Raw genomic sequence first — 60,948 nt, forward strand, 5'->3', positions numbered from 1 at the left:
GAGGCATTTTTTTGACAAACCAAGGCAGCTGATTATAATTATGTTACCACAAGACAGCGTTTTCCATTTTTATACTCAAAGCCATGAATAACTTACCCAACACACTTTGATATTTCTTCAGACTATTAATTGTTAGTTGACTAATCTAGAGTTCTCTGCATGTGGGTTTTTAAAATATTTTCAAAATAACTTATTACAAAACTTAGCCTCAGAATTATTCATGATCTCTACTCTCTGGGCTTGTTCTACTGAAGTTATTTCAGCAGGGAAGAAGCATACATTTGAAATTTCAGTGTTGTTTGTATTGTGAAAAAACAAGGACTTCATCCCATTTCTGACTTGACGATATTGAAGAACATCAATAATTCTTGGAGCAATAGATGAAGGAAATTATCTGTGCTCCATAAAAACTTAGTGAATTGCAAATAATACTGACTAAACTTTCAGTCTTGGTGGTGTTTTCAGCGAACAAAGCAGCAGCTATACAGTTAGTCATAAACTGGAATTATAAGATATCAGAAAAGTCCAAACAAACCCAATATAGTAATTCCTTGGATTTGTGAAAATATTTTTGAATCATTTAAGCTATCTTGAACTGATGACCAGTCATCAAACTTTCTTTTTTCAAGGTAACGCAATTGCAGAGATTTGGGGTTAAAAAGTTTAATTTTAAAATTACTACTGTTTTTAAGAGCCTATAAAATGTTGGATTGAAAGTGATGAAGAATGACACCAATAAAAATACTAGAATTCAATTTACCTTCAAGAGTCATGGCAAGCCATACCCTGTGGGCCATTAAACCAGTCTGTAAGGCTCTGTAATTGAGGTTTAGATGATCCACAAACACAGAAAAAAGATATTGTGTAAGGCTGGGATGTTATAAAGGTAAGCAATTCAGAAGCAACTGTTCCCCACAGAATACTCCAAGGAATGAGAATGTTGGCAAAATGACAAAATTAATTATGAATTTTGATTATTTCTGAAGTATTACACAGGAAATAACCAAACCAGATGATTTTTCTGCATTCCTTAAATTACAACAAAATTATATCCATCAGAAAATTCTCCAGCACTGGTTTCTCTCTCATTATTATGTATTGCTGTGGAATTTAAAATGAAGAGTTTGACAAAGACAATAATAGTATAGTCCATGATATATATGCATATAGACATAGAGATATATATTCTAGATGTATATCGCACACAAACCTGTACAAGAGTATTGAAAAACATCAGTGATCCCTTGGACATAAATATATGGATATTTGCTTTTAACCTGCTCAAGTAAAAAATGCTTTATAAGTTCTTTTGGCAACAGAACTGCGACTAGCCTGAAATCCTCTTCTTGCTAGGAGAAATGCAAAGCAAATCTGAAATCCCAAAATGCAATGGCAAATCTTTGGAGAATCAACTGTTCAAGAGTGACTCACCTCCTCTGAGAAAGAGAAGAAAGATAAGGACTTCTGGGGAAGATGCCACAGGAAGAACAAAGGATGCAACTAGTTCAAATGCCCAGTACAGGGGACTGGAGGCTTAATTTACATGTGCAGACCTATGCCATATTGCTGCTATCTTTATACGGAGAGAAGAGGTGAGGTGAAGAGATCTGTCTCTGGAAATAGCACTGAGGCTGGCTATTCATCCATTCTACCACTGGCTGCTGACTTGGCTGGCTCTGCTTGCCCGTACCAGCCCCAGACTGGAACACCACCACCTTGGCACTCACATCAAAAAACATATGAGTGGTTATAAAGCAGAATATATGCTCTAAAGACTGATACCCAATCCGATCTGATCTAAACACAAGGAAGACCTTGGCAGAGAAAAAAATATCTGTCCTATCAGTGGTAACATCACACAACCAAAGTCTGTTGTGGTTTCTTGCATGTTCACCAAACACAGGTAGAAAGGGATAATATATTTCCTCAAAGGTGGATGTCATCTTTTCAAATACCTTTCTGGCTAACTTTCTAACCACAAAAAGATGGTCAACAAATTAATAGTAGTTTGGGTTTTCAGCCTCAGAAACTATCTTCTCAAACTATGTTGGCTGCTTCCTTCACTGAGTTTTGGACAGATATCCATTAATTCTTCTTTCCTATCCTGAAACCTACCTTTACATGTTTTCTTTGCATGTCTTGCACCAGCCTCTTCTTGTAGGCCAGACTGAGACAAATACAGAATTTTCACATATTCAGCAGTGGACCACCTGGTAGGGCATGCATAAAATTGCTTCTTCCGTATGTGTTTCATAATGATGAGCACTCTTAGTTTCCATGCCCCAATACACCTTAAAAATTATATCCAATTGATTTTATTTTGATGAGCAGATATCATGTTGTCCTGCGAATGACATGCATTTTATCTGTAACTCTGTGCAGGATAGTGGCTGAAGTTCAAACCGCAAAGGCAAGCCATAGGCAAGCCATCCAAAAGCAGTGCCATTGTACAACAGAGTGAGGACCCCGCAGTTTGCCAGGAGGGCAAGCAGAGAGCCTGGAATTTGCATGATTCAGTCTGATATGTTCACAAAGCATCTCTGTCTCTATCAAATTTGTACTACCAAGTAATCCAAAAAAAGTAAAAGTAAAACTTAATGTTACTGACCATAGTACCACAGTCTGGTAGAAACCAAGACTGTTGATAGACCCCATGTTTATAAGATGAAAACAAAGTTTGAGGTACATGGTTCTGTTTGAAACTTGACACAAAGGTGTTTCTTCTAGATGAGAGGTCTCATATTTTTTTTTCTAAATTATGCTAATGACATTCCACCACAGAGATTCTGATATGAGGAAAGCCACAAAAGTTAAATTGCTTTTAGGGAGCTGTTGGAGGCCATTGCTTAAGGAATGCACATCTGGAAGCACAAAGCGTGCAGGAATTGGCTCAGCTGATCTAAATCAGTCTAACTCTGACCTTATAAAAAGAATTAAATTTAGACCTGTTGAGGACACAGCTGTAATGTCAAGAAGAAAAAAAAAATGGAAAAGGAAATGCAAGCTCTAGAAATTAAGAATTTGGCAAATTTTATTCCTACAGGTAACGCCTACAACCATATTTAGTTTTGTGGACTTTGATGGAATTACTCACTGATCTTTGAAAGAGAAGATCAGTGCTAGTACATTTTAGAGTAATAATTTCCATGACGTTTCCTAGGGTCAGTCTCCAATGTCATACAGTATAAATTGCTCAAAGCTGCATAATTGAATGGACCCCCCCCAAAAAAAATCTATTCTCTGGCTAATGTAAATAAGAGAGGTATAAGCACAGATCATATAAGGTGACAGAAATGTAAGGAAATGATTAAAGATTTAAGAAACACTTGAAGTATGCAAAACATTAACTCTTCCAGAGACTGTCTTCCAGGGACAACTTGAGGAAGCAAGGTCTATTTTCTAAATAAATGTTAGTTCCTTGGCCTGAAGCACAGAAAAACAGGAAAGAGACAGTCATTGGATAAACACAAATTTTCTTGATTAATGATTTTTTCTGCCATTGAAATTAAGTATTAGTCATGATGAGAACGTAGTTTTTAAACAACAGTGCCTTAGGATTTCACTTTTTCACCTCCTATTAGCACTACGTTTTATAAACTTACTTCAAGAAAAACAGCTTAAACAAGTGCCTTAGCTTTTAGCAGTTATCTGGATCGCAAACAGCAATGAATTTACATGAGCAAGACACAAGAAATTTCACTTCAGAATGTCATTTGGAAAAAATCCATGTTTTCCCTTTCATGAAGCTGGGGCTTCATTAGTTTCCCAGTCACATTGTTGAATGTACCAAGTTACTCTAAAAAATCCAACTCATGTAAAGGACAAGAGGGAAAAGACAGAGGAGAAATCTTATGTAAGCAACACGCTGTGATGGCACCTAGATGAGTAGGTCACCAAGAGCCTTGGAGTCTGCTTGTAGCTTTTCAGGACACCCAGGTCAGAGGACCAAATACAGTGAACAACTTCTGATGACAGAGGTGAGACGGGATGGTGAGGTCCCTACAGGCAAAGGAAGAGCATAGCCTAAAGCAAGAGATGGCTGCTAACCTAACAGATGTAGGGAGGACTCAGCAACTGGCATCCTTTATCCCACATCCTCACAAAGAGTCCTAAATCTACCACCTGAATACAGACATCCAGGTGTTTGCATGCTGAACAAACCACCTGTATTCACACTTCTTGGTGTTCATGTGGGAATAAAGGTGTGAGTATGAATGGGCCAAATCAGTTTTACTTCAGATTTAATTTTAAATAAAATCATCTTCCCCTTCCCTAACAGCTTGCATAGAGCTCTGTTAAACTGTTGCTAAAACATTTCACCAGTATTATCTGCAGCTGGACCTGGGGCCTCCCTATTTCCAACGTTCAGAAGCTCAAAACTCACTCTTAATAACAGACTTGCCTTGGGGGCACTAAAAGTCTGCACATATCTGTATTTCTGCTCATCAAGTTCCCCAGACATGAGTGCTTTTACTGGACCTGTCCAGTTCTATGTCACATTTGTCTTGTCTGTAGGGTTTGGTCCTGGAAATGTACTCTGAACAGACTCCACCAGAGGAGTCTGGGCTGGGACAACTTTAGCAAATCCTCTCAGCAGAAGGCAGGATATCATAAGTTTACATAGGAGGTCTGGACCATTCCAGAAAGTGTTTGTGAATTTGAGCCTGATTTAGCCCGCACACATGCAGTCTATTTGCCATTTCCATTACAGATCTATGACACCGGTGCAGCACACTGCTGAAACACAAGACTTACCACTACACTTCTGGTGGAAACCTATGCTGCCACTGCCAGTGCTTCTGCTGAGTTCCCCAGTATTTAGACATATAAATAACATGTATCTAAAGCTGGCTTTGATAATAACAGTCTTTTATCCAACAGCTAAAGGGCTAAGTTACTCACCCACACTGCTGCTCTCACAACTCTGCCAGAAAAGCATACCTTCCGAGCAAATACTGTGGCATACTGAATAGCACTCTTTACATGATGTTTTCTCAGTCCCTGCTCTTGAAGCTGTGCCATTTTGTAGAACTACCTAAATGATTTTTGACACAGCGTATGAAATCCACATTTCCACTTTCTCTGAGTTTTGTGACATCAAGCATCATTCTAGTGGTCACTTTCATGAGACGACAAATATTTAATTAAAACTACCTTAATGAGAGATGTATTACTTCCAATCCTCTCTGTCCCATCCCCTGCATTTATTCCCACTGATAAAATTATCATCAAGTTTATTATGTTTGTTTGGAAGATTGTAAAGACTTGTGATTCAGCAAGCAGTAGAAGGAAATGAATTCAGTTATCTCACTTTCACAGCAGTATACAAATTACTGAATTATTGGATTAAAGATGGACAGTGTAGTAACATCATGGCCACTGCACAGGAAATGGGTAAAAATGAAAGGCTATATAACAGCAATCATATTGCAAGACATTCCTCCCCCCTCCCCCCACCCCCCCCATTTGGTATGCATCTTTGTGGGAGTTTCCTCCTGTCTAGAATAGTTAGTTTTCCACTCCAGGTTTAATCCAGGTCCCACAGTTTCACTGCTTCAGGTATCAAATCTACCCTAGCACAGGTTTTTCAGATTTATTTTATATATATATATATTCCTATATAGCTCTTGTAGAACTCAGATCCATGGTTTTGCTAGCTAGCAGATGGCCACAATTTTACACCTTCAGTGGAAGTGAAGATGGATCTACCACTCCCAGACAATCCAGTCTTGAGACTAATTAGTTCAGGCATCACATCATGTTTATTCAGCTACAGTTCTTCTGAACCACAATCTGGTTGCTCTTTATAGATTAAGATACGGTACTATGCCACACAGGCATACAAACTTGTTTGAAGATAGTTTAAGTTTTCTAATATGTCACTGAATTATTTAAATCTAGACATAGCGTTGCTGAGGAAATCAAATCCCAGAGACTGTGGTAGAAATCTCTTTTTATCAAATGCATGATCTCGGCAAGTCCCCAGAGCATAAGTTTTATCGCATCATGGGTAATAACACGCTACCTAGCTGAAAAATAGCATATGGCTCCTTCATTATAAGAAATCAGCTTCAACCAGCATAAGCAACAATCCACCCCAACATAAAATCACTATAAAAATCAAATATGAAATCAATCATCAGGATTTATTTGTTTCAGAGAAAGGCTAATGATCAAATTTCACCACTTAGACAAGGATTTGATTCCTCGCTGTAGAGTTCTGCTTACTCAGAAATCAACCTTAAAGATATATAGAACTGCACAGAATTAACATGGACCAATTTTTAACTTTAAGGAGGCCATGATGATTAACAACTCTGAACTGCAGGTCTTTTGGGGAGAATGTTTTTGTAACGAAGGCACATTTTGAGCAATCTCAAGCAAATTCAACTTTTTGTTTCAAACAGTGGCATTAAAATTCAGGAATAAAGCTAAGAAAATCATAGTTTATACATATAATTTGCATAATTAAGGCTTGTGGTACATAAAAGACCAGAATGATGACTCTAATGTAAGCTTTTTACATTTTTCCTTATTAAATGTGTCTAGCTTTCTCATAACTCTCTGCTGGTGGTCTGGTTATGTGACCACAAACTCATTTTATTCTCTTACTTCATTGCTGTGAATGCCAAAGAAAACTTGTCCGTAGGTCTTCTGGAATGCATATTACATTTACTGCTGGACTGAATAGGTTTTTAGTAATTAAGTAGATCTCACAAAGCTATATATACTCACTATACATGGCTTTGCAGCCAGAGGGAAAGTGAAGTGGATGGTGTGCAGCAGCCAAAGGAAAAATGCATGTAGCTCAAATGGGGATAGAACAAGTGTTGGATATGGACAGAGTGGCAAAATACCAGCTAGGAGAGGGATTGATCCCAGAAAACAGAGTTCCCCTTGCTTTGAAAGATGTGTAAGTAGTAGATCAGACAGACCTAGAACACATCTTAGATCATTCCAGTAAGTGTGTAAAAGATAAAATTTTAAAAACAGGAGAAGAAGCAGAGTAGTCAGGAATTTGTAAAAGGGCCAGAGAAAAGTTGAAGTCTAAAAATGATTAGCTGTGAGAGAAAGGAACAAGTCTGCTTCAGCTTACTGTATGCAAGCATCCAAATGGAATACAATATATAGAAAATTAAAATTAATTATTGCCAATGTGGTGGAAGATAGTTACCATCCCTTTTTGTTTGTTTTTGTTTTTTTTTTTCCTTTTTCCTCCCTCTTTAAAAAAAAAAAGGTTTGAAAACATGCAAAATTGCAAAAAAGAAGGAAAAAGGTAAAAAGTTAGTGATTATTAATATAATAATGATTGTCAGTAGCACACGTTGGATTGTTGAATAAGCATTGTGAGCATACAGTGCTCACAAGAAATGTTTTTTTTTTCTGATATAACAATGGTTTAGATTTTTCAGGTGCATTGTTGTGCTTTGTTTTTTGTTTGATTTTGTTTGGATTGGTTTTGAGTGATCTCTGAGGACTGAAAGCAGCAAGTATAATACATAAAATAACTGCATGAAGATAAATACATTACATTTCCATGACAATGGTTATTTGTAGAGAGAACTGTTCAATTCTTTGGATTATAGGGCAACGTGTTCAAATATGGTAAAAAGTTTTATAGGAGTTATCAGCAAGACATTTCTGGGTTTGGCAGTTGAGATTCTGGTAAGCTTATTTATGACATCCAGTTTCAATACACAGGGGAGCTGTTTTCCAGGGTCCTCTTTGCAGCTGAAAAGTGACTGTATTGAAAATCTTCACATGACTGAAGTTCCTTCTCCTGCACTGCCACCAGTGACAGAGGTTTTGCAATGGCTGTGCAGTGCCATGAAGCTAAAAAAATCCATAACCTCTCTTTTTTTTTTTTTCAGTGGCTTCTATTCAGTGCTATTGCCTTAAGTGATTTTGGAGCTCTCCTTAAAGCACCCTGCTATAGACAAAGAATAGCTCAATTCAGTAAGTTTGATCTAGGAAAATATAGGAAATAACACAGGACAAGAACTGCCTTTAAGTCACTGTGTTTGAGACTGTGGTTAGACGGTTGCATCAGGATTAAAAATAACTGCAGAATGCTGTGATACTGAGAAAAGATTGCAGGAAGGTATGTGATTTTTGAAAAGGCAGTCTTGCTAAATGTCCCCTCACATTTACAGCTCTAAAACTGGCAAGAATATTTCTTAAGGCAGAAGCAAATGAATTCCCAGGTTTGATCATCCCTGTCACCGTTGCACTTTTGCAGATGACACTTCTGACAGCAGGCTCCCAACAAAATGTATTTTAGCACTTCCAGCCCCAGCATCTCTGTGCCTTAAAATTTTTGTGTAACTACCCCTGTTTTACCACAAAAGAAAGAGTGGCACAGAGATTTATTTTATTTTGTTTATAAATAAAAAAGAGAGAGAGAAGGAGAAAAAAAAATCTGACATAGGTATTTTTAGGTTTCTCTTACTGTTTGTGCAAGACACAACACCAAAGCTTATGGGCCTGATCTCCTCAAGGGCTGCTGACAGTTTCCTGCAGCTGGAGGAAATAGCTGCAGACCTATTTTTATGCCTTGAAAACAGAGTCCTCAAAAGCACCTTATCCCAGCTCTCTGTGTCCTGATCTCCTTCACTGCTTTTTCTTTTGTCACCACTCAAGAAATGGCTTCTTGCTTTTGTGCTGAAAACCATTGAAAACGGGGCTTTCATAGGATGGCCTGACTCTGTGCTGACACTCCAGACTCAGTTGCCTCATGGACATGTTAGATCCAAACAAAACCACAAATTTTAAACTCTGTAATTGCTAAACAAAGTCACTCTCAGAGGGATTTTGAAGATGTCTGCGGCCTTTGCAGTGTGGGAAGGCTGGGCCGCCTCTCAGCTTCTCTCAGGCCTGAACCTCTCCACGGCTGGAACACATGTGGGCCAGCTGCTTGTCCCTGAGAGCAGGAGCAAGTTTTGCATCCCCTTTCTATAAGGCTGGGTTAGCTATTTGTCTGAGGGACATCTTGGCATCAGCAAATAAACATCACTTTCAGGAAAGCCTGTGTGTACACAGTCTTAACCGTTTACACAAGAACAGGATGCTTCTGAATAAAATGCTAAATTTAGACTGAAACTTTTCATTCACCAAAAATTTCTGGTCAAATAAAACCTTTTTTCTCATTTCCCATCATTTTGAAATCTGTCCTTGTGAGCTTACAAAATGCTTAATGATTTTCTCCTTGAACATAAGAGTACAAATATTTCAACCAGAAGTTAAAAAAAAACAGTAAGCAGCAAACAGATTTTTTTTTCTTCTTCTTCTTCATCCAAGATGTGTCTTCACAGAATCACAGAACAGTTAAAGTTGGAAAGGACCTCTGGAGGGCACCTGGTCCAACCCCCCCCACCCCCACCCCATTGAGGCAAGGATACCTAGTACAGGATGCCTAGGACCACGTCCAGTCAGCTTTTTGTTGAACTCCAGGGTGTTCAGTAGTCTTTGAGCTAACTCCCATATAACTTTGGGGACAATTAAATGTTTGTTTTCTAAACAAGTCATTCTAATTCCAGACTATAAAACTTAAGTCATTAAATGTACTAGACCCCCAGCAGATATACATTGTATACAAAGCAAAAAGCAGCTTTCTTTGAAGTGAACTTATGGTTTTCATTTCTCTGCTGCACCAAAACTTGTATTTTCTCACAAAAATCTTTCCAGTTGAGGTAGTACTATAACTGGATATTATTATATGTAGAAGCAGATGTTGGAGAGACAGGCAGAGGATAGGAACAGGTAAGTATGAAGAATTTCTGTATTATTTGCTGAGGATTCTATTTGGCTGACTGTTCTGTCAGGAATGTTCACATTGCAAAGACATTGATTTTAAAGTCATTCAAAATGTAAATATGTGACATGCCATTAAAATTTTGAAGTCTTAGCCTCTGCTATAGGGTGTAGCCCCACAGTAGGAAATTATGCATTTCTGTATGTCAGTAATAAGCCCAGGCACATACATGATTTGAAAAGCTAAAGAAGAAAAAGAGCTCTGCGGTGCACAGTATGGAAGACATCATCCCTGAAGTTATAATGGGGAAGAACTGCATGTAACTACTATGAACAAGTTGTGCTAACACTGCTGTACAACCTTCTTCTCTTTGTCTGCTCTCTGGACAAAGCACATCCTTGGTCCCCAGCATGAAGTGCCTTCTTTTGGGTTTCTACACAAGCATGCAAAAAAAAAAATATATATATATATTCATTGGAACTGGAAACAAAAAGTACCAGTGCTGTCCTGAGAAAAGATTTATTTTTTCATCCTGTTGAAGGTATCACTGGAGATTTTATGTGTTTTTTATATTTATAAGATTTCATATGAATGTAGTCTTTCTGGCTGCAGAATCAGGTCCAGTACACAGTATTGTGAAATTAAGCACTTTCTACTTTCACAAGCTAACACAGATATAAACCAGTAAGGGAATGTCTTCATTTCCTTTTTTGTGATTTATGCAAAGAATCAGGAGTGCATTGGTATTTCCATATTTGAAGTCTGAGAGTACTGAAGTTATTGCAGTACTTTCCAAAATAATCATTATAGGGATATGCATTCCTCATTATAAGTAAGCTACATAGAACAAATCTGCTTTTCTAGACAGTATCTTAGAGCAAGATTCTATCAAGTCGGTCTCCAAGAGAAGAAACTATAGCAGAAATTACAAATAATATTCCTCTGTTACTGCATGACAACAAATTATTTTTTCTAAATATATATATATAATGGGATCTCTCAGCAGCTGATGTGTCATTTCTGAACATTCAAACCATCTGTATGTTAATGCCCCAGGCAGCAGCTGTAGTTTCATTAGGCAAAAAATAATTTGGGTTTGCTGTCACTGATAGCTGGGAATAACTCTAAAGAAAGTAAACGGGCGATCTGTCTTTTAATAAATATATTTGTGTGGTGAAGAGGGTAGAATTAAGCTGACAGATGACATGAAAAAACACACTGATTACTTTTGGCAAGAGCAAAACCTCTGCTACCCTGTATATTCATAGTTTAAAAGCTCTGAATGTCGCAAATAGTGACACTGCATCTTCTGTAACAAGATTCCTTGGAGGAAAATTTCATGGGTTTAGTGTCCACTAGGACAGTGGCCAGCTCTGCATATGAGGTGCAGACATTTAGGCATAGGCATTGCATTGTGCCCAAACAGTGAGGAGGAGAGGGCGACAGAGCACCTCTCCCCACCCCAGAAGTTTTAGGGAGGGTACTTAGCACTGGTTTGCTCATTGTAGCTCAAGGCAGGTAGTGCAACAAATTTTTCTTTACAGCTATAATGTATTTTTGGCTGATGTGGCCATAGCTTTGTCAAATGGCCATGCTTTTGGTCTCAGATAATCAAATTGTCACAGAAATCTTATTTCCTCCAGGTTTTGCTCCCTTCCTCATCCTAATCAGCCATCATAATGGAGATTTGCTGACGTGTTCTCAAAAATTATGAAAATAAGTTTCACTTCACTCAAGAAACCATACACTTTTCCCATAACAGCTCCGGCATGCAGCTAACCTCTGATTAAAAATAACTACATTTATTAATACAAAGACATAAAGGTATTAAAAAAATTGAACACATTTTTTGTACAGCTAGATTCACTTAATGGTATTATTAAGTGTAACACAAGATTTCAGAAAGTTTTCTTCCTATAGTATATGGACACGATTTCAGCCCTTGAAGAAATGCTTCACTGTTTGTAGTTTGGGATGCCAGACTTTTAGAAAAGCCATTGCATGCAGGGGAGTTTGTTTTCTGCTTTCATGTCTATAATAGGAATTTAGGACCTGAGAGTTAAAGACTCCCTGTGAGGCAGGCATTGCAAAGCAGGATGACATTTCTGAGGAAAAAAAAAGGATTCCCTCCATCTGGTTTCTTGACCCCTAGGTCCTATCCAGTAAATGCATAAAATAAATGGTGCTGAAATACCCACACTGTATCACTGATTTCTCTTGCAGCAGGAGAATGGACAGTTAGGTCCTTTATAATCTGATGCTACTCAGAAAAGAGGGTCTAATATAAAGTTTAATTGCTGGTAAAGCCTATAGTAAATATTTGCAATGCTTTTCAGCTCTCTTCTCACAGTTCTGTACAACAGACCAAACAGTAGCAACTTCAGATTTCAAACGGATATGCAGAAACACTGTCACTGAGATAAGTTAAATGCTATGTGTGCCTAACATAGTGTCACCAGGGTGAAGCTCCCTGTTCTAGAGAGAGATGACAAACTTGCAGCTTAGTCCTCTGCTACCTGAATCCCAGTATGTTTTCTGAGTGACTTTGAAGGAAGAGACCAGCTGTCATGACTTCATTCTGTATTATCTTTGAGACCTGGCAACACTATTATCCTCAACATTTCACAGAGATGCTTCAGACCTTGAGAAAAGTACTCAGCACCTCCTCAAGTCACACCCACACACGTTTCTTGACAGCTACACTGAGAAGAAAAACATTTGTTAGGAACATATGTCCTTGACAGCTGCATAATTAGCCATTTTCATTTCCCAGAAATGAGATTTCAGGCAGGCTCTGAGCTGGTAGAGCAGTGAGTTTTTCCTCTTTCATTATGACAGAGCAGGAGACATCCATGTTCTCTGCCCTCTGGTGATACTTGCAGTAACAGCGGGAAGTCCCAGACAGTGCAGGAGCCTTATCCTAGTACAAGCTATACAGATAGATGTCACAAAGCGTATTCAAATAATTATCAAGGTCTGCAATCCCACATCTGAAAGCAGTTTGAAAACTTATATATCTGCCTTGCCATACTGAACTTAATAAGACTGTTTACCTAAAATATATGGAAATGCATGTGTGAATGACTCAGCCCTCTGATAGATATGTAGGTGGGAGAAAAAAATCCTGAGTAAATAAGCCAAAAGGCTTAACAGTCAGATGATATAGACAAGCCCATCCTCCAGGCCCTCATTCCATTTGAAAAACTGTCATCGTTTATTATACTGGAGCACACAGAGCTCAGTTTGAGTGTGCATGGTCACCAGCATGGAGGAGGAATGACTGCTACCTGGCAGGGCAAAGCAGTGGTGTCGTAACTCTACCAGTCATCAGGAACAAAGCAGTAAATGGAAAAGAGAAGGGTAGCATGAGGGCTTTCTATGCTGTTTGTTTCAGACACATACACGACTCTTTCAGCACATCAGTTTTCCGTATGCCTAGATTGCATTGTCGCATACATGGCCTGAAAGTCCTTTAGGCTGAAACTACATTGAATGTATTTCTTTCAATAAACTTATCAGTAAATATTCATTTCTCACAGCATTCTCACAAGAGTTCCCAAATACAATGGTTTTTCTTGAAAATGTTCACAAAAAAAAATCTGGGACATATCTAGACAGAGACTTTCTTTGTACTGCCAGAATTAGTTAGCCAATTCATCCACACTGGGTTCCTCATGGTCTTTCCAGGTCATTACTACCAATGAGCTGGCATATGATGATGGTGCACTCCGTAAAAACTTCCACCACATGGGTCATGTACTCTTGACTTCATCTGGATCTGTGGATATTTGTTCATTGTCTAGGTCCCTATAAATCACCTCCCATATAGCTAATTCCCTCAGGTACTGGATTCCCTTCTCCATAGTGGTCCACTTGCCTGGTAGACATACAAGTTCTTCCCTGAAGGGATGCCTTTCCTTCACAGCTGACAGGAGATGCCTCCAGAGGCTGTAGCCTGGTGCTCCATTTCCAATTGCTTTGTCAATGCCTGCATCTCTAGCAAGGGATCCCAGCCACCTGGCTTCCCTGCCCTCTAATTCCAGACTATTGGTTTGAGTGTCCCAACACCAGAGCAGCCAGGTGACAAGGTGCTCACCTAGAAAACAGCCAAAATCTCTTCGCACATCTCATAGCTCACACTGGTATAGGTTTCAGGTAGTTACTCTTGTTTTTTCAAGATCTTCATCCTCCTGCTCCTCTGATGGCCTGGCCTTGTCTTCTCCATACCTAGTCTTAGCAGGAGTTTCTCCACATTCTAAACGATCTGACTCTCTAAACCATTTTTTCATCTTGGTTACAGGTGCAACAGACACTGGTAGAGTTTGTTTCCCTGGCTCAGCCTTGGGCCCTGTTTTAGTGCTTGGAGTGACCGCTGGGCCTGTCTCAGGGGTTGAAGTGGCTGCATGGTCTGTCACTGGGGTTATATTGGCACTAAGTGCAGCTCTGTAAACATAGGCCAAGCCCCAGCACATTGCAGTGATTTGTGTATGTCAGGTACTGCCAGAGCGATGATACACCTTTTTCAAGCACTCCGCCATTTTTTTTTCAGATTTCTCTGTTGTTCAGGGGTGAATTTCCAAAGCGCTGGAGGTACCCACTACTCTAGATGCATACCCATATCCCCCCCACTCTCCCTGCCACTCATAACTATCCTGACTCAGGACAGATCTCTGGTTGACACCCTTAAGAATTGATTTAACCTTAGACAAAACCTAAAGTGCATTCAGGAGACGTAACAATAAGACCATAATGGCTGGAACATCCCAGGATATTTGAAGTTTTGGAAAGCTACCATAACTCACCTAGAGAAGAAGAGAAGAAGAAAGGGAGAGTGAACAAGTGGGAAAAAATATATTCCCCTGACCCCAGATCAGAAACTCTTAATAATTACACCTCTCAGGCTTTCTCTTAAGGGAGACAATACATGTAGGTGTCAGGAAAGATGTCCAACAATAATTTCTTTCTTTAAAGTGATCTCCTTGAAACTCTAATTTCTAGTAATACAAACGCTTTTGACTTGCATATTGTGAAAACAGCATTTCTTTTATGAACAGCGCATTCTCACACTTTCTACTTAGTGAAAGTAATGACAATACCACCAGTATCTATCCAAATCTGTTTCTACTTACCACAAGGCAAAATTTGAATTCACATTACACATTAAGGCACATTTTTCACACAGCCTGTTGTTGAATCTTAACACTTAAGAACATTTTTCAGAGTCTGGCTTACCTGTAGGCTGACATTTTTTATTTTTTGTTTTTAGTTTTTTAAATGTATTTATTTATTTTAGAGCTGGGAAGGCAGCTTAGAATCAATATAAGTAATTTCACTGAAAACAGACAAGGGGAAGGAAGTACTCAAAGTCCTCGACATTAAACAACCGTAGAACCCAGGAACACTTACCTGCCAGCTTCTGACCTTCAGTCACTTCCAAACTACTTCCCAGTGAAGTAATACCACCAGGGTTTTACTGTACTGAGAAGGCACCACCAACATTAACTAGTTCATAGAGTCTCTAAAACCATTTCACAGAGATAATAGAAAACATGAAGAAGAAAAAGCAGCCTACTGGGGAACACCAAGTCTATTTCACCATGAGAGAAAGGTCACCCCATGTAACCTGAACCTCAAACTCCCTCCTAGATAGGCAATCCCATGCTCCCCCCCCCAACTCCTCATGCTTCCTATATAGCAAAGGTCAAATGATCCACACCTGGCAGATTTCACATAACAAGGGTGGAGCTAAGAGACCTTGTGGAATAGGCTCATCTGCCTGGCTTCAATGTTTTAAGGTCAATTGCTCCTTATCACTAATAGAAATAACCTGACAAGGGGCTTAGTGGTTAGAGCTGACCTAATGAATTAACTACAAAAGGTGCACAAGAGTCATATTTCTGTTAGTCATTCTGTGAGGAAAATTTGTACAGAGCCTGTTAAAAACAAAACACAACAAAACAAACAAACAAAACAAAAGCAAAGATCTTACAGGCAACATTGTTATCATAGATTTTCATCTGTCTAGTCACGACAGATAAAGAACATAGCAATCAGAATTACTTTTCTTGACATTAATGTTATTTAAATTTGCTTTTCTGAGATCTCTTCTTTGAGGCTTGGAATATACTTGGCATTCATATCCCACAGAACTACAGACTTTTATTTAAAGGAAAATTAAGCAAACACTGAGACACAATTATGAAACTGTTGGGAAAAGTATTTCACTTTTATTAATTCTGGAATGAGAAAAAAAATCTGAAAGATCAGATACCTATTCTGTGGGAATGGGATACCAATCCACTCATATAAATCACTAAGCTTGATCATGGGATAGATTTATCTGAGGCATAAATTAGGAAAACAGAAGTAAGTGACAAATTACTGCAAAAATGTTTGGTTCTAGGCCAATTGTGCGAAAATAATGACTCTCTCATCAATTTGGCACCCTGTTTAAGTGTTTTGCCGTTCTTCTGATGTGGGGAGTCTATCATCAAACACACTAAAATCCAGTTAGCTGCTGAAGCAGCTGAAAAACCAGACTGGATATCGACTACGTCCTCGCCAGAATTTCATCCGCAAGAGATGGAACTGTGGGGTGATCTGTACCTCCAAAAATGAAAATTCTGTTTTATATTCTGTACCAATTAACCTTAGCTTGAATTTCCTCATGGGAGAGTAACTAGCATTTCCATGAATTTGACAAGCATTGTCTATTTCCATCTCTCATACTGCTTCTGGATTATTTCAATTATAAGAGACCACAGGAAGGCATGGCTAGGACAGACTTCAAGACACGCTGTAGTTCAGTCCTCTCTGAAACCCTTCCACTCTCCCTTCTCACCAGAACCTACAGGGTAACTTGGTTGTTACTCTTATATTATCTAAAGCAGATCCTAAAATGGTATTAGCACAGTGGTTGGTTTTCCTTTGTACTTTGCCTGGCATGTTTGTTCCAGAACAGCGACCCAGAGAAAAAAGGGGGAATAAGACTTTATCCGACCATTTCTCTGCCTTCTGCACTGGCTCCAGACTAAACTTATTATTCAGACCATAGCATCATATTCTCTGGTGGCTTCTGTTCTTGCATGACCTCTAGGCAACTTTTAGTGTTAGAAGAAGAAAGCTGCGTTGTTTGTAACAAGCTGACAGAGTATATACAGGAATGTGCTGTGATACTCTAGTCGCTATTTCTATGTTGAGAAAGAGAGGCCACATCCTCAGTTAATAAGTTGGTCATTGGGTCTTCGTTAACTTTTTTGATGTTTGGATGCTTTTATAAAATTAGGTCTTGCAAAAATGCAGCATCAACATTATCAAAGAAACTAAACCATAAGAGATGGCAGCCTGAGCTACCTCAGTAATTGAAATGAAAGTGTATACTGCTCACTTTTAAAGAAATGAGCATTACAACTTGTAAGTCATTCTGTTTTGAAAGAAAAAAAAATCTTCTTAACTGGATATAAGATTCCCTACTGAAGACATTTGGACCTCACTCTTTTGGGATTTTAGTGGTTTAGTTGGCTATATAGCTCTCCTTCTGTGATAGAACAACGGTATAACAAAATCGAATTTTCTGTATTATTTTTTTTTTCAGAGAAGAATGTCAAGGGAGCTAGAGATGGCATGAGGATCTAGAGCTGATTCTAATTTGTAAAGCTTTTGTATAACACTGAACAAAGGTGTCTGCAGTTTCATTCTCCTTAGTGATATAACAACTACCGAGAGACTGAGCAAAATCCTTATTTAAAGTTTAGTTTCTTGGCTTTTGTCTTTAAATGCAGCTAGCCAAAAAGTGAACAGCTGTGCAAAGAACAAGCAGGTATCTTTGATTTCATCAAAAGAACCCTTTTTCTTTTTCTATTTCTTTTTTGTTGTTGCTGTTTGAGTAAGTCTTACATAAATTACAGACATGCTAGCTGACTTTTTTCTGACTGGCCAGCCTTGAGGCCTCACATTGCCAATGCTGACTGCACCAATGTCTTGTTAAAATTGTGCAAAACACCTGGTTTAATTAAGTTTCTTGTATATATTCATTAGTAAAACAGTTTCATTGAGTAATGATTACAGTTTGTGACAAAACTAGCATTAATCCTGCCTATCAAAGAAACATTTCTCCATGTCTTTCAGTAATCTGAAGTTTAAACGTCTTAAATAGGTGAGAAAATTTATCCTTCCATGGTTTTGATGAGCTTCTCTACCTTGTGTGTATTTGGAAAGAATATATTCAATTCTTTTAGTTTCAATAACTGTTTCAAAAATAAATGTTCTCTGTAAGCCATGCTGATCTTTCTGTAGAGATGTTCTGCTATCTTGTTAGGCTTCCTATGCCAAATAATGAGGAAGTTTGGTATATTGAGGTACAAAATGACTTGTACTGCTTCTTAATGTACTGTGTTCTACAAAGACTCATATTCATCTAGCATCCAATCAAGGTGTGTGGTGAACTCAATAATTTGAGGCCTTCTTTGATAACTCTCCTTGCTGCGTAAGCACTCCGAGTTTGCGTTCTGTAATCATCAACTGTCTCAGATTTTTCTAATTTTATTTTATTATTATTGGCAGGAAAATAAGTGAAATCTGGAGATGGGGAAGGAAGCGTACAGGAGACAAGGACTTCTGAAAGCTAAATTTAGATCAATAGATAGGAATATCAAGTTTTGACCTCCTAGTGCTTTCCTTGGAAAATGAACGTAGCAGTGTTTATTCCGTATCTGCAGTAAGAGAACTTACTGTTCTGGTACACTTAGCTAACCATCTTAGCAAGATGGTTGCAGTCTCCAAGCTCAGATACAACCACACATTAGTCTGGCACAACTGATTTTTGTGTTCCTTGCACTAGCTGTTCCTTCACCTTCTCTTCAGATACAAGGACATGCATCTCTTCCACGCTCCTTCATTAATAAACAAGCCAGGATAGATTAAAGCCCCTTTCTTCAAGTCAGTAAGATACCTGCCTTTGGTTTCAGTGAGAATTCAGGCCCTAACAACTGAAGTTTCTTCTGGATGGTGTTTCTTCTGTAAAGGGTAATTTCATTTCCCTTTTGAAGACTTACAAGGATGTAGTAACAAAAGTAAAGGCGTAAAACAGTACCTGAGGCATAGGCTACTTTTGAGCCTGCAGCAAACTATAGGTATGATATTATCATTTCAGACAAACATGATCTACATAATGTGATGTGTTCCAGCATGCTTACAGTCTGCCAAAGGCCAGAAAATGTGACCTTCATTTTAAGACTGTATGGAAAAGAAAACAACAACAACAACAACTTAAGAGAAGGAACTTTTCCTTCACCTAAATTTTATTTTGCAACTCCTTCAGGTGTCCATAAGGAATTGTGCCACCACCACCAAAAAAAAAAAAAGCACATTGTGGCATAGAAGTATAATGTCAGTTCACACCAGAAGACATTCTTCTCACTGAAGTACAGTTAAACCCCACAAACTGCCAAAAAGATGCCCCAGAGCAATGTATTTACAAGTTAGTTTTACATGTTGGCATTATTTATTTGTCTGGTCTTGTAATCAGGGCTTGATCTATCTCGGGGGGGGGCGGGGGGAGGGGGGAACATGTAATGCTGCGCAAGATGGTTTGGTGGTATGACTGACAAAATAACTTCGAAATTTTGAACTGCTCGTATAGAAGCAAAATACAAAAGAGTACGCTATCCCCAAGGGAAATGTAGAAACTACTTGTTGCTCCTCAGGTTAAAAATTCTCCCTTAAAAGATTAACATCAGCTGTTTGAGTACAATTATTACATATACATGAACATTTTCCTCTCCAGTTTGCAACTTGGAGTGCAACATTTTTCGTGATACACTTAGACCAGGATTCTGATTCAGAGGAGTCACAAGAGAGCTTTTGAAGCAAGAAAATTTATTTAAGGAGGTTCCTTACAATAAATTTTTCCTGGCGACCAGATCTGGGACATGGGATGCACACAGGTTTGCATCCCATGCAACTGCAGGGTTGCAGTAAGAGAACATACTGTTCTGGTACACTTGGCTAACCATCTTAGCAAGATGGTTGCAGTCCCTTAAAAGGTTTACCTCAGTTGTTTGAGTACAATTTTTACATATACATGAACATTTTCCTCTCCAATTTCCAACTTGGAATGCAGCATTTTTCATCATACTCTTAGATCAGGATTCTGATTCTAACAATGGTTCCTAATGCAAATTTCCAGAGAAGAGAGAAGCAAACCAGTCCTGTCTGCTTTGAATGAGACGGAGATAACAAACAAATGTAAATGAAGAAAATAAACCTGTAGGAATGTTTTCAAATAATTGTCATTGTCCAAAAGCTTTAAATTGGTTGAATCCTTGAAAGTTAATTAATGTAAACTCAGGTTGCATCACTTAATTTGAAGTAGTAAGATAGACTTGCATCATTGCAGAGCCTCAGTCACAGTTTAAATCGGCACTGCCTCTAACTTCACAAGAATGAAGGAGGGAAAAGCATATCTTTCTACCTTGTTTCTGGCTTATGTCAATGAATGTCACTGAAAGGAATTTTTCCTTTTGGCTGTTACTCCTAGATGGCACAATGCCAGCACAAGGCAAAAGCCTTGGAAATAGTTTTGTATGCCTTTGGGTGTGGGTGAGTTATGCTAACACAATCTACATGCAGGGCAGCTGTAGTTAGATGTGTCCCTGCTGTGTTCACAGTCGGGAGTCAGAAGAGAGCTTTTGTAGCAAGAAATTTTATTTTAGGAGGTTACTTAAAATTAATTTTTCCTTTTTCTCTTTCAAATAATCAAATCTTTCTTGGCTGCAAGACGTTCGCAGATATACAGAACAAACATCCCCCTCAAATCCAGCCAGCTACAGATCAGTTCTATCCATCTCTAAAAGAGCTTTCAGAAAACTTGACAGACCTAGGAATAAAAGGGATTTTGTATCAATGAGAACATTACCTCTAGTTTTACTTGGTTATTTTTTTGTTGCTTGTTGAAAGCAGTAATGTCTTTTTTTTTAAGGCTAACTTCAATAGCACCTTCTGCATGTGCTTCTCTCTGTGGGTAACGCAGGGTTTGGGAAGACACTAGTCATAATGTTTTGAATCCTCTACTCCAGTTAAAGTAAAATATACATCGGGATAGGGGCTTTCACAGTCCAGTCCTACTGAGGACTGAGGACAGTAACTCCTTCAGTAGCTCTAATTTGATGTGTTCTGTTGCAAACTATACAACAGCTATAACTATTGAGAATGCATCTAGATGTACCTTAACCTCAGCAGATTCCAGTATTGTAGCAAAAGAGGTGGGGTAGTTCCTGGTTCTTCCTGCACCAAAATACAGGGTTGTTAGTACACACTTTAGTCCATACACCTATCTTGTTCTTTAAGAATATCTGCATCCCTGGTCATTTTTCCTTCATGCAAAAGTTCCCTTGCCACTAACAAAAACAACTCTGAAGGCACAGAGGAGCAAAGCCATCGCTTACGCTCTTCCTGTAAATTCCCACTTCAGCTCCTCTTCTTCCTTGCCTGTTTTCTTCTTCATTAGTGAAGAATATGCTCTCTAAAGATGAAATTTGCCTATGTGATCTGAAGCCGATATGACAATTTAGTTCCATATTTGTGCCATTTGATGAAAGAATTACATCTTGTCCTTCTGGAAACTGTGTAGAAAAAGGGCAAATCCTATCACCATCTTCAAGTTCAAGCTCTGGAAGTTCAACCTGAACTTTCGGAAGAGTTTACTTAAAAAGAATTTATCTTCCTACCCACCCGTACAAACCAGTATCTCAGCGTCCTTCTGTGCAAGGAAGACGATATAGTGGGTACACAGCCCGTGCAACCCTGTGGTCCCAGTATTGTTATGAAAATGAGTAGAGGAAAGCCAAACAGAGCAGTTGCAGGAAATTTCTTTTTGTTCTTCAAGTATGCCTAAATTTAAAAAAAAAAAAAGGGAAAAAAAAAAGTGTACGTTTTTTTTTCAGGGGAAGATTTTGAAAGATTGTGAAACTATCCATTTATAGTGCCTGAATTTTCCTTTAAAGAGGCCCCTGCACTGATCTGTGTACTCTGTAAAGTTGAAGATTCCTGTGGTGCTACGTGCAAAGGAGATTCTCATTTTGTGGATGTCTGTGTGGACAGAATGTAGAAAACAAAGCTGTGGTGATTTATTAAATGTTTTCTGGGTAAGTAAGTCTCTCTTCCCTCCCTTTCTCTCCTTCCTCTGGCCAGGCAAAGGTCAGGAGAGAAACGGGAATGATGTGGAAGGAGGAACTGTGGCAGTAGTGTCTGGATCTCCAAATAAATGCAAAGACCCCAAGGTTTTCTTCAAAAGCCCAAAACAAAGGCCAAATCTCTTCAGATATGCTCCCTCAGCACCTTCCACACGAAGGCAGTGAGGGGGAGTGTTGTTCAGTCATGGTTTGCCAGGCAGGAAGGGTACTCAGTGGGCAAGAAATTTGTGTGTTTCCAAGTGGAAATCTACTGATACCAAAAGCACTATTTTGCTATGGAGACACAGAGGCCATGTCCCTCCCACACACAGTTTACCCAGATACTTGTTCATATGCTTACATGCTTACCTCTGTCCTGGAATATTACTGAAAGAAGATGAAAAAGGAAAGGCAGCAAAATAAGCCCCAGCTCAGCAAAGCACTGAGGGTTTAACATTCAGATGATCAGGCTTCCAATTAAAATCGGTGAGATGAACAGCATTCTGCAAGGCACATCCAAAAGATTTTAGTGAAAACTTTTATTTTAAATCAATAAAGCATACAATCCTTGGTATAAAACCAAGCAGCAGACAGTGACCTTAATTTTGAGGTATGAGAAATAATAAATAAATAAATAAATAAATAAAACCTGTAGGTAATCTTCAATTTTGCCTTGTGGCAATTCACCAGGGAGCACAGCATGTTGTTTTCCCACACTAGCAAGCAGTCCCTAGCACATGTCTGGCACTGGAAGGACACAAAGTACTGTGGAGAGGAAGTAAGCTGTGCTGAGGTGGCAAGCTTTCAATGATGGTCATTTTCCATTCAGCCCCTTCAGTGAATGCAGGGAGCCTACATTATTACATTCTCAGTTTGATAGGATATTTGACACCATCCCTGCTTTATTGATATGCTGCATGTACCCCCACACTTAAAAGTTCTCCTTGGCTGTCAGTTTGAAGAAAAGTGGAAAGCTCATCAATGGTCCAAAAATGCTTTTTGTGGGCCATTGTTGTTTACATTGGACTGTCCACTCCAGGGGTTATTTTGGAATGTGCTTGCATTGGGGTTTAAGGTTTTTCAGAAGAGAAAAAGTTTATATTTACATACAAAATATTCTTTTTAGAAGAAAGGTCAGAACCATTTGTTTAGTTTTTTTTTTTTTTAACCAAGATGCACTTCATTTTTATATGTTCATTTCTTCATATTTTTGTTTAAGACTTCAGCCTAAAACATATGGTATGGGCCACTGAGATATTTTATTTTTATTTTTCCTCTTTGTCCCCTCTCCCCCACTTCCCCCCCCCAAAAAAAAAAAATAAAAATGAGGGCGTATTGTCTTGAGGAATGACATCTCAAGGAAATGACAGAACAATATAATATAGGCCCAGCTACCCACAGTTTTTTTAGAACAGAAGATTTTGGAAAACAGTGAAAGCAAGGACCAAACTAGTTTTTCTCAAGAAAAATACATTATTTTAAATACCATGCAAATATTTGTAACATTTAAAATTCTAATGTAATTTGCCCTGAGGTCTTATACGTCCCACTTCTTCACCAGGAAGGGACCTGTTTAACCCATGGACAGGAGTGGTGATTATAGCTCTCTTGGTAAGTAGTAAGGGAGTCAGTGGGCTGCGATTTGATAGACTTCTGGTCTTCTTTAGGAACTATAAATAAATGAAAACATCTTAGCCATTGTACAGTTTTTATTCCCTATGAAACAATTCTATACATGAATAATAGTCACTTGCCAATGGAAACAAAATTTTAAGTCTAATATTCATGAGTTAATATCTATCTATTATAATAGAAGCACAAATATAGATTTCCAGCAATCAAAATGACACAAATAGTCCTAAGACTCATTGCTAAGTAATTACAGAAAACTTATTTATTAAATAACATCTCTACTGGAAACTAAATGTTTCAAAATCATACTCAAGAGACTAAAACTTAGAAAATGTGCAAGTTAAAACCACTATACTGCAGTTTCTCTCACCATTTCTGGCAGTGCACAGGAATGAAATCCCAAACAAATAAAAAGGAACACAATATCTCTGCTATGCACTTTGCAGCCCAAGTGCAAGAGGCATACAATGCTCATGTTTACTGTACATCCACAGTATGAGGGGTATTTCTCACTTCAGCATTTTCTGGAGAAGACATAGCTAGGTGAAATATACTAAAGCCCTGAAAAGCTCTGAGTGAGGTTGTTCTCACCTACACTATGAGCAAAAGAGAAAAAAAAAAAAAAAAGAGAGAGAGAGTAAAAAAGTGGGAAGGGAGTAAAAAGGAGACTGAAATGTCCTTTCTTTCTGCATCTGCCTCCACTTGCAGACAGAAAATGGCTTGTCCAGACAGAGGGTCAGGGTCAGTCTATGCTTTTATTTTGACACAAAACACCATGGTCCATTTAAACTTAGGGGAAGGACATTGCCTTCAAATGGATTTTTAGCACAGACCACAGAGAGGCTATTCTGTAGTTTAAATTAACAAGGATGTGCCTTCTAAATTTTGCTCTGAACGGGATCTGGTTTTGGTGGGGAAAAGAGGTTTGTTGCTCCCTCAACATGACTTATGAAACATTAAAATAAACAATAAAGCTTTGTCTGAAGAGAAAGCTTTGACAGCCAGTATGCAGGACTCCAATATATGCACAATCCATTCAAACTGAACAGCCGTTGTATTCCGAGAAACCATGGCAGACTAGTGGATGAAATCCTTATTTGCACAATTATGCACTTATTGGAGTGGCCTTTCCCATAGTACTTTCACAGGGGATTTAACTCCATGCTAGTCGTGTTTACTCCTGTCTTCTATCCCGATGTGAACATTTTTCACTCTTTGAGTAACAAGGGATCTTGTGTGTGAAAATGTTATCTCATTATACCTTACAAAGAAAGGGTTTCTAATTCAGAAAGATTACATTGTCATTAATTGCTCTAATCGTAGCCTCTGTGTGTATGCTCACTCCAAGGAATGCTCTCAAAATTTTATCTGTCATAGTTTTTCTTTGTTCAAGTTACCAAAAAACTCCTTAGGAAAACATTTACAGTATAAAAACTGTAGCTTTATAAAAAGTTCTGTAAAAACCCTAGCCCTTTTGATACAAGAGAGACAATTTAGATGATCAGGAATAAGTCTTACGAGACCTCTGTCTCTGTCTTTGGCTTTGAATACCCAAATCTCTGACAATTGGTGAGATACATCAGGCTTTAAAAAGCTAGAAAGCAGAATCAGACCTTCTGAGTACAACATGGACTTGATATTGAACCAAGGATATCTCAGTATTCTCCTAGAAAAGAAAGAAGTGTAAAATTTCTGGTTTGTGTGCTTAAAAGGAGGCTGAACAATGTGGAGACTCCCTTGGAGTTTGTTACCAGATTTCATGACTCACTAATGGTGACTTTTTCATTTTGTTTTCCAAACTATCTCATTGTTTACTTCCAAAATTTCCATTGACTTCAGAGGAAGTCGGATGGCGCCAGTGAGGTTCTTATAGTTTAAGAAAGCCATCCAAATTTGTCACTAGCTTGAAGAATTTGGTTTGAGAAGTCCTTTTATATGTGGGTTAATTACTGTGGTAATGAATACAGCCACTTATACGTACCAAGATATTTTAGCTTCTCTTCATATTGTAATTATATGTATTATCTTACATCATTAATTAAGTTCAAATGCTCTCTTCTTAACCCTGTCATTAAAAAGCTGTAAAAAAAAATAATAAAAAAAAATGTCCAGATTGAAACTAAAGGAAAAAATCCACTGTAAAGACCACTTGTAAGAGCATGATCTGTTTTTTTTACTGCTGGCTCTCAGATACTGCCTCAGGGACTTCATTTGGGTGGTCAAGTAATTCTGCCTGATGAGTAATAAACAAATAATTCTACACCCAATTCTGTTTTATTCCCACTGAGTAGTAGTTCCTTATGCAAGTAGTTCCACTTCAGAGTTTAGGCATGCAGTTAATCCTAGCTATTTATATGGCTAGATACCACTCCCTGAAACAAAGGATACAGTAACAGGCCATGTGTAAAAAAGTAGAAAATTGTCCAATAAAATGTAAAAAATCCCATGCAGAAAAGATAGACGTTATATTCATGACTCAGACACCAAAGTAATTAAAATTTTGGTTAAAAATAAAACTTCTCAACATAATATCTTAATGCTCTTTTCTTCCCAGATTTGAAGGGCATTCAAAAAACTCACGTACCTATTTTTTTAGTAACAAGTATTTTTTTTTAATAGGTGGATTATCACTACTGCCTTGATCTCTTTTACACGGTCATGTGTTAATGTTAACAAGAGCTTTTTTGATGTCAAGAATAATGCACTGAATGTTAAGTGTTGCTTTATATTATCTTTGGCAGTAGATACTTAGTAATATTAACCAGCTCTGCTTTATTTTTTTCTGGCAAAAAAATCACTTATCAAAAACCAGTCATTTTACATTTGCTACTAGTGCCAACCATAGGAACCATAGGATACACAGAGCTTTGGGACACAGTGGTGTTGCTGGAACTAAGTATCTCAAAGACCTTTCCATTTTTGCAACCTCAACAACAACAAAAAAAAAAGATTATTTTTTTTTAATATGTTTTTTCTATTTTTTTTTTTAATTTTCAGTTACAGTGCCTTCTGGCCACTCACTCCAAAACACTTCAGTGGAAAATCTAGAAAGAATTCCTTTATTAGTGGTTTAACTGAAAACAGAGTTTGGCAGCTAATCTTCTAAACATCTAAACATGAGCAACTATCCTACTCCTCCTCTGGAGGAAAACATATGCTGCACTCCGGAGAGCAAAACTCAGAATGTGAAATATATACGTGTACATTTTGATATATACATTCTCTGGCAAGGGCTTTATAGAAAATACAGCTCTAACTCAAGTTCAATGAAAATCTGAACTGTTTAGTCCAGGAGATTTATCTGCTAGTTTTTAGAGAACAGATTTTGACCCCTTTATGGAAGTTAATACATCACAATTAGTAGTGAGGTTTGGTCAGCATCAGCCAAAGATGGAGCAGAGGTCTCAGGGCCAAAAATGCCACAGGAAACACACTGCTTCTTCCCTTGAAAGCTGTCTGGATTATAACTGCAGGCAGAAAACATGGTCAGCTTGATTTTACAATATTTAAGAATCCTAAAAAGTGGTATATTTGAAGATTATTTCCAAATATTGACTCATATCATAGGACATGCTCTTGTACATGGATATACACCAGTATATATTGATACACAACAAAGTCTCAAAGAGTCCTGCTGCAAATTTCCTTTTATTGAGCTTTTCAACAGTGTCTTTCAAACAGTGTGTTAATCTCTGAGTTCACAAGTGATGTAAGGAATTTGGGTTCAGGCACCTGCCTATCTTGTTGAACTTCAGTGGCTACAATGTTCTCTGTCTACTCTCAAGCACCTTAAAAACTGAATCTGGAAAAGCTCACACAGCTGTGGCTGGCACTGCTTTGGCTCTGCATTGTGAGACTGAGTGCTACCACCTTGTCATGGTTGCTTTTAATCTATTGCTCCTCTTCATCTAAAAATCTGATATTTGAGTCTTGAGGCATCTTTTTTCATTGCAATCAATACTGTGAGCCATAGTGGGCATGCTAATTGACAAAAAAAAAAAATCCCCAAATAAATCTCTAGGACTGTGAGCAAGTATGATTTAAAAGCAGAATATAGCTGTATAAAAGGAAGAGAAGTATATGTTATTGTGCCTTAAGACAAATTTCAACAGAAATGAATTTCTTATTACTACTTGATGTTCCAAGGCAGCAGAAACTTTGAAAAATATATTATCTATATTCTTAATAACTCATAACTGTAATAATGCAAATATTAAGAATGAAAATTTAATGTCAAACAGGATAAGGATACTTCTCAGGAAGTATATGCATTTAAGGACTACTGTAGGAACTGGCACCTCTGTATTAGTTCTAGACATGTTATACTTGGCCACATTAAAGAGATGATGATCCTGTTTAATATTGCAATAATAAAAGAAGGGAAAATAAACCGATGATTCTCCACTTCTGGCTGGGCATTGTCTTTCCATAGCACTGTTCTCTAGAAAGGTCCCTCTTTGTCATCCGACAAATTGTCTGTATGGAATGGGGATGTTGACAGCTACAAACCTCTGATACATGCAAGATACATTTCTAGGTTTTAGATCTACCCAACTGCCTTCTAAGATATTGTCCTGAAGCTTTGGTAGTTTAGCTAATTTAGTGTGAGTTCTATCCAACATTTTAAAAGATTAAAGCACATACTGTGAATTCATCTATGGGGGTTTTTACGCTCCCAAGTATGAACTGCTGTGGGGTACAGGAAAAATCTTTCTGTGCTCTATTTTCTTGCTGCATTCACTGGGAACAGCAGAAGTTCAGAATCTCTGAAAACAATCCTCTGTTATTTAAGTCACTTAAGCTGTTGCAACTCTGAATCTTGTTGTCAAAGTTCATTAATTCAAATTAGTGTAATAAATTGTGCATTTTGGGGTTGGCCCAAGGGAGTCTTTAAAGTCTTTTTTGCCTATGGATTCCTCAGATGCTAACCATTACAGTTTGTTTTCCTGTAAAGTAGTCTATGAATTGTACAGAAATGAGGAGGATTTGACAAGAAACAGAACTATGTAACACAAAACACCAAAATACTCGCATTCTCCCTCACCTCCACTAAGGGTTTCTTTTTTCTGTTTTTCCCTACCCAAGAAAGTAGAACTGTTGAGCCAGTACCCGCAGTCCTTTAAGAGCTTGTCTATAAGGGTAGCTGTTGCTCCATTTAGGACAGAGAACAGAAAGACCTCTTTTCCCAGATATAGTCATAAATCTCAGTAGAAGGCATCAACTACAACTTAATGTGCCACAAGGCTGACTTTTGCATTCTCTTGGTTTCTTTGAAGTCATCTGAGCAGATCTGGGACATAGCTGTGCCCTGTGACGAAACCTATTTTTTCAGAGCTCTGAAAGTATCCTCACAGAGCATGCAAACCAGTCACATCACTCTTCTGTTCACTTTAGCACTCATTCCTTTGAAAATGTTACTAATGTCTTGAGTGATCTATTCTGAGTATCTTGCTTTTTTTTTCCTAAAGAAAAAGGTGCAAGGCATGAAACAATTTCATGTCCACACCTATAAAGCACTGCTGTCAGCTCCATTGGAAGTAGAGTATTTATGATGATACTGTCCCATGAAAGGAAGGCAACTCTTCTGTAAAGTCTCCATACAGGAACACAAAGGCGTTGTTGTACTAAAGAAATAATGACATGCAAACCAACCAAAAATGCATAGCTAAAGGTCAGGGACTGTAGTAGTTTTATGCTCTGGAGATTCTCTGGTGTGTTATGGAAATTAAACCCGAATCATGTGGTGTGGGTACTCATGGAGCAGAACAATTGAGACTAGGAGAGATGTACAGATCCTGAACAACCAGGAGTTTAGTCCATAAAGAAGCACCCAGAAAGCTGGTTGCTGTCTCCTAACATCCTTCTTTGATGAGCAGCAAGAGGACAAGATGCAGCACATGACCCTACTACATTCCCTGTCCTGGCAAGTAGTTAAATCCATTTAACTACTGACACAGCTTTTTAATGCATAATGCTCATACAGACGTTTAGATAGAAAGATGAAGGAAACATTTATTCAGCCACTCAAATTATCTGTATGCTTAATGAGGAAGAAAGCTCTGCCTTCCTTCACATGAATAAATATACATCATGTGCCTGAATCCTGTCAAAATTATAAATATTTTATATAAAAATGTTTCAAGGCAGGTGATGCTTCATCTAAAAATAATAAATGCTATTTCACTTCAATGAGAAACAAAAACATAACTGAAGGCATTCAAATGAGAAAGAAAGTTATATGGGGAAGCTGCTTCAATTAGAATGACATCAAAGAGCTCATTACTGTATCTCTAGTTAAGTAAGCATGTTGTCAGTCTAGCAGACTGGTTTTAATTTGTTCAAACCACCCTGTTGTGATTATTTATACCCCAATATTTCTGGCAAACATACTTAAGAGAGTTAAATATCTTTCCTGAAGGGCACAGCAGCTTGCATTGATTGACTTGACATGCAGAATATATACATTTATGTTCAGTATAATAAAATGAGCTATTTAAATAAGTTATTCTAATTAAGTACCGCCAACCCAAATCAGAATCTAGCACTTTCAGTTAAAAATAAATAAATAAATAAAAATAACTTTATTTTTTTCCTGAATTTGCATGTGCTCTTAACTCTTTGTTTCTGGAGAAAATTTGTGGGATGGACTAAGAGCCCTGGTGACCACACAGCAACTCTGCTGCAGTTTGCTGTCCCCTCAGACATACCAATGCAACTCTTTATGAGAAAGGCATTTTTGCCTTTTTTTTTTTTTTTTTTTTTTTTCAAATAGATCATTTCAGTAATTCAGCTTACTGAGCAGCCCCACATGTTGTTGTTTTTGTGCAATGAGGATGAGGTTTCTCAACAGATTAAACCAATCTATACTGGTTTTACCACAATCCTCCCTCCCTTTCTCTCACATTCTCCACTCCTCTTACACTGGCACTGATGGCTCCCAGTGACTCGGATCTGGTTCAAAGCGCTTAGCAGAAACCCATCAGGCCTTTCTGCAGAGTTTCAGAGTTAGTACAAGAGAGGCAGTGGGGGAGCCAGAGAGAAGTATTAAGATGAGACCATGGCTGTGCTGACACAGATTGGCTTAATTTGCCACAGAAGTGCAACCTGAGGGTATGGCAAACACTAGCATGGGGGATGTAAGCCACCAGGGCAGAGGTGGAGACTGGAAACTTCTGAAGCCAGCTTTTCCAGCAATGCCAACAACTTGAGTAATTTCAGCCACAGGGCTAAGATCGGCATAGGTGGAGCCTGGAGCCGCTCGCAGTATGTCCTGTCACAGCTGGGCCCCCTGCATGTCCCCACGCCGCTTACTGCAGAAGGCAGGGAGTGGTGGGGTGCAGAAGACCAGCAGATTTGCCACAGCTAGAAGTCTGTCCTCTGGAGGAAATCTCCACGGGTCATGTTCAGACAGTTTTTAGATTCTTTCCCTCTCTTAAGTAACACAGTTATTAAAGACACTGCCTGTTATATCACTTCACGAGCTGAGTCACTGGCTTTCTACTCTTCCACCCATTGCATCTGCAGTGTATTAACAAGTATTAACTGCTAGTCCCATTAGTTGGATTCTTTCTTCGGGTGATTTCTCTCTGGGATCATTTTTGTGCCTTGCAAGCAGAGCTGCAGATCAGAGTGAACATTCTGGACATACATTGACCCAGTGAAGGCTGTTCATGCTCACGCGAAGAAAATACAGTCAAGCCTGCAAGGATAATTTCATGTCTCGTCAATGCAGGAGGACTGTGAAGTCCCTTTGCAGACATAGCAGTGCTAGAACTAATTCACAATGAGCATTTTAAACCCTCTTTTAAGGAGTAAATTTAAAAACAAGGATTGCCCCTTTCTCAGAATTTATGTCTTCAGGGGTTAGTAATTTCAGAACCATTTCAGGGCTGGAAGAGATTCTTAGAAAATTCCTAGACAATTCATCAGGGACAAAATCAACAGTATCATAGAGGAATTAAATTATGTTCCATTCAAATTAATCTAAAAAGCTAGGGAAGAAAAAAGAATCAAAATGATAGTACTTAAATAAGTTGCTTGTTTTGGCAAGCATACTCCTCTATGTGATTCCATAGGAGCTGCCAGAAAGTTTATGGAAGATTTAATATTTTTATTTCAATGCTTTTGGCCCAATTCAGAGGACAATGACCTGTGGGAAGCATTATGCATGCTTACTCAGAAAAATGTCTGAAATACCACTGTTCACTCTGGCTGTTCAAATGAGAATGAAGAATGATTTAACTGCTGGTCATGACCAAACATGGATGACAATAGTTAATGTGGGATTCCCATCTTGGTAGAAATTTACTTCAGCATCTGCGACATTCAACAATAGAAGGAAATAGTGGAAACCAATAGCAGGATTTCCTTTGACAATTCATTTTTATTCTTTCTTCCCTTAAATCCCTTTATTCTTGCCTAGTAAAAATTGTATACATCAGTAGCAGCTGGAGGGAATGCAACTTCAGACTGAAAACACTTCAATCCATCAGCAGAGAGGTGTGGCAGCTGGTCACTCTGCTGTCACGCAGGAAGGAAGCTGTAGCCTTCACTCTGAGTCACGAGAGATGGGCCAAGGAGGGAAACATCCATGCTTAGACTGGGTAGAGTGGGGTCAAGATCTGGAGGAAAGTTGTGGCTAAAAGATATCATCCTGCAAAGCTGCTTAGTCACTGGTTTCCAGCAGACACCAATGTATATCTGTGTTCACAATAAGAAACTGAAATACTGACTGTATTTGCATTATTAAGCAGTGGTTCTATGATTTAATGATTAAATAGGAGCATCTCTTCAGAGAGAAAAACTTGCTCCTGAAGACCCAGCTTCTCTGTTGTATTTTCACATCTGTACGAGCACATTACGAGCCTGGCTAGATCTCATCTTCTGGTTTGAAAGCTAGCCAGTTTGGTCAACATAGTGGTGTGCTCTTGGAGTGAACAAGCTGCAAAAAGTGGGGATAACAGGGGATTCATTTCAGAAGTGAATTCCTGACATAATCTAAAATGATAAAGCACATGCTCCTGTGGCAGTGGATTTTATCCTGATTCACTAGTGAATGAGTAGTGAGATCGGAGTCCTGATAACTAACAGAAAAGAGATATGCTGACCTTGGAAAGGAATTACCAGCAATGGTCCTTGGAAGGACTGATCCTATCACTCACCCTGGGGTCACATCAGAGGGGTGCCTTCTGATCAGGAGGTGTGGGATCACAGATAAGATACTGCTGAGAATACCTCAGCAGCTACAGCATGACACAAGCTCTCCACTATGACCAAAACCACCTGTGCAAGAGGGTATATAGCTTAAGCACATAATTCATCTCCAATGAAAGCCTCTCCTATCCATCAGCTTTACAAGCTTTTTGAAGTTACTTATGAACAAAGGATTAAAAAAAATTCAGCAGAGAGGAATATCATGTTCAGAGCTGGTGAAAACTAATACTTGCTTTCTGTTCCATTTGTTGTTGAGAGCTTATCGTATTGCATCGTAGTAGTACAAGTGCAACCAAGAACACTTGATTGCACAAGGCAGCTGAAAGACACCGAATCAACTCTTAGTCAGCTGCCTGGCTTCCCCTGAATTAGCAGCAGGCTCCTAAGAAAACACTTTGAAGAGTTCAGAAAGACTACTGTGAATAAAAATATCATATGTGATACTGTTTTCTGTCCACTGCCAAACAGTACTAAACCCAAACCTTTGGAAATGCAAGTCATTTTTCTTCAGAAAACTGCAGGAAAAACGGTGTTTTTCGGAGGAAACATGGAAAAAAAAAAGGCAAAACTGATACTATGCTCCATCCTGTCAACACATCATATAAGAAATAGAAAGAGAGACTGATCTTCTTACACTCTGACCTGGTTATATTTGATTATATGTTGTACAAAACATAGTTAAACACCCTATTAACAAAATATAGTTAAACGGGAATGTTATGAAAACAAGGTTAGTGTTCTGGCTTGTATACAGACAGGGAAAGGAAATCTAGAATTATTGCTGAAACTCCAGTCTCCAACCATACAGTGATATTCAATGACTTCTTTTACAACACTTGGGATGTTTGTATACTTAAGAATATGTGGGCCTAGTTTATTATAAGAAATCCATCCACTACCGTAATTCCTGATTTAGCAAGCTCCTTAAGGCTTGGTTTGTTTGTTTGTTTTCATTTCATTTGTATGTTTTTTTGTTTGTTTGTTTGTTTTCATGCAGAAAATAAGCTGACATAAACCTCAGGGGTTAGCTACTGTCATTGTTTCTTCAATGAATGTATGTAAAGTTGTAGATTTAAGTTCTTTATACATCATACTGGGGGGTGGGGAGCATTAGGATCAACTGAATCCAGTATAGAAATACAAAAATACATTGATTTTACTGGAACTGAGATTTTCTTGTGGTCCATTAACAGAACAGAACAGGGACTAAGAGCAGGTCTTTCTTTTATTCTTTTCTTTTTATCTTCCTGTGCCAATATCTTGATATTTGACTTTCCTGGTAGTTTAATACATTCCAACTAGCATGAATTTCACTGTAGTAAAAAGCTTTATTTTAAGATGAATTATTTATTATTTTTGCTACTATTATTTCAGTAAAAACACATTTTGCAAAGTCTATGAAATTGTGTGATCAATCCCTGCCTCTCCACAGCTGCATGTTCCTAAAGCAATCCTCACATGACCATTCTCATTGATGTTAAGAAAACTTTCTCTGTAATGCTGCAGCTCTTTCTTTTGACCATTTACACAACCAATGACTTCTGAAAATTTTCAAAGTCAGATTAAGTAACAAAAACTGTGATTCTGTGGGTTTTATGTCTATTGAAAGAGACTTATTTATGCCTTATCAGCTTCAATCTTTCCATCAGAACTTAGTGTTGGGGGTGGGGACAGAGGGAAAATTTGCACACTGGGGCGGAAGCATGTGTACAAACATAAGCACACACTTAGCCGTTAAGTCATCCTCTGTGTTCTGAATGTGATTAATGAAAGCCGTTTTCTTCCATCAATGATCAAAGCTTCCATTAAAACTAAATGGCTTATGTAAAACTGAACAAAATAGCAATCCAAATCCTCAAAGAAAACTTCCAAAGCAAGAGCACACGCGCAGGCTCCCACACACCACCACTTTTAAAATGTTTCTCACTGACTGTCTCGGAGAAGATCTGTGGATATATTAAATCTGATATGACCATGCTGCAATTGGACTCTTCATAAAGGGTCTTAGAAGGAGCAAATGGACACATGTGGCTCAACTCTCCTCTCATGCTCATATCAGTTCAAATTAAGACTAATATTGAATTAATTTTTTTGACAAATGACAGAATTTGTTTCAAAGAATCCAGTTTCTAGGAAACCAAAAGCTTTTGGAAGATTGTGTTTTATATGACAAAACATTTCAAACAAGAAAACATTTTTTTGGCACTTTGCTCGGAAAGCCTTTACAGTTTGAAACTTTTTTTTTTTTTAATATAAAGAAAGTATAAATAAATCAAAAGTATGCCCAAACTTTATGGACCATTCCTTTTTCATTTTTGCAAATGGGAAAATCTTACTTAAAGTTGTCAGTTCCATTTTTATGGTGAAAAAAAAATATGACAAACATAATTAAATATAATGCCCAAGTCAGTTCAGCATCAACCTCTTTGTACTAAAGTAGTAGCGTGTTCTCGTTCCATGGGTCAATTTTGCTCAATGCCTAAAATCAATATTTTCAGATTGTTTAATCTTACAGATTAAAAATGGCATCCAGCAAATTTGATAAATTCCTTAAAGATTTCTTTCATTTAAACAAAGGAAATTACAAGGAACTTCACAGAAAATTCAGGCACCCATGAGCCCCAATCAAAGACAACAGATTCCCACTTACATTGAGTACATTTTTTCTTGCTTGAACAGCACAAAGTAGGTATACTCTGTTCATTCCTATTTATCTACACTTTAATTATCCATCTCTGTCATAGGAAGGTGTATCAAGTGAAGTGAAGTGAATCAAAACCTAAATTATATTGCCATTTTTGCTTGCAATAACTTTTCAATAATACGATAGTGAATAATATGATAATGAAATATAGCTCAGTGCTCTCGGTTTATTTCATTTGAGATGACAACTTTCAGAGTTTTTAATCTAAATCTAGTTTGATTGGTAACAAAAAAAAAAAAAAAAAAAAAAAGTGAATCATTGGATATGTGATTCTTTTACCACTAAGCTTTTAAAAATCTTTGTAAGACTAGAATTATTTCTGACTTCCAGCCTTATGTTTTTTCCTCTGTAACTCAAACCCCATTTCTGCTAAAATAAAATTTGCATATGATGACAGTTTGTTTACTGGAGACTCAGTATAAGGGCCTGGCCCTCTTAAAAAATTTAAATAAAACAAATTAAAATAAAATAATTAAGAAAAAATAAAGTGTGTACACCCAGCAGTTTACCAAGAAATGATACAACATTCTTAATTGCCGAGGACTTGTTAACATATGAGATTGCTGCTCCATGCACACATACACACCCACTTCACCTGGTTCACTTGAGAAATCTTCAGCCCCGTTATAACTATTTACTAGTATCACTGACAGCCAAGGCTGCATGATGCAGCAAGAGAGCTGATCTAGCGTCCTCTAATGGCAACATTAATCTTCCCATGCTTTAAAGGGTTGCTTCATAATTTCCTTTATAAATTAAAGAAGACTTTATCTTCTATGCTTAGACTTCCCCAACTAACAGTTTTTTTAGGGGTTAAATAGCCCCACAAACTGTAGCATGAACTGATATATAATGTTTCAAGAGCTGGTAAAATAGATGCTCTTGTGATTTTATTCTCTTAGTTATTTATCAGTCTATCTAGGTTAGACAGATAGATAGCTATCCAGATTAGACAAGTAGATATCTAGCAGGAAGGAAGGGAAAGAAAAAAAGGCGGAAAAAAAAAAAAAAAAAAGATAAAAAGAGACTGATTTCATTATGAGGACAAGAAGCACCAATTTCAAAGGTCGGAAAATTTAACCTCTGTAACAATATTATAGTCTTAGACAGACTGGATGGATTAAGGATATTATTATTGGTTAAGCAGTTTAGAGAAGATTTTCGGTCACAAGAAAATCTTTTAGAAACCTCTTTCTTTGACAGAAAGGTTGAAGAATGACCATGGTTTCAAGATCCTAGATAGCTTTTACCAGACTAAGAGTCTATTGAATATTGTCATCACACACATAAAATTACTGAGAAAAAGCATGAGTGAGGTAATAAGAATGAGTTCTGCACTGCCAGCTTTCATAAGGAAAAAAAGGGATATTGCCAGTCCATCGCCATTAACAAGTTCTCAGACCTTTCATGCACACTGTGAAGGACTAGGTCATTGTGTTGGAGCTGCAATGCATTTCCTTCCCAAACCTGAGACAGGAAACAGAAGCACAAGGGAACAAAAGAAGCAGCAGAAGTCCAGAGATAGTTCCATTATAACCACATGTGACACTGCAAAGTATTTCCCTTCTCTTCCTCCATAAAAATATCTACATTAAATTGAGCTATGAGCCTGGACAAGAAAGAGGACTTCACTCCTCCTTAAAGTTGCCCTCTTTTACTCTGTGTTCAAACTTTTGACACATGATTGGTATTACCCAATCTTTTCTCTCCTGCCCAGCAAAAAGCCTGAAGTGCCTGACTAACCAGCCAGTAAAGACTGGTAAATTTGAGAAAGCCCTCTGGATTATCTTTCTCTGATTTTAAAGGGAATTTAACAAATTTATTGCTTAAAAATATAATGTTTAAAAATTGCTTTTCTTTTCCTCCTGTTCCCTGAGGAAAAAAAAAAAAATCCTCATTTTTTCCTGGAAAGATATCCAGCTTAGGCTAGTGACTGAATCAAGATTAATAAGTCAGTGTTATTGCTAAACCAAAGGCACTAAAAGAATATTTGCACCCCAGGCTTCCAGTAGGCTTTGTCCTGGGATCTCTAGGGGAAACATAATATGAGACTAAACAGGTTTTCCAGTAATCATATTTATTCATGCTAGTGCAGTAAGACACACTGATGATCACTCATTATTAACCAAGAATATTTTTATATTTCTAAATATATTTTTCCCAATTAAATGCATAATAAAACAGCTTGAGTATATAGTTTAATAGCTCCCCTCAGTATTAATCATTGAAACATACACAAAAAACTAATTCACACTTCCACTGAAATGGTTAAATGTCAAAATTTAAAAAGGACCTTTCCATAACAGAATCAACCTTTAGGCTAATGCATACAGTAAAGGAAATTAAAAGAGGCTGCAAAGCAAAAGTAAAAGTAGAGCTGGCTCTTACTGAGTCAATGGCAAAATTCTTTTACACTGCAGTAAAACAAAACCAAGACCCAATAGCCTGGATTCACTACAAAGCCAAAAGATATTTTAAAACATAAGTAATAAGAATAAGGAACAGAAAAACAACTATTAATACTAAAAGGTTAGAAATCACATTTATTAATATTTACATTAATTCTCCAAATGCACATTTTAATTTGGTTTTAGGGTTAGTATGCATGTTATTACTACAAAGAAGGATCTATCCTTTAGCCTGTTTGTTTTTTTCTTCACAGTATACATGCAGCATAAATGCATTCATATTTGTATATATCTGTACCATGTGTGTCTTCAGAGAGGGAAGGACCATAGTTACATGGGCAGGAAATAGAAAATGTTCCATTTTCCAAACTTATCCTTGCCTCCAAATCATTACAATGCCAGATTTTATCAGGAACGCTTCTTTAAAAAAATTAAAGAGAATTTCAGTTCCAGATGGAGTCTACAGTGATGTTACAAAGATAATATAAGGAAGAGAAAGTGGAAACAGATGTGTCATTTTTGCAGAGATGGATTACATTAGCGTAAAACTCTCCAAATGTTATGTGAGTTGTGACATCTGCAGCAATATGTTCAGACCTGGGTAGATCTCTTCCCTTCCCCCTGTGGATTTCCTGGGTTGGATGGCCACTTCTATCTTTACAGCTTCATAGATTGTAAGGGACCATGTAGCCTGACCACCTCACAGACTGCACGACTTCCTAGAATTAGTTCCCAAAACAGGCTTGCCTTGAATTGCACCAGCAGACAACCCATATCTGTACTTGCTATCTGTACTATTGATCTTTCTGTTGCTAGACTGGAAAACCATTTCTTCTAAACTTCTTTTCCCCACATATGTGTTTGCTGGGTGCAACCAAGTTCCCATTTATTCTTGTCTGCAATAACTTAAATAGCTTCTGCCATAAATTCCACTTTTCCATCATTTTCATGGTGCTGAGCAGCAGTAGCAGACATGACAGAGGAACCAGGAGTGCAGCAGCCCTCCCACTCAGGTGCATGGTATCATGCACTCTGCTACTTGGGACCACTCACTAGGGGATCTGTTGGTCCTTCAACGCTTTCAGGCACAAAGTCCTCAGACCTGACCACCTGACCTCCTCTTCTTCTTGATGGGCCCTGTGCATTTGGAAAGAAGAGCCATCTTCTGAGACTAGTTGAAGGATTAACACTGATTTTTCACAGCCATTAGCTCCTGTGTTGTATTGCTGTTATTTTTTATCCTTAGGTAAATGACCTTCCATTTAGACACATGAAAATAGATTATCCTCTCTCTTTGCATCAGTACTCTGAGATTATTTATTTATTTATTTAGCATACTTTTCTCCCTATAAAGTCTCAGCACCCTCTTGAAAACCTCATCAATTTTCTTTTTTTATAACAGTGATGAAGATGTATAGGTCAAGAGGAGCCCTTCCTCTGGAAGTATGTTCTCCTATTGCCAGTTCCCTGAGACATTTACAATTTGAGACCTCTTACTGAGGTTTTAAACTATACCATACTACTGTTTGTCCCTTTCATTCCTTGACCAGAATGCCAAATGTCAAGTGCTCTGGTGCCACTGTCCTTAACAACAAATTTATCTCAATTTTTAAAAAATAAGATATCAAAAGCTGTTTTGTTGGTGTTTTCTTTTTTTTCTTTTTTTTTTTTTTTTTGGAAACCTATGTAGACTGATGCTGAAAATCAGACCCTTCTGTTTTTCACATAGAAATTGTTCAGCACCCTACCACAATTCCTCCAGCCACTGGGATCACCTTCTTACTCTTAAAATATTGCTTACTGAGGTTTTAAACTATACCATACTACTGTTTGTCCCTTTCATTCCTTGACCAGAATGCCAAATGTCAAGTGCTCTGGTGCCACTGTCCTTAACAACAAATTTATCTCAATTTTTAAAAAATAAGATATCAAAAGCTGTTTTGTTGGTGTTTTCTTTTTTTTCTTTTTTTTTTTTTTTTTGGAAACCTATGTAGACTGATGCTGAAAATCAGACCCTTCTGTTTTTCACATAGAAATTGTTCAGCACCCTACCACAATTCCTCCAGCCACTGGGATCACCTTCTTACTCTTAAAATATTGGTGCTGGATTAATTTATTCCCAGCTCTAGAAGACAACAAATATTTAGATTGAGGTTTATCAAGCTAGCCAATTTAAAATTAAATACTTTGAATAACAGGTGCTAAATGTCCTTCTTAAATACTGTATGACTGGAGTAACTATATTTCCTGTCTCTTTCTCTGTACTCAGGACATGACTATTTACTGAGTAGTACTACCCGTTTGTATCATTATAAACAATTCTACTAGTTTCTGTTAGCAATAGATCAATATAATCCTTAGATAACTTCTCAATATATTTCAAAACTTCCTTCTGCCACTCTAGAAGTTACCCAGAGTTCTCTGTGTGTTGTTTTTTTTCCTGTTTCTTAACAAGTGCTAAACAAGTCCTGCCTTCTAACTTGTACTACTATCAAATTTCCCTTTCTTCCATTCTTATATAAATTCAATTTTTTTTATTCTGTTTCCATTTTTCCTTTGAGTCAGGGTTTTATTTTGTTTGTTTGGGTATTTTTGTTTTTGTTTTTAAACCAATGTGGCCTTGGCTCTCAGTTGTGGCTTTTGGGGCATTTGGTAAAATATTCCTAAGCAGCTCCCAATTATCGTTCACATTTTTCTGTTCAAAAGTTTTCTCCCAAAAGATTTAGCTCTTAATTGTTTTCAGCTTTATGAAATTGCTCTTTCAAAGCACAAAGGAAGGGGGAGGAGGTGTTGAATATATATATATTTTTTACAGTTTTTTCTAGTTTGAACACCTTCTACCTTCACAATGTTGAAAATAGCCATTTAAGTCATTTAAAGAGCCAGTCATCATGTTCAGTCCTATGACTTGGTGGTGCAATATTCTTACCATAAGACCAAAATTAAAAGCACAGTTTGATTTGTAACTTGTTACCAGATAAATATATAGATCTTCTTACTGCAAGACTGGACAGATGTTTTCAAGAGACACACTCACACTGCACTTCAGAAATCCTTTTTCTCCGAAATGTTCCTGAGGTATCTGGACTTTCACTGAATGTTTGGTGAAAAGTCAGCCAGGCTTTATAATAGAACAACCAAGCTGTTTTGAGAGCTGGGGAGAATGGGGCTTGAGAGAGCAGCAGTAAATCATTTTATATATCCAAAACCAATGAAGTGTATATATTGAAAAGCAAAACACAACAAAAATTTGATTTTCATATACACTACATACTGGACTACATCTGATCAGCAGGTCAACAGTCAGGCTGTGTCATCAGGATGAGTTGTCTGATGTTTCACTTTGTTCAAAAGAAATACAACTGGGCAACAACTTTGTTTATATTGGAAACCATCCAGTCCCAAATTTCTAAATCAATTCATTGGTAACATGGTGAAAAATAAGGAACATAGACAAAGGAAAACATTCTTCTTTGTGTTCATGGTCAGAGTTAAATACATTAGAAACTGATATCCATTGCTGACCCTCTGGAGCAAGCACAGAAATTTCTCCCAAGTGTTACATAATTCAATTATGGGCTTTGTTTAATGATTCAGAGCACACTTTAGATCATTTTTCCAATGAGCTCCTTAACTAAATAATCACTATTCTCTTCTTAACAGGATTAAAAGATATGCAGTAACTCACATGAATTACAAGAGAATTAGTTGAAGTAATCACTTGAAGAGATCCACCGTGGAATAGGCAGAAGTAATTTGGGTGCCAAGATGGATTTCCTCATTATTATAAGGAAGGAGGTGCTTCTGAAACTAATGACACTGAATTGAAATACAGTCAAGATTATCCTGCCAAACTCTTATTAAATTAGTTTGAGAGGGTGCAGGATGGTCACTTATGGGAGACATGCCAAAGCAAGTAAACTTCAGGTTTACTGACATATCAAAGAATGGTTGCAGACAACATTTAGGTGTGTGATATGGATTCCTCTTTTGGTATAATCAATGACTTGTCTCAACACTGATGTGTTTTGTCAACACCTGGTCAGCAATAACATTCATTAGGGGACCTGAGCAGCTGAGGGAGGGAGAGCATCTCTTTGAAGCATAGGCATGGAGATATTTATTCTTCAGTGGCAAACACTTTGACACAGCAAAAACTCTTTGCTGAATGTTCTTAGTCCAGGGCTATTTCAACAGTTAGAGCAGACATTTTGGTAAGTCACTTCCATTTTGTGTGCCAGAAGAAAGGCATAAAATTTTTCAAAGTAATTAGTCCTCAGTTTACTTGCCATAATATGAGGTGAATGATTTTAGTAGGTAAGCAGAAATGTTAAAGTATTTTTTTTTACTCAGTTTGGTGTCTGACAAGGAGAACAAAACAGTGTAGAATGGTCAGAAATAAAAATGTTTTTCTTGCTGATAGGAGGAAAATAAAACAGTTTTACAAAGAGGACATCACAGACTGAAAGTTATATCTTGTTTAGAGAGAGAATTTCCTTCCAAGTATTTGTAGTAAGATCCAAAGAAAGAAAATCTAGACTTAAGAAGAATTAAAATTTCCTCTAATAGCTTAACAAGTAAAATTATCCCTACACCTATAAGGAATTTGGTCCTATTTATTAAAGAGTTTTAAATCTACATCACCTAGTCCCTTAATAAATGTATGAATAACCAAGCTGTAGACTGGTATTAAAGAGCATTCGCTCAATCTCTCATCAATTTTCTTCACTTCATATTAAAACTTGAAGTAATAATCGGAAATAATCACAGATTGGAAATCTGTTTTCCCATTTCCCAAGGTGATGGACTTAATTAGTATGCTGATAAGTTATTTTTCTGTGATTTAATAAATATTTAGATGACTTGCACAAAGCAAAACACCTCCTATAGAAGAGCACAGCCTGTATCAGGATACTTTAGAGAAGATCACTAGAGCATTCTTCTGAGGGCAGATTGTCCATTTTGCATGTGCAATGTTAAAATATTTTTGAGTTGAAAACTGTTTAGGATCTAACTCACCCATTTTCTGTTCTCTGACTTTTGGCTGTTATTCAAAAGACTGCTTAAACTCCATAAGAATACAAAATGAACCTCAACCAAACTGAAAATAGAAGAAAGATTTGGAGAAATATCAGTGGGGAAAAAAATACAGTAAGATGTTTGAAACCATTTGATCAATGACCCTTTAAACAGTCAGACTAAAATCAGAAATAAAAATTAAAAAGTTCTGCTTAGAAAATGCTTTTCTTGGGGGGGAGGGGGGGGGAGGTAACATTACAAAACTATTTACTTTTACTTTTTATTTCCTTTAGAAGACATAGGGTTTTTTTCCTTTTTTTTTTTTTTTTTTTTAATAAAAAGCACTATCAAAAGGTATTAAAGTTTTCCTGTTCATGCAGAAAAAAAGAATTCTTAACTCTACTGAAGTGAATGGCAAAACTGTTTGTAACCATTGTAGTACAGGAATGTCATCCGTGCTTTTCAGAAGGAACATTTCCACCCTGATCAGGCCATTAAACACTATAAGTAGTTATAGCAAAAGAGAGAAAAATAATACAGACTAAAAAATAGAACAGATTGAAAGAAGTTTAATGAGGAGATCCTGATAGATTGTGCCAGTTTTACTTCTAATTCAAAATTGTCTCTAGTGTAAATCTGAAGCTGACATGTATGGAGTAATAATGATTAGGAGAAAATAGAGAGCAAATGCTCTTCTAATTTCATTCTCATTTTGTATTTTATGAGTCAACTGGCTCTCAAAGAAATTAGGCAGTGGGAGAGATTTAAGAGAAGTTATCTGAATGACAGCGGTTTCCCAGATTAAAGAGGAAAATCCATTTTGTTTACAAAAGCTCAGCTGTTTCAAAGTGGCAGAATGTATCTGCAAGAAGAAGCACCTATGGTGAATATAGTTAGGAGACAGAAGCTCTGTAACTGAAGAAGCCTCCCCTCTAAACGGATAAGGCATAGAGGAGATCTCTTTCCTCTGCTGGTAATGGGCACAGACAACACTGCAGAGCAGAGTTGCACCCTCCTCATGCTAGTGACAGCAGTGATGCTGCTGCTAAAGATGAGATTTCTTTGGATTTACCCAGTATCCAAAAAGCAAATAGGAAGGAACAGCATCAATGAGTTTTTTTAAGAACACAGCAACACTGAAGAGGCTGTCAGGGAAGATAGAAAGCGGGGGGGAGGGGGGGGGGGGCATACAGGCTGCACTGAAGACTAAAGTTGATGTCTTGAATTCCTGCAGTCAGGGACAAAACATCCCCTGCCACCTTTGGGGCAGGATCTTACCCTCAATGTGCAAAACAAAAGGGAGTGAACTCACATTGTGCTGACTGCAGAGCCCAGCCAGGCTGCTCACAACAGCTGCTCATATCAAAAACTGCTCTCCTAAGATATTTTCATTTCTGAGAAGCATAGCACGTTTACCCCAGTTCTATTTCTTAAAAAAGAGCGAATTCAACTTACTACAGGAAGCAAATCATTTTCACATCAGAAAGAATTTCATCAAGAAATCACTATCCTCAGTAAACCTTATATGATGGTTTAAAAGCAAATCTTCTTATTGCCTGCTGATAACAATGTAAATGAAACTTAGGAACCATGAAAAAGAAGTGTCTTAAATTATAGGGAGCTTGATAATGACAGCATGTTAACTTGTGACAGAAGTTACTTCTCCCTAAGCTGAGAGATTTAAAATAAATTTCAGAGCACAGCACCAGTATGTCAGTCCTGGTATATCAAGGAAGTTACTGTGGAAAACCTCCCTACACACTCAGGGGCCAATATGGGTGAGGGTCTTCCTATGATCTAGTACAATTAAATAACGTATCTGTAGCCAGCCTTTGTCAGAATGCACATATCAATCACCCAATTTTATTGAGTAACTGGAGTAACTTTATCACTGAAATAAAACTTGTGAGACGGTGTTTAGGAACACCAGCAACCCAGAAAAGAGTTAGCTTGGATGAAAAGCTTACATCCTAGTTTCCAAAAGCTAAAATCCACCCCAGCTTCTCCCATTGCTGCTCGTTTTCCTCTGCTGAAAAGTGACAGTGATTGATGTCTTCTCCCACCCAAAGTATGCCGCGGTTATTGCTCCTTATGGTTAGAATTAAGCTAACAGCCCAGCTCAAACACTCACCCATTTAGATGAAGTATTTATTAGCCACGAATCCCTCTGTTCTTACACCACCTCAAAGTTCTCGTGTACGTCACTGTGAAAAACAAAGGGAAGGACTCTGGCGTTCAGTCGGAGAACTCCAGCACCAAACCCTCTAATAAGGCAAGCAGGCATGGAACGACTCAGAAGGCCCAGATGTTTAAACCATATAAAGCTGAAAAAGAAAATAAAGAGCAGCTGAATTACAAAGGAGGGAAGGATACAATGTTTGTCTATGGTTAAACTACTGTAAACTTTGAAATCTGTATTATGGAATCCATTATAAAACCCATAATTCTGATTTAAAAGTAATAGTGATAAGATTCTTACTTTGCCATTATTTATGGAATAATAAGAAGGTATGTTACTAGAATCCCACAAAGTAAATTGATGGATTTCATTAAAATTGTCCTGATAAAGAGTCAAATCAAAAGAAAAAGGAAGTAATTATTTTTATTTGATGCCAATTTATTTTCATGGAGCACTTTGTGCCATAGAAACCTAGGAAGATGAAAAGAGAGGGAAAACTTTTCCTTTTCCTCCATAGCATAAGTGGAGATTTTTAACGGCATTTGAGGGGCGGAAGTGACCTACTTCCAGTTGCTTCTATATTAAGAATTCGGCTACATATTCAATACTTGCCTGAAGAATCAAAGCAGCATACAAATTCGGATCAGGATTGATATGTCAACACTTTGGCTAAATAGAAAATTTGTTGCAAAGAATGCGCTGGAAAAATGAGTACTTGAAACTCTGCCCCAGTAGGGTCCTTCAGGGACATACCTCAGATGTTTGCCTTGCCTCCCACCCTGCTCCCCCCTGCTCTCACTTCCTCTCTCCTCTCTGATGCCTGTCGCAGAGAAGCAAAAATCACAGGAGAATTATGTGCTTGTGCTCCTCTTTTGGGTCGTCCCTTCACTCCAATGGCCCATAAACCAGGTCTGCCCAAAGTGGAAACAGGACTGCTGTGGGCACCGTGCTTCTCACAGGGATCCCACTCCCCACTGGACTACAGGAGCCCCCGAGGCTCCAGAACTGCTCCTGCCAGAGTGGTTTCTCACATGACAGAGCTCTTCTACGAAGGCTACCATGACCAGATCAAAGAGGCTATCCTATATTATGGATTCCATTTAAAAAAAAAAAAAAAAAAAAAAAAAAAAAAAGGGGAAAGAGAATTTGGTTTGGGTTGGAAGGAACCATAAAGTTGGAACTACCTGGTTCCAACCCCCCTGCCATGCACAGGGACACCTTTACACCAGATCTGGTTGCCCAAAGCCCCATCCAACCTGGCCTTGAACACTTCCAGGGAGGAGGCAGCCACAGTTTCCTTGGGCATCACCAGCTGGAGGAGTCCTGAGGCCTGGGGGGACTTTGTTTCCTCACTGGGAAACCAGCACTGCACCAGTGCAGTGCTTGCAGTGGTAAGGCTGCTCTCCTCTCCCTGTTCTCCAAGAACATTATGTGGTGGTTTATCCTCCTGGTATCATGAGACAGAGGGTATGTCATGTAGCATCACTTCTGGGACTGTGCCCATCCCATGCAGAGTGCAGATGAGAAATAAATGAATCATCCAGCATTTGCATATGATTATCTCATTGCATAGAAACACAGGTAGGACACAGGCCCTCCTGAACTGTTAACTCTAGTCTTGTGTTATAATTAAGGGCATTAACCACATTACAGTCTGTATTTATGGTACAAAGAGGGGGTTCTGCCCCCAAACTCCATCTCTCTAGTTTCCATCTCAATGACCACTTCCCCCCTACTGGTTCTGTGCTGTCACTTACCTGCATCTTAAGTAATGTTTCTTCTGTGCTTCAGTTGGCTTCCCCAAGCATGCCAGTGCTTTTCCACTTCCAGCCTACGCTCACCACCTCTGAAGTTGAACAACCAGAGCTGGGTGCAGCCTTCCAGGTGAGTGCTCAGACAGCCTCAGGTCAGAGGTGCTAAAGCTCTTCTGGCTTCACAAGAAACACCTCTCATGTTTTATTCTAGGCCATACTTACATTTTACAATGACTGCATAGCTGCATTCCATTAGTCTACTTTCATATCTTGAGCTTCCTTCCATTCACTTGTTGCCTACTAATGCACTTCTGGCTTATTGTTCCTATATCCAAGCCTTAGCATTTCATTTTAGTATCCACATCTCTTTCAGACAGCTGGAGACCTCACACTCATCCATCCACCTTTGTGGCACTGCTTTCCAATCTTTACCCATATAAACAATATTTTCCAAAACTGACACCCATTCATTTCATAATAGCTAATGTATTGTGTTGAGACCCACAGCCCAATGGAAGCTGAAGTCTGCAAACAAACAAAATTCACTGAATACCTGAAAAAATAAATGTTTTTGTTTGCAGCTTTTCTTTATGAAGTTGCATCTAGTGGTGTGCACGTGCTTCTCACACGTGTGCCTGTGTGACCAGAATATTAGCATCAAAAGTGTGGGCTTTAAAACTGCTTGGTCATTTTGATGATTTCACACTCACAACTATTAAGCTAGTGGTCTGAGAAGCTGAATTTACTTTGGGATGAAATGTTCTCAGACAGGTTGTAAACTCAAATTATGGAGAAACTTTGATGCTCCCATTTCTTGTTCCCATTCTAATGTTTTATACTGTTGATATGGATTTATTAGGACTTAAATAATCACTGCAAGAAAAGAAAAGAAAAGAAAAAAAAAGAAAGAAAGAAAGAGCCATGAATTCCTTTTCACGTTTATTTTTAAATCTACAGGATTTTTGACCAACACTGCCTTACAGTGACACCTTCTGGAAAAGAGGAGAGAGAAGAGCTGCTCAGTAGAGGAACAGAGTGGGGGAGACTGGGCATTGAGACAGCTTTGGAGTCCTAATTCCTGGCAGGCTTCTGATGTTTAAACACCTGTACAGAGCAGTGTTAGAACCACCCTATGGTTTCAGCTCTTTTTATAGCACATGGCTTCATGGCTTATGGCTTCAGCACTCTTTAAGAAAAAGAATCTACCACAAAACAATTATCCTGTCTATATTCATGTTCTCCGTAAAAGAATACTCAAATATAGGGTGGCAGTAGTATCATATGTTGCTTAGAGTCTCACAGAAGTAAAAGTAAGCAAGCAAATATGAAAAAAATACATTTTTAATGGATAAAATATTCTTCCCTTTCAAATCCTTACTCAGAATATTGCTCTATTTTGAAAGGGGCATGTGTTAATACTAAAATTCTTTAACATAGAATAATAATTTAAGGATATGTACACTTCTATCTAGGTTTGGCAAGCAAAACAGGAAAAAAAAAATTCAAAGTTCCTTAGAAGAGTATAGCAGAAGATATAAAAATACATTTTCCATTTCTGGACTGCACTTCAGCTGCTGACAGTCTACTGTCATGGCACAGCTCCCAGTTTCATCTGATGCTCCCTCAGTGTTAACTCAGAAAGAAGTTACGCCAGCAGCAACAGTAGTTTCTTAGGCCACTCACAATACACTGTTGCAAGAGTGGCTCTGTTGTGTCTGGCTAGATTCACAAACAAGAACGCTTTGAGGTTGGTTGCTATTGAAGAAAATAAAAGTTTTAAAAGTAAGCTGGGATCTTTACAAGATCCTGGGATAGTGGCATCCTTTTGTTAGCAGCAATACTCTAAAGAATAGCTTCTGTCAGAATGGCATAGGGGCAAAGATGGTATATTATAAGAAGCTGAAATCTAACTGAAAGCAGAGTCCTGGGCCCCCCAACGAATACGGCACTGTGATTTTCCACATTCTCAGATGTGAACATCACAAATGTTCACTCCAAAATGTCTCAGCATTCGTAACCATGCTGTCACCGGTGACCCCAGTGCCATGAGTCTACATGCATTTGTGTAACAGTGCTGGCTGTAAATTTCCAGCTTATTAGTTAGTGTACGTAAGCATGAAATCAGCACAGCCATACTGATTTAAACCAGATGAGGGGCTGACCTTTAGTTCGGACACAGAATAATGTGGGACAGAAAATAGTATTATATGGAAAAGAGCCATTATAACTATCAAAACAAACTTTCATCAGGTGACCTCAGCTAAATTTGTAGCATCTGAACACTATGCCCAAACCCACCAAGCTGACTGGCACTCACTCAGCCCAGAACACAGCACATCGAGTGTTGTGCCCCTGAGAGATGGGGCAGCCTGGCAGTACAGTGTGACAAACCCTGACTTGCTCCATCACCTAGGCAAATAGTCTGTGCCCAGATGTATGCCACAAAGACATCCCAGACTTCTGGTCTCCAGAGCCATTCAGGCTGCACAGTTGGCCCACCCAGTCTTACCCAATGAGGAGCCAGCACAAGCCTAAAACTTGCATTCAGTCTCAAGAAACTGAAAATCACCCCAGTGCTACCAGCAAGAGAGGACTTCCATCCCCAAGAGTCTGCTAATTTCAAATGGAGATCTTCCCAGTTGGTCTGCTTAGCCCAATTACTCATTTATTTCCAAAAGTTCCCATTATCCTCTGTGTTTTGGTAGTTTGTGTTTCTGGTTCCACCTGAGAGAGGACTCCAGGTATCTAAAATAAATCCTACTTACCTTACAAAAAGGAGTAGAGAAAACTGCTATGCAGACACACATTCCAGAAGACAAGAAGACAAAAATCTGTAAAGCAATAAAAAAGATCTCATATAACCAGGGTTGATCACAGGGTCTAAAAATCAAGAAATTTCCAGACTTCTTATTTCTAGCCATCAGAACTCATTTAGCTCAGTCTTCCAGCCTTGCCCAGAAGGTGAGGTGCTCAGGTGACAGACCAGAAGCTGGGGAGTCCAAAATACCAGGTACTGTAGGATTTGCAGTAAAACAAAGAGTTTGCAACCTTGGTTTTATATCTATACAAATGTAATCTGACAGTTACTCACTGTAACTCACCGGAGCAAAAAAGGGGAAGAGGGAAAAGTAGAAGGAATGATCTGGGACCAGGGAAAAGACTAGCACAGTGAATTAAGTAAAAGGGGCTTAGGGCTGGAATGCAAACAGATTGCTATCTTAGAATTAGATTTTCTTTAAAAAAATAAAAAATAAATAAAATAAAATAAAATAAAATAAGATAAATAAAATAATGATAATCAGATTTGTCACAATAAGCTCAAACCATTTTTTGAGGACTTGCTATAGCTGCCCTCACTGAGACTCTAGAAACACCACCTCACTAGAAATGCTGGAGAAACTGTAAGAAAAGGCTTTTGTAAAGATCAGCCTAAGACAGTGAATATGAGTGTTTCTTTTTTCCTTGAGATCAGCTGAAAATTAAACAAAAACTATTCAAGATGCAAGGGATGTATGCAGTTTTCACCGATAACTCTGAGAGTCACATGGCTATAACAAGAAATCATTTTGACTGAGATCTAATCTACTGGTCTTGAAACCACAAAATTAAACAGAGAGGGAGGCAGAACCATGGAGAGTAGTAGAGAGCATGTGTATTTGCAAAAGGGCACAATATGCTGGCTGGTATCGCTCGGAAAAGGACAGTAAACTTTCTGTACTGCATATATAGTTACTATATACTGCCCCTCGTAAAATATTTAGATGCAAGTTTCTTTCCCATTCAAGTAGTAATCTTCAGGAAGGATTCTTTTACTGTAGTAGCAATCTATATTAATTTACTACAACAATAACAGAAGTCAGTTTGCCAGTCAGTGTTTTGTTTTTACTATAAAGCTTGAAATGGAAACTGTGGCCTTGATGAAAACTGTAAAATTCCAGTAAATGGGATTAGTCATCCTTTTGTGTGCCCCAGTTCCACATATCAAATAACAAGCAGTGACACCCTCAGCTACCAAGTGGAAGCAAACATACTTCAAAAAGGAATAAAAAGCCACAGAGGGGATGAGTAACATTTGACATTTTCATGTCCGGAATTTCTGTAAATGTCTCTCTCCCAGAGGAGAAATATCTTCCAAAATATTTAGTCCATTGTAGTATTTCTCTTTGATAGAGCACTGTGAAATCCAAAGGGGGGAAATACTTAATGAGAATGTCCTAATATTTAACTCTTTGCAACCTGTAACAATATAAGGCATTTCAAATCAGTATTATTATAGCCAATGGCAAAGGTGAGTCGATTTTGATCTAACAGATTCCTGACAGCTGTGGAGAACTTCACTACATGCTCTCTCCCCATTCAATAGTTTTAATTTAATTTAATTAAATCCTTTTTAATTTTTTAATTTTAATTTAATCCTCAAGAGAAGAATTCCATCAAACAAGAAGCTATTGATCATACAAGTATTGTATGCTTAATCCCTTTGCTTTCGACAGTATGAATTGCATCAGCCTTCAGAAAGGATTAATATTTCCTTGTTAGAGCTCAGTGTCCCCAGTGGAAACCTTAAATATTTGCATTCTGCACACCTTGGTCACACAGCATATTAAGCCAAATCTCGACGCATGCCATTGCTTGTGCAATCCAAAACAAGGCAACTGGTTTGAAAAGGTTGCATATATGTTTCTGAATTGTCAGTTGTTATTGAGGAAAGCACCTAACTTTCATAAGATTTCAGCATTCTGAATGGAGCTTAGACAGATTACCAATGCAAACTTGCTGCCAAGCATGCTTGCCTAACAGGGTTTAATTACTATGATATTCTGTGAAATTACATGACAATAAAATCACATTTTAAAAATATAATTGCAAATTTCACAGCTTGGCTAAAAACAAAATCAACTGTAGCAAAACTAAATCCTTGCAAGTGCTTAGCACTTCTGTTATTCTGACTGCATGCCATGCATCAGAAGAAAAAATCCCAATATAATACATTACTAACATCGGTTAAATCCTCACGAAGAATACAGGTAACTCTACAGTGTTGGAATCACCCAAAGTCATTTCTCTCCATCTTCCAAGAAAGCCATGCTCCACAGCAATCCCACACTTCTTCCTGATGAACAGGGGTCTGCCTCCAGAAATTCAGCCCTGGATGCCTTCCCATATCTCTTCTGTGATGACAGGATATGGCAGCTGTTGTATGTAAAACTGTACATCCACTCATACTTCCAAATACCTGTATTTGTGAATAGCCATGGTAAAAACACCCTCCCCAGGTGAGTCTTTCCAGCTCCCATGGCAGCTGGATTGTGGGATCATGCCAGGAATTTCACTGCCGCCTTTGCATTGTTAGTGCAGAGAGCACAAATCAAGTAGGACTTAGGGGACCCTGTTGTCACCATTTGGAAATCAGCACTTGTCATCACCTTCCTAAAATCAGACCCCTTAAGATTTGTTTCCATCCCAACAAATTAGGATGTGAAGAGCCAGAAAGTGTGGAAAACAAACCTATCTGGAAAGGAAATTGTGTGTCTGAGTTTAAAAAATCATTAGGATTAAAATTTCCACTTTACCTGATACTTCCTGATAGGTCTTGAGGTAACAGTGATGTTTGCTGTCTTGAGATGTCTCTTGGAGACTATGATCACACATTGGAAACAGGCAGACAGTGACCTTGCCTTTTTGTTACCTGCTGCCGTAATGGGCTGCCACAGAGCCGAACCCTGCAGGGCTGGCTTTGACCTGGGACAAATGTGCTGAGTGTGCCTAGTGCTGCTACCTGGCAGTGCCGTGAGATAAAAGGAAGAAGTCACTATCCTTATTACTCATTTCTTCGCCAATTTAGTACTATTGGTACCACTGCAACCACCCCCATTATTGGGTTTTAGTACTGAATGTTTGGAGCTAGTCCCTTGAGCAGGCCACAGAGAGGAAGAACATAACTGAGGAGGGATGCTGTGTCACTGACCATTCATTCTCCCTGAGCCAAAACCACCTCTTCTCCTCTCGGAAAGGCATCATGCTTTTGCTGCTGACGTAGCCACAAACCGCACCACATTCCTGTCGGGAAGTATGAAATTTTACCTTGCCTTTTAAGACAAAAAGGAGAATCCATACCACCTAACCGAGCATATTTTACTGTTTGTTTTTTACAAATTTACGCTGTTCACTTGATCTTTCTGAAGCTGAACGAAGAAAACTAAGGCACCCTTCACTGCATTCACTCACAGGCCATGCCAGGCAATGACCGTGGATGAAAGGACAGCTGACACGGGCTGGCCAAGGTAGCTGATAGCACAGAGGAGAAGGCTGAGATCTCCAGGCTTACAGCAGGGAGGGCAGAGGCAGCACACACACGCTGCACAAAGCCCAGCAAACCCGAGCAGGCCTGCAGGAAAGCTGGCAGCGATGCCAGCAGAGCAGCCCCCACCCCTTCAAAGTCCTCCTTTTATGCTACAGCTGGCTGCCAACTGTTCAGCGGCTGCAGGGAGGAGGAGGAGGAACAGGGAAACTTTACAATTGAACAGCGTATAGCTTTGTACAAATAAGTTCAGAAAGAAATGCAGAGAGGAAGAAAATACATTAACCACATTGCCCTCCTCCCTATTTTATAAGGAAATAAAAGAACTGCAGGAAAATGACATGGTCACTTACAAACATGAGGTTCCTACACCAGCTGAAAGACAACAGAACGGTACAGATCAAGCCATTTGCTAGCTGGGGCAGGGACTGCAGTTTAACTGTCCTACAAATATCCAGAGGAGTCTCTTTGAAGTCTACAAAATACAAATAAACAAAGCCCAGAAACTCTGGTATTTAAAGAAAGCAAAGACATACAAACAGATGATTCAGGACACCTGACTCAGGGCACAGTTATGAAGCTGAGCAAGACCCATCAGTAGTGCTCTATGCCCATAGCATCTGCTGAGGAGATGTATCACCCATTAAGCTAAATTAAGATGCACGCAGGAGGGGTGGCTTCTGGGAAGAAATTTCCAGTAAAGCCACACTAGCATGAACAGCACAGATCACGTAGTCTGACACAGAGCAGACCTACCACAGAATAAAAATCAGTATCAGAGCTTCCCATTCCCCAGGCTGCCTCCTAAAGGAGCCCAATAGGTATGGTGCAGGAAAGAAAACCCCAAGCAGCATGGTGCTGCTTTTCTAAACATACTGATATGGGAGATTGAAAATCATATGCTGATGATTTTCTCATTAGAATAGCACTATTGCACTATTTGCAGACTGAATTACTACTCAGCATGTGCATTATGTCCCTAATCTGGCCCTTAATAGGAACATATTGATACACACTCCACCAGATGGAATGCATTAGACATTAAATACAAAAGTTGTTTTTGCTTTTAGAAGTCTATGTAACTTCACACACACACACACACACACACACAGAAAAAAAAATATCCCACAGACTATATATTAATCATGTTTACTGATCTCTGGAGAGTATTAGCACACTTTGAAGTTAGCCTACTGTGCCAAGCCTCTGTCAGCTGAAGGCATAAATTTTCTTCTTTGCTCCTAGTGTAACTTTTTCTTTCTTCCCCACACAGTCCCGAATGAAGTAAGGTTAGGCTGGAACTAGATGCTCTATATTAGCCTGCAAGAGCTTACTAAGATGTGTGAATGGGTGGCTTCACTTTGAATGTACATGTTCTAGTACCAAAACCATCTTTTCCACCTAAAAAATATCTCAATAAGGCATCTTTTTTGAACTGTTCTGCAACAGAATGAGATTTTTTCAAAAGTACAGCTCCATCCATTAGCACGCCATTAGATAGCCAAGTTTCAAACATAAGGCTGCAAGTTATCTTTGCAAAGCAGTGGTTATAAATAAAGCATCTGAGATATGGTTTCCTCCACATTGTGGGGTACAGTAGTAACACTGAATAGGAATTTTGTGTCAAAACACAAACAATATAGGTTCCACTCAGAAAAAAAAAAACACGTAGAACAACTGAGCACAATCAGATAGCATTTTATTCCTTATGACACAATGCCATCTGGCAGTGGAAAAAGAATGATTTTTCAGCCATCAGATGGTGCAGATGGTGTAGGCATGTGCAGCCATGGAATCATCACAGCCACGGTATCAGGCAGTCAGTGTTCCTGGCTGCAGAACCTGGTAGACTGGGAATAACTCTTGGGAGTCTGTCAGCAAGAGTTGCTGAGAATTATTATAGATGTCATGCGTGAAAGGACTTAATGGAGACCAAAGCATAAGCACAGATTGATAAGAGCTGCTTAGGAAAGTTAGTCTAGACTACAGGTGCTTCCACCACTAACAACATCTTTAAAAAAGCAAACAAGTAAATGCAACACTACAAAAACATAGTCATGTTCATTCACACAAAAAACCTCAACTGTAGACAGCAAAAAATTCAAAGTTAAGGAAGCAAGATGGATTCTCCTCACAATTGCATCATCATAAGTGACTATTTGTGGCTATACATTGTCAATAACTATTTCAATCTACATTGCATTTGAAAATTTAGGCTTCTGATTTTGGCCCTGTGAACTGTACTGAAGCAGGACAACGAGAGTAGCCTAGATGCACATATATCACCCTAAGTACGTTTTTCATAGCAAAGAATGGCTGCAGTCACAAGTAGCCCTGAATTCATTCAAGATCAAAAGAAGCTATCTCAATTAGAAAGGACAAAATCAGACAGCCTGGATAAAATATATTGAATTTTTTTCCTATGCCCTCCAAAAAGACAGCCTATCCATGGCCAATCAAACAGAAATTGAAAGACAGAGAACACAGAAAGCAAATGTGCCCCTTAAGTTATGGGTAACACCAAAATATCAAAGCTAGCAAAACACACTAGAGCACTATAACACGTTAACAGTTAGCTCTCACTTAACTTTACAGGGTTCCTGTGTGATGTTCCTTTTTGTATGAAGAGATTTTTTTGCAGACCCAGCTTTAAAAGCCAATCTGCAAGATGTCCCAGTGAATTTGCTCCTTCAGGATGGACTCTCCTGAAAGAAAGGCATCTCTCTTTGTCTTCTTGGAGCTGCCTGTTCTGTGCTGTGTCTATAAGCGGTGGGTGCCCAAATCTTTTCCCAACCTGGAATCCTCACCATTTTCTAAATTGCTTATCTTCCAGTGGATTTCTGGGGGCAAGAAGTTAGATTTTAGAAAGGCGTTGTAAAAAAGCTTAAAGAAAAAAGCTACCTTCATTTTGAAATGCTGAATAAATCTTAAATTTTCTAGTCCACTGTCTTCCCATATCACCCTAAGCACACTGGGAAAAGTTATATGAGGAGCCAATCCATAAAACATATTAATAGGTCAGACTAGCAGGCATGACGTTGATGTGCCATGAAAGATCCTGCTGTTGAAATAAATGCATGGTATTCACAAGGGAGTAAAATTAAGGTAACTACAAGGTACCTGAACTGTACATTCCCACTTCGGGACTTTGTATCTGAGATTTAGCCTGGTAGGAGTACGATTTAGTGCATTTAACAGAACAAACTCTTGAAAAAGATACCCGCTAGCACACTTATTGTTGCACCAACACGAGATCTCTCTCCCTATTCCTACCATGTCCAGAGTGCACATGCTCTCTCACCCACAGCACAGTAAGAATAACAATAGAACATCAGAGACCCTTTTGAAGGCTTTAGAATTTGTTTGTACTCTGAGCCGGTTAGTTATCAAGGCTACAATACCATTCAGAGGCAGTTTTCTGACGAAGCTGAAATGGCTGCTCTCCTGGACTGGGAAAGGATGTTACTTAAAGGGCTCCATTAGTCACCAAAGCTTTTTTCTCTCAAATTGTGCAAGTTTTTGACCTCAGAGGTCAGCAATAGACTGTGCGTCTGTTGTTGGTTGATCTTCCTGAGGACTCACATCTAAACGCTCGGGCTGATGTTTCCCTAATTGCATTTCCTTTTCAGAACAAGCCGCCATGGCCCCATTCAAGAAGGGGCTCACCCAGGCTGGAAGTGCTTTCTGAGGCACTCAGGGACAGAGCCTGTTCCATTATTTCTGGCTGGCACAGACCTGCCAAGCAGAGCAATCACAGATCTTCACATCCCAGCAAAATTAACCAAAGGGATCCATTCAGAGCGGGGCGGGGGGAAGGAGCAATAATAATGTACAACAAATTCAGAACCATCTCAGGGTCTATTCAGCAGATGCTGGGTGACAAGCCCAGCTCTTTGCTGCTTGTTTGCTCTTGACTACAGACAGCAAGCTCTTAGCTTATGAACAAGGGTGTACAAAAGGAAAGACAAAAATTTCTACCTAAATCAACAAAAACTGCAAGAAAGAGAAATAAAATTATTTCCTAAATCATTTGTCAAACAGTAAAACTACAAAGAAAAAAAAAATCCTCTCTTCTCACTAAAGACAAATACATAAGAGCAGGAGGAAAGCAGTGTGACGCATCAGGGTTATTGATGGCAACTGTTCTATTTTCCAGTAACTATTTTCATCTCAAATATGCACTTCAGATGGCTTAAATAGCATATAAATAAATAAATAATTTTTAAAAGAAGCCAAAACTCCTGCCAAATACAGACAAGCAATCATTTTTCCTTGCTTTTTCTTTCATGTTACTTGAGTCATCCTTTGTGTGCATATTTTAAAACAAACACATTCAAAGATCATTTGCATTCACACCAGTTGTGAAGTACAAGGCAAAACACTGACTATTCTGCATATACATTCTGCTTGTGTGTAAGACCTAATGTTTTGTAGTGGCCACAGTACACATCCCTGTGAAAAGTAATATTATCTGGCTGTGACGGGGAAATTCATTTTCTGTGTAACCTACCAGCTGAGCATGTAGTTAGTAGTCAAGACAGTGCCTGAAGTCATTCAGACTTGTTAAAAGTCACCATGTTGAAAAGCAGCCCTCTAGAAACAGAAAGGAGACACTCAGATCACCACAGAAATGATACATAAAACATACAGATTCATATTTCAAATTAAAATTTGAAATTTTAAAGTTCCTTTTCCTCAATAAAAGCAAGCAAACAAATAAAAAACAACAACAACAAAGTCCAGCTGTACTTGATTTCCTGTTGTCGTAGCCTTAAATCCTGGCAGTGAAAATATCATTCAGGACCAGCATGAAATGCATATGCTCCCCCTATACACATGGAGAGCATTCAGCCTCATGCACTAGGTGGCGCTATTAGCCCGTCCTTCATTTGCTAATGAAATTAAAGCCCATCGGCATTTACTCCTGTACGTGGTGCAGATGTCTGTCTGAAAAAACACGTTATGTTTTTAAGCCTTCTTTAAGAGTTCTTCTGGGTTTTAATAGCATGTTTTGTCACCTTCAGCAGGAGAACGGTTTTTCAAAAGACTATGAGCTAAAACCACAGTACGCATCATATATTATATTTATGATGACTTGAATGGTGATGTAACCACATAAAAGATCTAGCATGGTAGGGGGGAGAAACAGCTAATGTGTGTCTGAAGTTTGCCTTTAATGATATATACTTAAGTTTTCTGTGAAGAAAATACTGAAAAAGAAAAAAGACCAAAAAAAAGAAAGGGGGGGGGGGGAGGGTGGCGGGAGAGAAAAAGGGGGAAAAAAAGAAAAACAGAAGTCTGTAATTCTGAGCCACCAGCAAGTTTTATCCCTTCTAAATGTTCATTTATGGATCCTGAGCTGTAATAATGATACATGATGCATACTTTATTTCTAGCCATTTCGTTACTGCTTACTAAAGCTTAATTCAATAGACCATATAACAGAGGTTTCCTGATCTTCACTGAGAAAACTGCATGAAAATCAAGGGACGTGAAATTTAGAGCCTGCCTATTCTTAATCTGCAGGACTTAATAGTGCAGGACTGCAACTCCCCACACTTTCCACCGAGCACAATAAACTAGCGTATAGGGCAGCTGTGTCAGCCAAAGCACTTCCCATCAAGGAGCGCAGGAAGACTGAACATGGGGTAAAATGTTCTGAAACCCTGCTATGAACTTCAGCATTGGTTGGGTCAGTAAGTCGATTCACAATGCTGATTTGAAAAAAGGAGGGCAGAAAGAAAAAGCTGGTTTTGCTTTGAAGGTTAAAAAAAAAAAAAAAAAAAAAAAGAAAGCAGCTCATTTTTAGACCCTACTGCATGCCTGTGCTATTTCTTGACTGTGCTTGGAGGATTACTTTTCCTGGAGACCCCCACAGCTTGTCCCTGAGCCAAAGGCATGGTGGGAGCAGCCAGGAGATGTCACGGTCTTTTTCCAGCACCAATCCATGGTGTAGGAAAAGCCAAATAAAAGCTAAAATAAGAAATAGCTGTGGTGCTGCTAACTCCAAACAAAGGCCAGTGGTTGCCCCTGAAAGACCAGAAACCATTCCCTATAGGAGTCTTCTCAATGCAAAGGTCACAGGCAGGTTCTGATATTTCTTTCCATTTCTACTAGAGAAAGCCATGAGGTGCCAGAACAACGGGGTCAGCACAGACCTCATAGCAGCCCAGATGCAAAATCTTGTGCAGATCCTACCTGGGCAGCTTTCCCCAGCCTTCCTACCCAGCCAACACACACCCATCTCCAAACACACAGACATCTCATCCAATGCCCAACATTATCATGCAGCTGAGTTTCAAGTCATATTTAGCCAGAGCCATTAGCAAAGGTGGGGAAAACAGTTGGGTGCTCTAAAGTACCCATCTAAGAGGATCATTGAATGGGGCAAGTCTGCAGGTGTCCTGTTGGATGCAGCTCCTTTGGCACCTATCCTTCAGGGAGGTGGCAGAAGAAAAGGGGCTTGAGGAGGGCTAGCTGGTGGCCAGATGTCAAAACTCTTGCTTACAGGGGGCTGTATGCACAAAGAACAGTTTTTAAGAGTTGTTCTGTGGTCTTGGCACAAAATAGCTCACAGCTAGGGCTGCTGTATGTGAGACCTGATGAGGAGAGGCCAGACTGTGAGGGCAGATCTGGCACCTAGGGAGGAGGTGCACAAGCATTTGCAAGTGCTTGTGAAGGCCACGATTCACATCTAATTGTTGTGCCACAGAAAAGTCCATTCAGATGTGTCCCAGACTTCCAAGAGGACAAACTCCACCGTTGCTCAGAGAGCAAATTGTGTACCAGGTTTCTGAATGGCCAAGAAGTCTTTAGGATCATATTTTTGAAGGCACTTACCAGTTACTTCTGAAAATCTGGACCACAAGTGATGAAACAGGAGATGTGATAAAGCTGACTATATTAAGGTGTCAGAGCCATACATATTAGAGAAGAAAACCCCTGCTGAATCATCTCTCCAGTCTTTCCAGTGGTTTTATGTGGAGTCATTTTTTATTGAGTCAGATATTAACATTCAGAGGAACAGTTGCTTTTAAGTAATTTCCGAGGTCCTTTAGAAGTATGTATTTGAATGTTTTCCTTCTTCCATTTTTGTCACTTGCTCACATATGAGAAGTTTAGAAAAAGACGCAGAGCACCACAGTGCTTGCAACTAACTCTCTGAATAGTCCCTCTGCAGCTGTAACTCAGCAGGAGAGCTGAGCTGCTCGGATGTGTTAATTAGTTGGCAGCTCTCTGCAAATTTTCAGCAGTAACGCTTGGTGTTATAGGTCTGTCTCCAGGCGAACACTTTCCTTTTGCTGTTTCACCAAGCAAATCCTGTAAAAAGGAGAGCAAACATTGAGTTTAATAGGAGTTAATGCATTACTTTACAAGTTCTTCATGGCTGGGAGTCTAAAGTCTTCCCTTCAGTGATGTAATTGAGACAGCTGCAAAAAGCCAGTAATGACCTTGGCTAAATGACTCGGTCAGTTCTGTCCAGCTCCCGGTAGGTAAATAACGGCAGGTATATCTACCCTTCAGCTATTTGGCCCAGAATTTGGGAAGGAAATGCTGTATATGAGCCTCATCCTGCTGTGGTTGGACACGACCAGCTGTGCCTAAGTGAGCAAAGGTGAGATTAACCCTGTAACTGTGACCTTGAGGCCACGGAGCACCTGGGTGCCACCAGCAGACCAGCCACTGGATGGCACCTACAGCCTGACACAGCACTTGGCTCATCAAACACAGAGCCTGGGCAATTTGTGTTGTGCTTCTTGCTGTGTCAGGTGCTCATTGCATCACCTCAGCCAAATGCATAATCACCCAAAACAGTA

At 38.6% G+C, this 60,948-nt stretch overlaps 1 long non-coding RNA gene across 6 annotated transcripts; it reads right to left on the reverse strand.

The window, feature by feature from the left end:
• Positions 1-19,610: 19,610 nt before the first annotated feature.
• LOC118255915 (uncharacterized) lies at positions 19,611-53,614 on the reverse strand. 6 transcript variants are annotated; one of them, XR_004781085.2, is made up of 7 exons: positions 53,485-53,614; positions 49,596-49,661; positions 46,834-47,007; positions 45,029-45,221; positions 23,408-23,591; positions 22,291-22,424; positions 19,611-21,640 (listed from the first exon to the last, which is right to left on the reverse strand). It is a non-coding gene; the product is annotated as an uncharacterized LOC118255915 (long non-coding RNA). The 6 variants fall into 6 exon arrangements; XR_004781081.2 differs by lacking the exon at positions 53,485-53,614 and adding an exon at positions 52,404-52,780; XR_004781082.2 differs by lacking the exon at positions 46,834-47,007.
• Positions 53,615-60,948: the final 7,334 nt, after the last annotated feature.

The sequence above is a fragment of the Cygnus atratus genome, chromosome 2 (genome assembly GCF_013377495.2).
Source record: "Cygnus atratus isolate AKBS03 ecotype Queensland, Australia chromosome 2, CAtr_DNAZoo_HiC_assembly, whole genome shotgun sequence".
In the NCBI taxonomy this organism is placed as follows: Eukaryota; Metazoa; Chordata; class Aves; order Anseriformes; family Anatidae; genus Cygnus; species Cygnus atratus.